We start from the raw sequence: 72089 nt of genomic DNA on the forward strand, positions 1-72089 counted from the left end.
GCTGTGACAGGGTGGAGGTTAGTGCTGAGGCTGTGAAGGGGTGGAGGTGCTGTGAGGTGCTGAGGCTGGTGAAGGGTGGGTGGAGGTGCTGTGAGGTGCCAGGAGGTGCCGAGCTGTGAAGGGTGGAGGTGCTGTAGCTGTGAAGGGTGGAGGTGCTGAGGCTGTGAAGGGTGGAGGTGCTCTGTGAGGTGCTGGGGCTGTGAAGGTGGAGGTGCTGTGAGGTGCTGGGGCTGGGAAGGGTGCTGTGAGGTGCTGAGGCTATAAAGGTGGAGGTGCTCTGAGGTGCTGTAGCTGTGAAGGGGTGGAGGTGCTGTGAGGTGCTGGGTGCTGTGAAGAGGTGGAGGTGCTGGAGAGGTGCTGGGAGGAGGCTGTAGCTGAATGGTGGAGGTGCTGTGAGGTGCTGGGGCTGGGAAGGAGGGTGGAGGTGCTGTGAGGTGCTGAGGCTATGAAGGGTGGAGGTGCCAGAGGTGCTGGGGCTGTGAAGGGGTGGAGGTGGAGGTGCTGTGCCAGAGGTGCTGGGGCTGTGAAGGGTGGAGGTGGAGGTGCTGGAGGTGCTGAGGCTATGAAGAGGGTGGAGGTGCTGGGGAGGTGCTGGGGCTGTGAAGGGTGGATGTGCTGTGAGGTGCTGAGGCTGTGAAGGCCGTGGGTGGAGGTGCTGAGGGGTTGGAAGGGTGGAGGTGCTGTAAGGTGCTGGGGCTGTGAAGGGTGGAGGTGCTGTGAGGTGCTGGGGCCAGAAGGGGTGGAGGGCTATGAATGGGTGGAGGTGCTGGGGAGGTGCTGGGGCTGTGAAGGGTGGGGTGCTGGGAGTGCTGGGGCTATGAAGGGTGGAGGTGCTTGTGAGGTGCTGACGGGTGGAGGTGCTGTGGGAGGTGCTGGGGCTGTGAAGGGTGGAGGTGCTGTGAGGTGCTGGGGCTGTGAAGGAAGGTGCTGTGAGTGCTGGGGCTGTGAAGGGGTGAGGTGCTGCAAGGGCCGTGAGGTTGTGAAGGTGTGGAGGTGCTGTGAGGTGCTGAGGCTGTAAAGGGTGGAGGTGCTGTGAGATGCTGAGGCTATAAAGGGTGGAGGTGCTGTGGGAGTGCTGGGGAGGCTATGAAGGGTGGAGAGGTGCTGGGGCTGTGAAGGTGGAGGTGCTGTGGAGGTGCTGGGGCTGTGGAAGGTGGAGGTGCTGGTGAGGTGCTGAGGCTATGAAGGGTGGGAGGTGGTGTGAGGTGCTGAGGCTGTGAAGGTGGAGGTGCTGTGAGATGCTGAGGCTGTGAAGGTGCTGGGGTGGAGGCAAGTGTAAAGGAAGGAAGCTGTGAGGTGTGAGGTGCGCTGGCTGTAGGACCGAAAAGTGGTGATAAGATGTGAGGCGGAGATAAAAATATCTTAATCAACGCATCATGGAGGAGCGTTGAATGTTTTACGGCAAAGTTGGTAAGGCCACGCCCACCACTGCCTCTTGACGCCCTCCTTCAACACCTTCCAAGTTCTCACTCAACTGGTGAAGTAGGAGGGGAGATGGGGAGGGGGGATGGGGAGGGTAGAAGAATTGATTGCAGGAGTAGGACGAATAATTAAAAGAATTATGCAAGATCTTTTGTGAGACGTGTTTCCATTTCTTTCTCTTGTCTTGTATGTGTGTGTGTGTGTGTGTGTGTGTGTGTGTGTGTGTGTGTGTGTGTGTGTGTGTGTGTGTGTGTAATAATAATAATAATAATAATAATAATAATAATAATAATAATAATAATAATAATAACAATAATAATAAACGGTTTATTAATAGAGTTGCAGTCGGTGGCTGAAAATATACAAACTTACATGTGACTTAGACATAATGATATGCGTTCAATACATTTACAGGGCTGTACAATACATAAATCAGGAGTTGTTTATTATTTTAACAATAGATGGGATGGTGCTATTCTTATATCTATCAGTGCAGGCTCTGATGGGCTGAATTTTGTTGTAGTGGCGGACTGCGCGAGGTGGGCGGGGGACTGCCGGTGGCAGGAGGTGGCCATGACGAGGATAGTGCAGTAGTCCACTGCCAAACCTTGCTAGTGCTTGGTGGTGGAGGTCCCTGAGGGATGGCATTTCCAGAGTAGAGAGAGCGTTGTTGTAGCCATAGTAGTCTGCGCCGAGCATGATTCTGCAGGCTCTTTTAATAATAATAATGATGATAATAATAATAATAATAATAATAATAATAATAATAATAATTAACGGTTTATTGAAAAAGTTCTGAAAAAGTTCTGCAGCCCGAAGGCTGAAAATACTGTATACGTTGGCCATAAATGACTTATTACATACATTGACATTGGTGGTTTAACAAAAGCCTTCATTAGAGAAAGGTTAAGGAACATACAGTGAACATACAGATTAATGTTCACAGTGGAGGTCACGTAGATCATGTGAGCTGAGGTGTTGAACAGCAGACACGTAGTGTAGTAACTCCCTCACAGATGGTGTTATGAGGGGCTTGACGTGGTGTAGTAATTCCCTCACAGATGGTGTTATGAGACTGTACCTTCTCTAGCTGACGTTGTTGGGTAGAGTTGAGAGAAGACGACCAGGCTGGTGACGCATGCGTTAGTTTGGGGAGAATAAAGGCGTTGTAGATAGTCCTCAGCTCTGGCATGGATGCCCCAAGTGACCTGAGTCGTCGTAGCATGTATAGTCGGTACGAGGCTGCCTTGATTGTGTTGTATACATGAGCCTTCCAGTCCATTTTGTGGTCTATGGTAACACCCAGGAGTTTGGCGGACTGCACTAACTGGAGAGGATGGGCACCCACTGTGACTGCTGGAGCTTGCACTGGAGTGGTGGCGGTATTGATGTGCATGACTACGGTTATGGTGTGGTTGACGGTGACCTTGTTCTCAGTAGTCCATGCCTGTAGCCTGTTGAGGGTGCCTTGTAGCAATGAGTGTGTGTGTGTGTGTGTGTGTGTGTGTGTGTGTGTGTGTGTGTGTGTGTGTGTGTGTGTGTGTGTGTGTGTGTGTGCGTCCACGCGGTTCTGTAGGTCAAATACACTTGACCTTTCTTTCCCCTGTCACTTAAATTCTGTACACAATTATCGTCACTTAAAACTTCTCAACACTTTTAATATGTAACCAACGTATATAAATCAGCTGTGAGTGGGCAACTAACTTTACAATTGGGAGAGTGATTATCGGTCGAGTGTAGTGCCGGCCATACTACCTTGGTGTACTGGTCATCAGACTTAAGGAACTCTCTTTCACTTTTCATCCCTCAACCATTTCCTGGAGGAAGCTTCAACTGTATCAAGGCATCTGTAAGCTTTACATGGCACGCCTCTGTTCTATACTACTGTTAACTTCTCGAGGACGATGGTGGGCCTGCACCCAGGCAGTAGTACAGCACAGTAGTCACATTCTACGTTGTCCTTGAAGTATCTATACCTTCAAGAGTGAGTAGTCATATACAACCTACAAGATTGTACATTATTTAAAGACACCTTCTAAAGGCGGGTGTTCCCCTTAAGTTACTATTTCGAGTAATTCCTCCTCGAGCAACAGTAGTCATACCCCGAATGCTCCTTGAGTTCCCCCTCCAAGACACTAGCACTCACTCAAACACAGTAGAAGCCACAAGCTTCTACGCTTTCAAAGACACGTCTTAGCATGCAGTAACACCTCAAACACTCCTTGAGCAGCATCTCCACGAGGCTAGCGCGCCCTCGAGCGGCAGTAGTCCTAGCTAGTGTGGTCCTTGAGTTTCACCTCAAGTGACACTCGGGAGGTCCCCCTTAAAACATATAGTGGTGGGTGGGGAATTTGGGTGTACCGTGAGAAACGCGGGAGATGTAAGAACCTGTAAGCTGATTATATGCCGCAGATGGTGGTGTGGGGTAGAGGACCTAGGTAGGGCAGGTTGCTGGGGCTACCCGGACAACCCACGATGGCGCAGATAATAAATGGGACACACACACACACACACACACACACATATGACGTAGTAGAAAAAGACATGAAAGACACAAGGAAATGATACAACATTGACTGTGACTACCATTGTGAGGAAGATTTGTAGGCAAGGGAAGCAAGGGAGAAAATATGCGATTGAGAGCAACGAGACAAGAGACGATATTAGAGAGAAGGCCAAGTAAAACACAGTGGGGAGAAAGAAGGCCAGATAGAAACACAGCGCTGAGAGAGATCACAACTTTAAGGAGCAAAAGGCCTCTTCAAACTTTAATTTCCAGCCAGTCCATATGGCAGTTTTACCGGAAGTGTTCTTGAAGCGGGAGAGAGCGGGCTGAGGCGACGGTGCATAGTAATTATTATCAATGTTCACCTGACACCTGCCTGCCCCCCCCCCTCTCTCTCTCTCTCTCTCTCCAATGAGTTATTCTCCTCAATACGCTGACACTGCACTCAAGGGATTAAGTCGTCCATCTCGAGGGGTTAAAGACCTCAGGTGGTGAAGCACAGTAATACATCATAACAAAGTAAAGATGAGAAAGTGTTGAACATTACCTGTGCCTTAAACCAGCAACACCCCTCACACACGGCATCACATTATTATCCATCAAGTCAAAGAATGTTGGACTAAACAAAAGTCAACCATAAGTCAAGGTTTTATAAGAGCGAAGGAAAGACGACAGGCAGACAGGCATGATATATCCATTTCACAATTAGTAATTAGTAATATCAACACAAAAACCAGATTCTGACGAACCATCCTGAAAGAAAAAAGTGCTATAAGCCTCAACATATGGAATATATATTTATTATCTACGCGTGTGTTGTGTACGAAGAAATAATTATAATCTATATGTTTACATTTCCTTGTCCATAAATAAAAAATGGATGCGTGAATTGGAGAGTATTGGACAGTTTAGTCTGGGCTAAACCGGAAATTACATTATGTGTTTGATTAATGTGTTTGATAAAAGATAGAAATATAAAATAAAACTGGCAATTGGGCAAGGGAAGGATTATAAACAAATAAACTCAACGAAAAAATAAATAAATAGCCAACAAAATTGAGACACAGACAGATATTAAAGTAAATTAATGACACATAAAAATGGAAGGTATAAATTAAAAAAAAATATCAGGTAAATACTCTAATGTAATATAAAAACACAACAGTCATCGATCATACATATTATTTACTTGTTCTCCACCAGCTAACAGGCCATTTAAGAGGAGGAGGGGAGGGTAGAGAGGAGGGGAGGGTAGTGACCAGAGAGAGGAGGAGTTAGATGTCCCTGGCAGCGTGGAGGAGACCAGCAGGAGGTAGTATAGGTCCCTGGCAGCGTGGAGGAGACCAGCAGGAGGTAGTATAGGTCCCTGGCAGCGTGGAGGAGACCAGCAGGAGGTAGTATAGGTCCCTGGCAGCGTGGAGGAGACCAGTAGGAGGTAGTATAGGTCCCTGGCAGCTTGGAGGAGACCAGCAGGAGGTAGTATAGGTCCATGGCAGCGTGGAGGAGACCAGCAGGAGGTAGTATAAGTCCCTTGCAGCGTGGAGGAGACCAGCAGGAGGTAGTATAGGTCCCTGACAGTGTGGAGGAGACCAGCAGGAGGCAGGGGAGGTCTCCGGGGCCTCTGCATCATTACCTCCAGCTTATGGTACCGACTTACCGCTCGCTCCAGCCTAAGTTAACAACCAATTTATCTTTACACCCTTCTTGTGGGGGCTGAGGTAAGGTCCCAGCCGGGGTATTACTGAATTCTCCCCTTGTTAGTCACCCCTCTCCTTCCCTCCCCTTCCCTCCCCACCTCGCTGCTGACCTGCCCTTTAACCTTGTTGACCCGCCCTCTGACCCTACTGACCCCACCCTCTGATTCTACTGATCTGTTCTGGATGCTGACTTGCCCTCTGACTCAACCGACACATCGCCTGGGCTCTGGCTCCTACTGACCCAGTTGTGTGTACTGAGTCTGCAGATATGCTGTAGACGAGTCCAACATTACGGGCAAGAATTATGCAACTGGGGCCGTATGAACCACACCTGGACCGAGACCGACTCACACCTTGTTGACATTGTATCAGCTGATCATTGTTTACAACTGGTCACGTGGTATTAACTCACACCTTGTTGACATTGTACCTGCTGATCTTCTGAACTACTTTAGATGTATTGAGCTCACTTTACTTCACATGTTTTGGTTTAGTAAAAGACAGTGAAGCAGTGATCGAGTAGACATGAGACAACAAATTATTTATGAGGGAGAAGGATGCAATGTAGACAGGTGATGATAGAAGATTACCGAGAAGAAGAATTAGTTGCAATTTAAGTGTTTATAGAATATACACAAGAAGATGAAAACAAACAAAAAACAAGCAAAACTAGGACTTTGAGCCTCGAAAATGAAGCACTGTGTTAGAGTGAGTTGATGTTTTAAGTAAATAACACTTTAACGAACCAACTACACTTGCGTAACAAAACGTACTGTTATTCCCAAACGTGACGGTATAACAGGACACCCAATTTACTGTTATTCAAGTGGTGGCCGAAATAACATAACACATCCTGTTATTTTACTCCAGGACAACTTAAAAAAAAAACACTCATGGTCTGGAAGAACAGAACACAGAAATACACAAAGCAGCATCCTGGTCTACCACTCTCCCCCTACCCCCTCCACCCCTACCCCCTCCCCCACCCCCTACCCCCTCCCCCATTTCTCTCACTCGGCGATCGCATATACTCAGTCCGGGAATCAATGCCAGGATTTTTTTTTTGAATCTGTACCTGTGTGTAGCTGTCCGCACCGCTGCCCCCTCACGCTTCTCTCACCTGTTGGCCTTACCTGACTAGCTGTAGGTGGGGGGTGTGGTCAGTACATAGTTGGGGTGTGGTCAGTACATAGTGGAGGTGTGGTCAGTATATGGAGGGGGTGTGGTCAGTATATAGTGGGGGTGTGGTCAGTATATGGGGCTGTGGTCAGTATATAATGGGGCTGTGGTCAGTATATAGTTGGGGTGTGGTCAGTATCTAGTTGGGATGTGGTCAGTATATACAGTAGTTGGGATGTGGTCACGGTGTGGTGGTGCAGGTGTGGTCAGCACACTGGGGCGTGGTCAGTACTCTGGTGGTGGTGCTCTGGTGGTGGGGCGTGGTCAGTACTCTGGTGGTGGGGGTGGTCAGTATACTGGTGGTGGGGCGTGGTCAGTACTCTGGTGGTGGGGCGTGGTCAGTACTCTGGTGATGGGGGCTTGGTCAGTACTCTGGTGTTGGGGCGTGGTCAGTACTCTGGTGGTGGGGCGTGGCCAGCACACTGGTGGTGGGGGGCGTGGTCAGCATACTGGTGGTGGGGGCGTGGTCAGCACTGGTGGTAGGGCGTGGCCAGCACACTGGTGATGGGGACGTGGTCAGTATCTGGTGGTGGCGTGGTCATTATACTGGTGGTGGGGGCGTGGTCAGTATACTGGTGGTGGGGGCGTGGGGTGGCACTGGTGGTGGGCGGTGGTGGTGGGGCGTGGTCAATACACTGGTGGTGGGGCGTGGTGTGGTGGGGGCGTGGTCAGTGGTGGTGGTGGTGGTACTGGTGGTGGGGCGGTCAGCACTGGTGGTGTGGTGGTGGGGGCGTGGTCAGTACTGGTGGTGGGGGCGTGGTCAGTGGTGGTACATAGTCAGTACACTGGTGATGGGGACGTGGTCAGTATACGTGTTGGTGGTGGGGCGTGGTCGGTATACTGGTGGTGGGGGCGTGGTCAGCACTGGTGGTGGCGTGGTCAGTACTCTGGTGATGGTAGCGTGGTCAGTACTCTGGTGATGGGGTCGTGGTCAGCACTCTGTTGGTAGGGGCGTGGTCAGTACATAAGTTGGGGTATGGCTGGGGAATGGTCGTGTTTGGGGGTGGTGGTGGAGGTGTTAGGCTGTCGGGGTGAATGGAGTGCTGTTAGCGTGGAAACAACGAAGCTGTTTGTAAGCAGCTTACCTGGGAAGCCTTGGCACGTGTGTCGGGGTAGTGTGGTGGAGATGGGGCAGTGTGTGTAGTGGAGGTCGGGCAGTGTGTGGTGGAGCGGGGCAATATCTAAATGTAGTAGAGGTAACTGGATAACATGTAGAGGTAACGGAGTAACATGTACAGTAGAAGTAACGGGGGCAAGACGTATACTATAGAAGGCCGAGCTGTCGTAAAAAAAAAAAGTGGGAGGGGGGTAAAAACTAAGTTACCGACACAAACAGTGGGTGAGGCGAGGAAGGCGAGGGTAAAGCAGGTGAGGTTCCGGTCTCGGGTGACCACGGATGAGATGTATGAACAGCTAATCACGGTGTGTCAGTTGTTAGTGCCGTCCAGCCGCGTTCCAGGATGGCCCTCACCCAGCTCCCTGTGGCATCATTAAGGAATAATCACCTCCTTCAGTAGCATCATTAAAAATAATGACGTAGTCCCTTTGAGCGGTCCCCGGATTTGAGAAATAAGGAAGCAATTGATTGCTATTATTCTTGAATGGAACAGGAAGCCGCCTAACCCTCTTCCTGTGTGTGTTAACATATCTGGGGTTTTGTTTAAGATGGCCCGAGCCTTTGTGTGTGTGTGTGTGTGTGTGTGTGTGTGTGTGTGTGTGTGTGTGTGTGTGTGTGTGTGTGTGTGATTAACTGATTGGGAATGAGAAAAAGAAAGCAAGAGAAAAATTAATGATTCCTATTAACAATATTTCGGACCTTGCCCGGAGGTGTCCACAATGACACAGGCATCTAACTCATCAGTGATGAGTCAATCCCTCACGTACCTCCATTTAGGTGATGAGTCATTACCTAAATGGAGGTACGTGAGGGAATGTCTTCCAATAGCAATATAATACAAAGTTGACAAACAGAGCAATATAATTGCTGTGATGCTGGTCCCTTGAGCTCCTCCACCGTAGTGAATACATCTTGTTGTCTCTCTTGAAAAATAACATGATTGATATTACCTGGAGGGGTTGAGATGGTCGGGTACTGTTGGTTTTCGGAAGGTTTGATTATCAACGGTTGTCTTTAGGCAACAGTTAACAGGTGTGGATTGGTAGTTAGTGTTTGTCCATAGACCATACTCAATATCTGGACTAAAGTACTTGTTAGCGTTGTACATTTTGTAGTCTGGGTGTACACTACAGCCTTTACGTAGTCGTGGCTAAGAACCCCAAAAGTTGTCCCGAGAGATAAACAGTTTTCCCCCCGAATGTGTTGATTAATGCCATGACTTGTCCACCATAAATAATAATGGCGAGAAAGAGAGGAAAAAAGATGACAACAAAAGGTTTTTCCACTAACATACCTGAAGAAGGGAGGTGAAGGCAGAAGCAGGTCCAGGAATAAGGAGCACCACTGAGCAAATCCTAAATGGGCGCAAATAATCATTGCTTACGAATAATGGACGTCTTCCTCAACAGCACCTGGCTAAGCCACTGAGGGAACGCAAGGTCGGGAATCCCACTTCCTGCTGCTGGGGATTTGAGACGCAGGGAGTGAGGCTCGGAAGTCCTGGCGCCGGGGGGAAGAACAGAATGCAGGAAGGTGACAATCATGTTGATGCTGACGAGGACGAGGCTTCATCGTCGCCATTACTGTGATTACCGCCACACACAAAAATGGCCACGGGATTATGTATTTTGGTAGAGACTTGTCACTGCCAGACACCGTGGGCATACTGCAGGGGCGATGGTAGAAGGGCAGATGTGAGGGAAAAAGGGCAGGGGTGATGGTAGTGGGACAGGGATGATAGTGGTAGGGCAGGGGTGATGGTAGTGGGACAGGGATGATAGTGGTAGGGCAGGGGTGATGGTAGTGGGACAGGGATGATAGTGGTAGGGCAGGGGTGATGGTAGTGGGACAGGGATGATAGTGGTAGGGCAGGGGTGATGGTGGTGGGGCCTGGGTGATGGTGGAAGGGTAGGAGTAATGGTGGATGGGTAGTGGTGATGGTGGAAGGACAGGGGTGTTGAGGGTAGTGCCGGGGTGATGGTGGTAGGACCGGGGTGATGGTGGAAGGGCAGGGGGGATGGTGGTGGGGCAGGTGTGATGGTGGTGGGGCAGGGGTGATGGTGGTAGGACCGGGATGATGGTAGGGGGTGAATGGTGGATGGGCAGGGTGATGGTGGGGCCTGGGTGATGGTGGAAGGGTAGGAGTAATGGTGGATGGGTAGTGGATGGTGGAGGACAGGGTGTTGAGGGTAGTGCCGGGTGATGGTGGTAGGACCGGGGTGATGGTGGAAGGGCAGGGGGATGGTGGTGCAGGTGGTGGGATGATGGTAGTGGAGCAGGGGTGATGGTGGGGCAGGGTGGGGCAGGGGTGATGGTGTGATGGTGGGGGGTGATGGTGGTGGCTGGTGGGGCGGGGTGATGGTGGTGGGCCGGGGTGATGGTGGGGGGGCAGGGTGATGGTGGTGGGGCAGGGGTGATGGTGGTAGGGGTAGGGGGTGATGGTGGTAAGGCAGAGGATGGTGGTATGGTGGTGGGGCTGGGTGATGGTGGTGGGGGCTGGGGTGATGGTGGGGGTGGTGATGGTAGGGACGAAGTGGTAGGGCAGGGGTGATGGTGAAGGGCGGGTGATGGTAGGGCGGGGTGATGGTGTGTGGGGGGTGATGGTGATGGTGTAGGCCTAGGGGGAAGGGCAGGGGTGTTGGGGGTAGTGCCGGGGTGATGGTGGTCGGGGTGATGGTAGGGTGATGGTGGTGGGGCAGGGGGGTGGAAGGGCGGGGTGATGGTGGGATGGGGGCAGGGGTGATGGTGGTGGGGCTGGGGTGATGGTGGCATGATGGTGGCCGGGGTGATGGTGGCTGGGGTAGGTGGGCTGGGGCAGTGATGGTGGTGGGGCAGGGGTGATGGTGGTTATGATGGTGGTGGGTGATGGTGGTGGGGCAGGGGTGATGGTGGTGGTGGGTAGTGGATGGTGGTGGGCAGGTGATGGTGGGGGCAGGGGGATGGTGGTGGGGCAGGGGCAGGGGTGATGGTGGTGGTGGTGGGCATGGGTGATGGTGGTAGGTGGGGGTGATGGGTAAGGTGTGGTGGTATGGTGCCGGGATGATGGTGGTGATGGTGGTGGGGTGATGGTGGTGGTGATGGGGTGTGGTGGTAGGGCAGGGGTGGTGGTGGGGCAGGGGTGATGGTGGTAGGGCCGGGTGATGGTGGTAAGGCAGGGGTGATGGTGGTAGGCGGTGATGTGATGGTGGTGGGCAGGGGTGATGGTGGGGCAGGGGTGATGGTGGTGGGGCAGGGGTGTGGTAGGGCCGGGGTGATGGTGGTGGGTGATGGTGGTAAGGCAGGGGTGAGGGCAGGGGTGATGGTGGTAAGGCAGGGGTGATGGTGGTGGGGCAGGGGTGATGGTGGTAGGGCCGGGGTGATAGTGGTACGGCAGGGGTGATTGTGGTGGGACAGGGGTGATGGTGATAGGGCAGGGGTGATGGTGGTGGGGCCTGGGTGATGGTGGTAGGGGCAGGTGGTGGTGGTAGGGCAGGGTGGGGGTGGTAGAATACAGATGACGGAGGCACTAACCATAAAACACCCCACTGCAGTGTTGGTATGGTCGTAAAATGGTTGGGTCCGCTACATTACGTCACTGATTTTAACGGGGAAGGTAGTTAGGTAGTGGCCAGTGGGGGAATATATCACAGTACTCTTCAGCGCCGTCACTGCAATTAACTAACATACTATTTTCAATGCAAATTTACCCAACTTGAATATATGGTTGTTTTCGTTGTTGGCTGAGAATTATCTTTCTTCGACTGATACTCCAAAGAAATGTTAGACTCTCTATCCTGAGTAATCTCACTAATAGCTTAGAGAATTTTCACCCCCAAAGAAAAATATAAGCCAGCGGATTCTCTCCTCTCCCAGAGATTGGTGCAATCAATCGTGATTTAGCGACAAAATCCGAGGAGATAATTAATTTCGGAGCGTGGAGGGGAAACATGGTGTCTTCGGTGATCATCTGGAGAAGAGATTATGTGTACCTATTTACTGTACTGGTGATCCGTATGTGTGTGTGTCCAGCGTGTGTGGCACCACCTGTCTGACACACCACCGTCCACCTTGAAGGATGTGTGGCACCACCTGTCTGACACACCACCGTCCACCGTGAAGGATGTGTGGCACCACCTGTCTGACACATCACCGTCCACCATGAGGGATGTGGGACATGTGATCGTAACATCCCCAACCAATCATGTCTGAGGGTTGGCAACCATGACCCACCACAAACGTCTTTTTGGGGGGGCTTTTCTTCACAAATCCTCTCAGGTTTTACATCTCATTCATCCACCCGTCTCTGTCCTCCCCTGAACTTCCCATCTTTAATCATAGAGAATCAGTCAAGATGAATTGTAGACATTTATCTTTACTCTAATATCTACTGAGTAATGAACAACTTTATAATATTTCTCTGGTTTAAATGTATATACAAGTGAACTTTTTTTTACTGGATTATAGACATCAACCTGTGTAATATTCCTCTGGATACTAGATATTGCTTAAGAATACGTTGAATAAAATTTGAGATCATACACATAAACTTTTTTGCTGCCTAACACGAGTATGTCATAAAACTGTGGCAAGAATAAGAGTATCAGTATGAGTCTCAGTGAAGCTCCGTGCCAGACGATGCTTCATAAACCCAAAGTCTCATTCCCAAGATCACCCCACTTTCGATCAGAACCGGAGAAGTAATGCTCAAAGTTTGCCTCGCATCATCTTTCACATCTGACTTACGTGACCTCTCCGGGTAAATGTTATATGAAGGAGCAACTTGTTCCTTCTTCCTAGGTTTTGGGTCGCTCGTTTCACTCTGAAGAGGATTGGGGCTTATTACTTATATATGTCTCTCTCTATTTCAGTTTATCTCTATATCTCTGCTCTCTCTCTCTCTTTCTCTTTCTGTTCTTCTCTCTCTCTCTCTCTCTCTCTCTCTCTCTCTCTCTCTCTCTCTCTCTCTCTCTTTCTGTATCTCTTCTCTCTCTCTTTCTGTATCTCTTCTCTTTCTCTTACTGTATATAGTCTCTCTGTATGTCTTCTCTCTCTTTCTGTATCTTTCTCTCGGTATCTCTTTCTTTTTGCATTTCTCTCTCTCTCACACACACAAACACACACGCACTCACCGCTCACTCTTGGTCTCCCCGACAGACAACCACGTCAGCGGTGGTCTTCACCTCCAGCGAGAAACACATCCTGGCGGCGGCGGCCATCGTGTGCGGGGTGATGGCAGCTCTCCTCGTAGCCGCCACCGTCCTCTTCTTCCTCCGCCGCCACGCCAAGGCCAAAGCCAAGCTCCTGGGACTCAGCACTCACGACACCGAAGCCTCCAAGGATTACCAGGTAAGACCCTTACCTTAAAGAAACCTCCAAGGATTACCAGGTAAGACCTTCACCTTAAAGAAGCCTCCAAGGATTACCAGGGAACCCCCTCACCTTGAAGAGGCCTCCAAAGATTACAAGGTAAGGAAGGCCCTCGCCTTAAAGGAAGCCTCCATAACTTAATAGGTATGGTTCTCACCTTACGAGGCTTCCGCGCGAACCGCCAGCTCAGTAAACACAGGTAAGCCTGGCTAATGGTTGAGTGGCGTGTTAGACCTTAGGTACAGTACGTCTTAAGAGTAGAAACTTTCCTGGCCTGAGCGTTACAGATGTAGTGTACCTCCACAGTGACAAGGAAAATGGGCTCTGATCATAATAGGCGCCAGATTTACTTAACCCAACCATTAGGATTAAGACCCTTACGACTTGGGCTCTTGAGATTAAGACTATAGGATTTTGACTCATTTGATCAATTACATACCCCCACTCTCTACCATTATTCGTACGATATTGGGATTTTTTTTGTTTACTAGCTCACAGTAGGGAGAGAGAGAGAGAGAGAGAGAGAGAGAGAGAGAGAGAGAGAGAGAGAGAGAGAGAGAGAGACTTTTATTACATCTGTATAGTGAATAAAATACGGGAAGATAATTAAGATGCAAACTCCAGTTAGTATCAATAACATCATTATCAGTACAAAAAAACAAAACACTGCTCCATAATAACTGTGTATTTTTAAGTCATGTTTAACACACACACACACACACACACACACACACACACACACCACTAAGACGTATTTATTATCACTTTACGTACACTGAGTCTGACCAACACTCTAAGTCGCCGATGATAAATCCAGACTTCCGAGACTTTATCACATCATTATTCTTACGAGTAATTAACAGCCAAGCCATCATTACGTGTGAGGGAGGGAGAGATGAATCAGTCAGTAGCCACACATTAATTACCAAGAATCCAATTTCGTCTTTGGACAACAGCCTAATTGTATGATAATAGTTTGAGAACTCGGAAGACGGGCGGCGTGATTGGTCTCCTAGTTTGTGGCGCAGGTCCGTAGGCTGATGGTGGGTAGTGGTGATGGTGGTGGTTGTGGTAGTTGTAGGGGGTGGTGGTGTTTGTGGAGGTGGTAGTAGTGGTGTTGGGGGTAGTGGAAGTGGCTATGGAAGTGATGGAGGTACTGAGAGAGAGACAGAGAGGCGCCGGGAAGCAGAGACCAAGCACACAGGGGCCGCCAGCATTGCTTGCTTTGATGACAGAGTGAGCCATGTATCCCCGCCAATTATTCGATAAGCCAAAGGCAAGACAGGCGCTCGTCAATCCCACACCCGACCAATTATCACTCCTGGTCGACGCATACATACATACATACATACGTACATACATGCATATACATACACAGATACATCACTGAAACATGCATAAACATACGTTGGACTGACCGCCATACAACACATACAAACACTGAAACATACACACACATACAGTACTAAGGCTCGTCCAGGTATATACTGTATATTCATCGCGTTACGCTGGTACATATACTAGCAGACAAGTAAATATAACTTTATTATGTCTCAGTCAAACCCATAGGTACGTTGTCTCCATGTGAAGTTCAGTACGATATATATAGGTAACCGCGACGCTAATAATTTGTCTAATTGTATTTTCATTTTATTTATATATATTTTTTTTTTGTTAGTATTTATTTTTTTTTTATTATCCTCGGTATTACGATTATTATTATTTTTGTTGTTGTTGTTGCTGCTGTTGTTGTTATAATTATCATCATTATTATTATTGTTGTTATCATAATTATACAGTTAAGTTACTGTTATCATTAAAGTTATTATGATTTCAATTGTTATCAGTTATAGCTATAATTAATATGATCTATTTTATTTATTTTTTATTTTTTTACAAACAAAAGTCACAGACACGGCGCTAAAGAACCGACATTGGTGAAACTTGGATGGTGAATTATTATCCCAGTGAGAGAGTTCAGGCCACAATGGTGGGGCTAATGGCGTCAGAAGTGCTCTGAGACTCTAGGTAATAATGAGATATGTTCTGTCGTCACCCAGGTGAGGGGTAAAAATATCTGGTGAACCCCAATAGACAAACATACAGACCCGCGTTGTCCAGATCATCACCATCATCATCATCACCATCATCATCATCTCCGGAATACGCACACTATAATTATGGTCACATCCTTTCTCTGACCATTTCCAATCCGCCCGTGATCTCGCCGAACGCTGCTCACCTGGGGCGGGCGGCGGACCTCAGTGATTTATACAGTATAATATAATATAATATAATATAATATAATATAATATAATATAATATAATATATATAATATATATATATATATATATATATATATATATATATATATATATATATATATATATATATATATATATATATATATATATATATATATATATATATATATATATATATATATATATATATATATATATATATAAAACCATCCCGCCTCACACTTGTGCCACCAATCAACAGGTAGCTAAAAAAAAAGCTCGCTGGGAACCTTTGCCCTGTTTTACCCTCTCGGCACAAGAGCCCTAATTATAATTAAGAGAAGTGGATGTAAATCAGATTTCCAGGTAAGTAATGCAGGTGGTGGATTAATTAGGCTTTATCGTAGTGTTGGGTGGGTGTGCAAGGGGGGGGGTCATTGATTAACCTGTGATCTGCTGCGTGACACCTGTGGCCCACGAGCCTCCCCTCCCCTCCCCCCGCGCCGTTACCTCTTCTGGTTTTACCTTGGTGCTCCCTGTCTGTCTGTCTTGTCTCAGCTTCACTTCACTCCGCCCTGACACTCTCTCTCTCTCTCTCTCTCTCTCTCTCTCTCTCTCTCTGTAACATCTTTATTGCCTGCCTTTTCAAATTTGTATTGCATTAATATATATTTTCTTGCCTTTATTTACTGTTTTGCGTCTGTCTGCCGTGTATCGGCGGTGACTGTGTGTGTGTCTGCTGCGTGTAGATAAGGCTGCGTTTGTCTGCTTTGTGTAAATGATGACTGTGTCTGTGTGCAGTATGTAAACAGTGGCTGCGTCTGTAAGCTGTGTTCACCAGACTATCAACAAACAACTCTGAATCTCGTCACTCGCTCCCTCCCACCTTCCTTCTCTCCCTCCCACCTTCCTTCTCTCCCTCCTTACCCTCCAATTTTTAAATACCCTCAATTTTTTCTAATCAACTTAACCCTATTTTCTAGTGCCCCCTCCCTTCCTCTCTCTCTTTTTCCATCTATCCATCCATCTTCTCTTGTTTCCCAGCTGATGTTTGCTTTGTCTTTTATCAATGTTCCTCCCCTTTTCTCTCCTCTTTTTTTTCTTCATTCTCATTGTCTTCCTTATCTTTTTTGTCCTTTCCGTCTCGTCTTCCCTTTTGTCATTTTCCTTCTCCACCCACTTCAGTTCCAGTTATTTTCTTTTCGCTTTGTCAACAACTTCTTCTTCTTTTTCTTCTTCCTCCTCCTCTTCTCCTTCCTCTTCTCCTTCACAAACCCGTGTTCAGTTGTCGGTCTCCAGGTCTCTTCTCTGTAAAGCAACAAGATAAACATTATGATTTTTTTTGCTCATTGCTCACCTCTTCAACAACCTCACTCGCCAACAACACCCCTCCTCTGGCTGTGACCTCGCCAACAACACCCTCCCTGGCTGTGACCTCGCCAACAACACCCTCCCTGGGCTGTGACCTCGCCAACAACCTCTAGACTCGCCAACACCCTCCCTGGCTGTGACCTCGCCAACAACACCCCTTCCCTGGCTGTGACCTCGCCAACAACACCCTCCCTGGCTGTGACCCCAACAACACCTTCCCCCTAACAACACCTCCCTGGCTGTGACCTCGCCAACAACACCTCCTGGCTGTGACCTCGCCAACAACACCACTCCCTGGTTGTGACCTCGCCAACAACACCCCTCCCTGGCTGTGACCTCGCCAACAACACCCCTCCCTGGCTGTGACCTCGCCAACAACACCCCTCCCTGGCTGTGACCTCGCCAACAACACCACTCCCTGGCTGTGACCTCGCCAACAACACCCTCCCTGGCTGTGACCTCGCCAACAACACCTCCTGGCTGGCCAACAACACTTCTCCCTGGCTGTGACCTCGCCAACAACACCACTCCCTGGCTGTGACCTCGCCAACAACACCACTCCCTGGTTGTGACCTCGCCAACAACACCACTCCCTGGTTGTGACCTCGCCAACAACACCCCTCCCTGGTTGTGACCTCACCAACACACTGTCTTCAGTGCTTCAGTTCACAGGATCATCACACATGGTTCACTTGGTCCCAGTTTATACAACAGGTAACTTACATTTAAGAGAAAAGAAAGAAAACATCAAGGTGTTAATGTGTTGTTATGACCCACTGTCTCTCACTCTCCCCTGCCCTCACACCCGCCCTCTCTTTTTCCTTGTCACTATTTTATTCCCTTCTTTCTTCTCTCTTAAGTCTGCTTTGCTATTCCCTCGGCACTTCACCTTTTCCTCCATTGCGTTTTCTCTACTTGGTGCTATGGTGGTGACTATGTGTAGCAGAGGCTTCCTTTACCGGGTGGCTTCATTCAAGATGTTTCCTTCACTAGGGTTCTTCCTTCACCAGGGGCTTCCTTCACTAGGGTTCTTCCTTCACCAGGGGCTTCCTTCACTAGGGTTCTTCCTTCACCAGGGGCTTCCTTCACTAGGGTTCTTCCTTCACCAGGGGCTTCCTTCACCAGGGGCTTCCTTCATGAGGGAGTGATAACCGTGGTAACATTCTGATATGTTCTTATTACCACCATGCTATGTGTACTATTCCAGATGATACTAAATGTTACATAATGCTTACTTGAGATAAATGCACAGTATATATCAGGTGCCTACAAGAGAGCTCAGGCTCTCAACTGGCTCAGCCATGTTAATATTATGATTTTTATCGACTCTGTATCAGTGTTCTTATGGCTAAATAAACTGTTTCAATATCAGTATATTTCGCCAAGGGCTTCCTCACCCGCATATTAACTTCTTTTCTTCACTGTGGGTTTCTTTCACGATGGGTTCTTTTCACCGTGGGTTTCTTTCACGATGGGTTCTCTTCACCAGGATGCTTCTTTCAGTCTGTTATACCAAGTCCTTCCCAGAGCACATGAATCCACCAACACATCTCCCCACACTTCCCTGTTTTTAACAGATGGGAGGTCGTCGCGACTCTCCCCACCCTCACCCTCACACTCCCACCAACTACAGACCTACCCACACCCCCCCACACCCATCCACCCCACCTCACGACATGAAAACAATAATACGGACTCAGCCGCTCTCGAAGAAGGAGCAAAATTCAACGTAAAACGAACTTCTGTTGATGACAAAAATGTGGAACAATTTGCTCCGTCTCTTCCCGGGAAACACGAGTCGTCTCCAGTGCCGCTGGAGAAGGGAGAAAACGCGGAGAAAGAACCCGGCGAAAAGAAGGCTCAAGGCATTTGGAAAATTTTTTACTCGAGGTCGGTCTTGATGCTTATCGATACCCGGGAAGCGACGGCCCCGAAATTCATTACGACAGCGCAAGTCATTTGTCAAAGGAATCGGACCCGGGTTTCATTTACCGTCGTAAAGATCCTTCTGCCCAGTTTAATCACGACACTGCCACTTTTACACTGTCGGGAGGGAAGGGGAGAGAAAAGAGGAGGTGTGAGGGAGGAAAGGTGGGGTGAGAAAGAATGATGTGGATGTAGGAGAGAGGGACGTGGAGGGCTGGAGAGGGATGAGTAAGTAAGTAGTAAGGCTGGAGGAGAGGGATATAAGGGGATGGAATTAGGAGAAAGAGAGGGGGGCGGTAAAGAGGGAAGGGTGTGGAAGTTGGGGACGAGAGAGAGGATGAAGAAATAAGGAGACGATAGGGAGGAAAGACAAGAGATATGGAGTTTGTAGGGAAGTGTGTGTGAGACCAGGGAGTGTGTGGGAGACCAGGGGGTGTGTGGGAGACCATGGGGGGTGGGAGACCAGGGGTGTGGGAGACCAGGGGTGTGGGAGACCAGGGGTGGGAGACCCAGTGTGGGAGACCAGGGGTGTGGGAGACCAGGAGGTGGGAGACCAGGGGGTGTGGGAGACCAGGGGTGTGGGAGCTAAAAGGCACAATAGTGAGTAGTAGTTGGTGAGATCAAGAAGAGAGAGAGAGGAGGTAGGGGGAAGGGAGGGAGAGATGGAGGTAAGAGCGGAGGAGGTAGGGATGGAGGTAAGAGCGGAGGGAGGGATGGAGGTAAGAGGGAGGGGACTTACAATATGGAGGGGAGAAAGGAGCACGCCTGGGGGATGGGGACCAACTGCACTCATCTACTGGGGGGTACCACCTACTGGGATCTTTGATCTCCTGTACTCAATACCCATCTCCTGTACTACCCTCCTGTACCACCATCTGCATCACTGTCATCATCCCTGTACCACCACCCACTGTACCACCATCGACTGTACCACCACCACCATCCTGTACTGCACATCCCCACCACCACCACTGTACTACCACTCCTGTACACCACCTGCACTACCACCACACCCACTGCACCATCACCCCTGCACCACCATCTCTGTACCATCTCCTGTACCACCATCTCCTGTACCACCATCCCCACCACCCACCATCTCCAGCACTGCACTCACCATCCTGCACCATCAACTGTACCACCATCCCTGTACCACCATCTCCCCTGCACTGCACCACCCAACACCCACTGCACCACCACCATCTACTGTACCACTCCTGTACTCACCTGCACCAATCCACTGTACCACCATCCTGTCCCCTGTACTCACCATCTCCTGTACCACCCACTGTACTGCCACATCCCTGTACCACCATCCCCTGCACCACCATCCTGTACCACCATCTCCTGTACCACCACCCACTCATCTTACCCATACCACACTGTACTACCACCACACTGTACTGCACCACCATCTCCTGCACCACCATCCTCCTGTCCACTCACCACCCACTGTACCACCACCTGTACCACCATCCACTGTACTCCACCACCCACTGCACCACCATCTCCGTACCACCACCCCACTGTACTGCCATCCACTGTACCACCACCTGTGTACTATCATCTCCTGTACTACCATCTCCTGTACTACCATCTCCTGTACTACCACCTACTGTACTATCATCTCCTGTACTACCATCTCCTGTACTACCACCTACTGTACTACCATCTCCTGTACTACCATCTCCTGTACTACCACCTACTGTACTACCATCTCCTGTACTATCATCTCCTGTACTACCACCTACTGTACTATCATCTCCTGTACTACCACCTACTGTACTACAACACACACGGTATACTCGTAATATAATATCAGTACATGTACTGTATCCACTGAATACTGCCCACTATAATAGTTATTAATGTAGTTGTAATCGCTCATAGGAGCGAGTTTGGTTTGTGGAGGACAATAAGACCCTTGTCGTTGACGCGATGAGTATAATTCGGTCAAAACCTGTTGAATGCAATTCACATATAACAACTGCTGGTACATCAGGACACAGTTTGAACAATACGATCAATATACAGTACATAATTACACTTATTAAAGTTATCTAGAGTTCTCAGAGGATTCAACAGTTCACAATCACACTCACGTTTTCGGGTCAAGGGTTAGACCAACGAGAACAAATATAATGTCCTGCGGGAAACTGTTGTGGGCGAGAATCCAGATGTTGCCTTTACAGTAGACGGCGATAGACTGTCCCTCAGGCAGTCACACAGCTGCTACCAGCTCCATCTCGCTTATTAAGCTATTCTGAGTTGTAATCAGTTTCTTCACTTAACATGTGGCCGGCACGCACAATTTGTGCGTGGCGATAACAGAAGTAATGAAGCAAAAGTTGCAGTAATGGTTTAGTTCTCTTACCATCACCATTACAGCCCACGCTTTGATGACAAAGAGTGTGTGTGTGTGTGTGTGTGTGTGTGTGTGTGTGTGTGTGTGTGTGTGTGTGTGTGTGTGTGTGTGCGCGCGTGTGCGTGTGTGCTTGTGCCTGCTCGTGTCCGTATCCCACTCCTGCCTCCATTTTCATGCAACATCACAGAGATTGATGTAAATCTAACAGTACAGTACTTAATTATTTCAGCGTAGAAGCTCTGTACGGTAGTGTTATGCATACTGTCTTGGCTACCTGGTCTAGGAATACCATAATGTCTTCTGAGTTGAGGTTCGGTTCAGTCTCCTCTTTTCGATATCTCTCTCAGGGAATATGTCCGCTGGTGTTGGTGTTTACGTTGCTACATGATCACCGTCTCCCGAGTCTTCATGTCGCCTCTGCTACAGGAGGACTCTGGGGTGAGGATGCATTTCCCATGAGCTGGAGCATTTGGAGACTATAGTGGTACTTCCTGCCTCTCTTGTCTACCTTGGTTTAGTATACGGAGTTGTTCAGGCCCGACTTAAGTTATTAATGGAGTTTGATCCTGAAATCCCAATTTATAAGAAAGTTCGGGGTCAAGCAACTCGGTATCCCTCTCCCCTTCCTTCCCTCCCTCTGTGGGTCGGAAGGGAGAGTGATATGATGATATGATCCTTGTGGCGTCATATTGTAACCAACGTAAAACAAGGGTGAGTTAGGACTGGTAATGGTCGGCAGTAGGAACTCTCAGCCTTCTCGCTGTTCCGGTACATCCGTGACTGGTGTTTGTTTGTTTCTTTGATTTTATTGTTCTTTTCTCGAGAGGGGGATCCTGTATAAAGGTGGAGGATAGTCTCAACTTCGAGATCATTCGACTTTCCCCTAGACTTGCTGGCTATACAGAATTGTTCGATTCTGTCTGTTATGAAACGTGGTTTTAGGACGAAATCCTCATTTTGGGGTCAACTTTAGAAGAGCCATAATAGTCACTGATATATTCACCTAAATGGATTCATGATTTTATTTCTATTAAAAAGTTTTCACATGTGTTAAGTCTAATTTTTTATTTATATTTTTATCACATCTGCCATATGAGAAACACTTGTCGAGTGTTTAATTCCCTAACTATGTGAGGGGTAAAGGCCGTGGACTTCCACAAGTACACTCATGAAACATTTGTGCTTTGATTCATCGCTGGATTTCTGACATTCTTTTAATTTTCGGTTAACTTCACTACTGTGGTCAGCTTTGATCACCCACCACTTGATGCGGCCCCGGGAGGCTCTCTGACACACCCGCTACATATTATTATATTGTAGTCCGAGTATAGAACTGTCTCCCCTTAGACATATTATGTTACTTCCATGATCTAACACCCTCACCATCACCCTCACCATCACCCTCACCATCACCCTCACCATCACCCTCACCATTACCATCACTCACTAATACACTCCCCATCACACTAATACCTTCACCATCACTCATTGATACACTCTGCACCATCCTCACCATCACACTCCTCATTAAAAGATACTTTTCTACCCGTCTAACACCTTCTATCATCCCCTGCACACCAGTGCCTCAGATGGTGCCACTGCTAACACCTGCTGTATTTTCGTCCCGTAAAAAATAATAATAATAAAGCTGTTCCATATTTAACGTTGAAACTTACATATCATCAAGGTGTGTGTGTGTGTGTGTGTGTGTGTGTGTGTGTGTGTGTGTGTGAGATAGTTACTTATTACGGATGAGTCACCATTATATTATAATTTCTTCCATCTATGTTCATATTCGTGTCTGTACAACTGTAATCACCTCATCCTTCACACATACATACATGCAAGTAAATCACTGTAGGTGCGCGTGATCCAGGTATATGCTGATAACCACAAGGAAATTCATTAATTCACATCTTCAGGGGTGAGTACAGACTCACTCCTGAAGATGTGAATTACACGAAAGCGCTTGGGAACTTCGTGTTTTCTTTTTCCTTGTGGTTATCAGCACATACATACATACATACATACTTACATACATACATACATACATACATACATACATACATACATACATACATACATACTTACATACATATATACATACATACATACATACATACATACATACATACATACATACATACACCCAGGCAGCAGACATAGAGAGCAGGTAACTCGACTACTGTAAGCATGGTGTTAAATTTCCCTGTGTGAATTAAATGTGTTTACGGGAAAGGGCGTAAAATCCTCAGGAGTCGGCTAGGATGACACGGGGTCAGTCTGTCGGGGAGGGGGGAGGGGGTGGACTCATCACCTCACCCACCCCTCTCACCACACTCACCTGCCCCTCTCATCACACTAACCTACACTCCCTTCATCACCTAACCCCCCCCAACCCACAGTCATCCGTTTTATCCTCTATTTTTTCATCTCTTCTACGTAATAATTTTCCCTGAAGTCATTAGTCTGAGGTCCAACACACACACACACACACTTGGTTCACCTGGCTTGGGTTTAGGTACTGAATAATTCATCTCTAAATCAGTGATAATGGAGTTCGCCGAGGTGGAGACGAGGTAGGAACTATTTCAGCTTATATTGAAGAAGCAAATACAAATAAATAATAAACAAAATAAGAAAACGTGTGTGTGTGTGTGTGTGTGTGTGTGTGTGTGTGTGTCCAGTTAAACTGAAATTCTTTACGCTGATAGATCTTCACTTGTTTATGAATCGTCCACTGTATAGGATATTTCAGGAGTATTTATTATACACGGTAATTCAACAACGTAGTTTATTCCACACAGTGTAAAGCTGTTACAGTACATACTGCACTGTCAACAATCTACAATAGTTATTTACAGGATTTACAACGATGGTAATACGGTTGATTTTTTATTTATTTTATCCGAGAACCCTAAATAATTCCCATTCATGAAAATAAATAGAAAATATCTTGTCATCGACTGGTTCAAAACGTGCACACTGATAGACCTTGACCTGTAAGTGTTTCCTCGACTCCACATATTTTTTTGGGGAGAGATTTTGGAAAAATCTGAAAAAAATGGCAAAATTTATTTGAGAGTAAAAAGGGTCCAAAACATGAAAAGTTAATCACTGCGCAAATTGGCAAAACTTTTACATTTAATAAATTTTAAATTTGTCTGCAATTAAGACTCTTGTAACAAATGGCAAAGGCCGCATGTTACTATAAAAGTTACTTAGAGAATGAGGAAATAGTTTAAGAATTAAATCATATATGTAAACATAATTGACAGAATTTAAAGCTTTCAAGTTTTTGCTAATTTTTACAAGTTTTCCGATGATGAAACTATATTTTGGATGATTAGTCTTATGGAAGAGGTCAGCCAAAGGTGAGTCATGTATGAAAAACATAAAATTTGAATTTTCAGTTCTCACTGGATGTTATAATGATGGTGTTTGTCACTCGCCACTACGTCTCTTGTACGTAAGTCTCACACAGTATATGGTTCAGTTGTGTGGTCAGGTCAACAGGTTGTATCCTTGCTCTTCATCCATGGTATCCAGAATTTAAAAAAATATTTACCCCATCCAGTCAAGTTTCCTTTCATAAATGTGTCTTGTTTTATAAATAATTAGTTAATAAGCCTACACACATGACTTAATGTCACATTTCTCGGCAGAAACAAACCGCTGCCAATGTAACTTTCTCTTTTCCGACGGTCAGGGATATTGTTTACATATACTTCCTCAAGCACTTGGATGTTTTCCCCATAAACATTACCTCTTACATCCTCCAACACCGTGCGACACAAAGGGCCTACACGTAACCACGCCCGCCACCCCCATCGACCTCTTGCATGTCATCACCAGTGTTGTCCCTCCGCCTCTCCCCTCATGGTCCGTAGCCAAGTGGATCTCGCTCTCCCTCTCCTCCTTGTTCCCCGGGTGTTCACCTCACAGCTTCCCTTATTATTCTCTCAGGTTGAACACGAAGAATGTGTCCCAACCATCACCACCGGTCCCTCATCAGCCACTCATCAACGTACGGTACGTTAGCAGTTTCCCGCATGATCTCATTTCTGACAACACCCTGCCATCTTATTCTCAGTGTTCTCCTGAGTGCTTCGTTTTCCAGTGTTCGAAACCATCTGGATATAGTTTCATCTTCGTGCCATGATTCTCTTCTATAAACCAGAACAGACCTTCACCATTGACGTGTTAAGGTTCATTCTGGTTTGGATTGCCAACCTATACTGTATGTGATTTCCAAACCTTAGCAACAAACGCATATACGCAACACACGAAAGATATATTCTCACAAATGTAATGAAACTTAGAGATATTTCTCCAGGTTTGTTGATGTTTTCTTGCTCATGAACATTTGCCCACTCAATGGATATGTTCCCGGAGATATTTCCTAATCATAGCGGCTTTCTCGCACCCAGTGAATATTTCCCCCGCACTCATACATTTTTTCCCGGGATTCTTCAGTATTCTTTTTCCACGCTCATGAATAATTTCCCCCACAGTCAAGAAAGTTTTCCCTCGGCTAATTCCATATTCAGAGACATTTACGCCTTCACTGATGTTTTTCCCACACAAATATTTTCCTAATTCATTGATATATTCACACGCTTCAGGCATTTTCCCGCGCTTTTGAATATTTTCCCATGCAACAACTTTCGTATTCAGATAATCTTCCCACACATATATCTTCCTCCTCAAATATTTGTCCAACGCTTGTGAACAATCTACCACACTTATAAAGACTGCCCCACGCTTGTGAACAATCTACCACACTTATAAAGACTGTTTACCCCACGCTTGTGAACAATCTACCACACTTATAAAGACTGTTTACCCCACGCTTGTGAACAATCTACCACACTTATAAAGACTGTTTGCCCCACGCTTGTGAACAATCTACCACACTTATAAAGACTGTTTGCCCCACGCTTGTGAACAGTCTACCACACTTATAAAGACTGTTTACCCCACGCTTGTGAACAATCTACCACACTTATATAAACTGTTTGCCCCACGCTTGTGAACAATCTACCACACTTATAAAGACTGTTTGCCCCAAGCTTGTGAATGAACTTCGCACTCTCACGCCAAGGTATTTCCCCTCCTCCAGGAACTATGTCGCGGGATAATGGCAGGGAAGGCAGGAGAAGGAGGTAAGAGCGAGCCCCCGTCCACCCAGGCCCCGAGCCAGAGGATGCCCAGCCTATCCAGGGATCTTGACAACGGCAATAACTCCCCGTCCTCCAGGTCATCTACTAGTTCATGGTCAGTGTCTCTCTCTCTCTCTCTCTCTCTCTCTCTCTCTCTCTCTCTCTCTCTCTCTTTTCGGTCCTTATTCTCGTGTCTGTCCATGTTCTCTCACCTTTTTCGTCTCTCCTTTCTCTTCTTTGTCTCTCTGTGATCTGTCTTCAGTGTGAGTTTACTTCATGTATTTACGTCTATGTCTTCAGTATAATTCAGTTCCCTAGTGTATTACCTATCATGTCAGTATATTTTAATTAGTCTATAATTTAACTCTCTTTTTTTCTAAGACGATGGTTTAAACTATCCTTCTTAAAGAGTTAAACCGTCGACTTCAAAGGGTTAAACCCGTCCTTGGTGAGTTAAAACGTCGACATCAACTGGTAAAAACGTTGACTCTAGTGTGTTAAACTGTCGTCTTCCTAGGGTTAAATTGTCAGCCTCAAAGGATATATCTGTCAGTCTTAAAAGGGTTAAACTATCTAACTGAAGTTTATTACATGAAGTCTTTAAAAAAATGCTAAGTCAGTATTAGGTAACAACAGTCCAGGGTGCGTCTCTCAATACAATTTTGCGGGAACCGGTTTGCTCAAAGTTTGTTTTTCCAAAATATACAACAGCTTTCTTACACACAAGGCCGACTTGTCTTAGTACGCCCTCGCTGTGTTGCACCGTCCATCTCAGAAAACAGACAAACTTTCCGAAAATCGTTTTGCTGGATTAAGTTAGGTCAGACTGGTTTAATTAGATCTGGTTATGTTAAATTTGGTATGGTGGGTTAGGTTAAGTTTGCTTTGATTTTTGTTCTAATGGGTTATGCTAGGTCAAATTTGGATAAGTTTGGCCCAGTCGGTTATTTCAGGTTAAACACTAGGTTAAGTTAGGCCTGGTGGGTTGAAGTCGGTTGTCATAAATGGTTACCGTGTTTCGTACTCGGGCAGCTCACACTCGGCTGCTTGGCACTACTGATCTGAGAGCCGCACCAGGACCGGTAACCTTAAAACTAACCCTGTTTGTATTGGTCTGCCCATTGTGTAGTGTTATATTCGTGAAGGCTGTGTGTATAGGTCTGCTCCTTGCATAATACCCTACCATCTACTGAAACAGGTGAGGAGCTTGGGTAGATACCATTAATGTGTGTGTGTGTGTAAACTTGCCCCCTCAAGCACAGGTTTACCCTCACAAGTCCCACATTCGTTACAAGTCGTCACATAAAGTGGATAAAAAAAGAAACATTCTGGACGGAAGAGACATCATCTCGTGAAAAATCTAAACGAGAACACAACAGTCCCGCTGGTGAAAAACTCTCCTTTAACGGTGAGGCCGGGCGACACCTTCCGCTTTAACTACCTACCACCGCCGCCACCGCCGACCAACAGCTGAGCACCGACGCAAGGTGTAAACTACGTCATCGCGCGATAACTAATGAATGTTTACGCCGTTCTAAGCATTGATAGGTGTAAGGGAGATGGTCACGTTCACATCAGCGATGCGAAAAACGCCTTTCATTTCTCTTAAGTTCAGAAGTACACCCGTTTGATTTGGTCCATATTTATACAAAACACAACAAACTATCATAATATTTATCAGTTGCATATTGATTTTATATCGGTCTGAAGTATCACTGAATGGCGACGAAACGGAAGATGCAGTCTTTATTATACAAGACGCTCACACTGGCATGTTTATTTCAGTTGTAGCTCTACCGGTTATTATTAGTTTACCAGCTAGCTGTGTGTGTGTGTTAGGAAGGCAACAAGTCTCACCCATCACCAAAAATTGCTTTCATAATTTTAGGCATGGATAAGTATCCCGGTTACAGCGACGGTAATGACAACACCAGTCCCAAGTATCTACTTTTGGTGAAGTTTTTCTCCTAACTGGTAAGGTGGAGCAGTATAACTTACCCCACAACACGAGGATGGCGGACAAAACGGCGTCGAGATTAAATTTAATAAACTGTAACTAAGTGAACTTTTATCCCCATTTAGAAGAACAAATACTTATAAACCCTTGAGAATACCGGCTTGTCAGTTCCACTCATCACTAACTATTACCTCAACCAGAGCCCGGGATTTTTAAGATCATTATACCCGAATTTTTGTTGTAAGTGAATATGTAAAAACACATCTAACTGGTTGACAAAATGACCATTCAAAATAACATCAAAATTACATTGATTTTACGTCATTAGACACATGCTGTAGGTTCACTTAACACCAGTTAGAAGTGAATAATTTAAGTGTATTAAGAGTGTAAATCTAGACCTAGAATTATGACATCTAGCGTCACAACCAAAAGCAAACGACGGCATTAATCATATCTGTCAGAGTAAGCGTTCATAAGTGAGTCGAGTTATGCTTTATGCAGTAACTGGCACAAACATCCTTGTCACCCTGACGTCTCCCGCTCACCCATGGCTCACTGTAGGCTAATGTTATCAAATTATTCAGAGTCAAATATCAATGCCTGGAGATTTTATTCAATTACTGATAAGTTACAGTTTATTCCAAGCAGTTTGTGAACAATTAGATTCCTCAGTGTGTGTGTGTGTGTGTGTGTGTCAACAGGTGATTGTTGGATGTTTCCCTGGCGCCACATGTAATTAACGACACACACACACACACACACACACACACACACACACACACACACACACACACTATGAGCTATACACTATACACACATCTCAGTCATCTGGTTACAAATTTAATTACCGGCGTTATGTTAGGGTTCTCTTCTGCACCCGGAAAAAAAAATGTGCCAACACTACCCCGCCATCATAGTTACGTCAATGATGTAAATATATGACTTGTTGGCAACTGTGGCAACTTATCTGCAGGTCCCACATCACTGTAGTTCCTCATCACCGCAACTAATATCGACCATTACTTAACCCCGTTTGTCTTATTCGTTAGAACAATCCCCACAGGACTTTAATTAATATTTCATCTCCGTCTGGGTTTTGTATAATAAATATATGTTGCAAGATGATATGTAGGACAAGTTGTAATTAACAGACGTGCGAGAGTGATTCGTACGCGCTGACGGATGAGAGGGGGGAGGGGGGGGCAGTGAGGCATGGCAGAGGGGCGGGAGGAGCTCAGTCCATGATACTGTTGGTGGTGTTGGTCGTCGCTACGCTCTTACTCTTGTCATTTTTTAACTGTTAATTGATATCATCTCATTGGAAAACTAAAATTCGGTTTCGCAGTGTCTTAAAAGAGAGCGTTGTTTCTGATCTTGTCGTTCGAAACCTGTATCGAGCTTACAAGTGTCTCAAAGGAGATTTCAGCAATACTCTATTCTGTCTGTTAAGGATACATCTTACGCGCGGTTTCAAAGTGTCGACTGATAACTGAAACAAGATCCGGGAACTGAGAGTGATTCTTCAAAGCGCTACTTAACAGATCTGGACCCGAGTTCCTTGCTCTATCGACATCAATATGGATTCATTCTACCAGGGTGTGGAACAAAACCCTATATACAAGTTAATACCAACACTCCATTAAGAGAATGACTACTCTCTCATGGACTTTTTTCTCTCCAGTTTTATTTAAGAAACAAATCTGTGTTACTCGATTAAGATCTAATATGAGTAAGTGAGTTGTATATATTACTGCCATAAGACCGTCTAAGACAACACTGCTGCTAAGTCAAGTCCAGATACCATCCTCACAGTCCCCGGTAGAGGTACAGATGAAGGTAATAAAAATTCACCCTTTGGTAGTTTCCACATTGTCGTAGTATGATAAAGCCTTATTGCCTGAACCTATAGGAGAAATGTACTGGTGACGCCTTAACCTGTGATAGAAGTGTACCAAAAAGAGCAGCTTAGTAGTATTGTATAACACTAATACATAATATATGCAGTAAATGTATGCGGGTACTGAGGCAGGGAGCGGCTTTCAACATTGACAGTATCTTGGTCTTGTGACGTGAGGTACTTACCCCCCTCCCACACCAGTGTTTTGTCTCACTACTGACTGGGGTATAGTAAGGTGAGGTACTTAGCCCCCTCATCAGCTTTTTGTCTCACTTAAAATTCTGACAAACAAGAGAGAGTGAGTCACGGAACACCATTCTGTTACGATTATATTTTTCCTTTGAAGTTTCTCATTTGTTTTTCATTGCTTTTCAATCATATTGTTTTAGTTGTCATTTTATTGTAATATATTTTTATTCGTTTAATTTATTTTTATTTGTAGTATATACGAGTATATTGTTAATTTTAAACTTAATGAATTATATAATATGCTTTTCGTTTTGATTATAATATGGTATAGTGTTTCCCTTTATTTTCCTTAATTATTTAATTTAACTGAAAGGACAAGACGTGGACTAGGAGGAACTCGCAGAACAACCGAACTAAATACGATTCTACAACCTTACGTCTTGCACAGTACTGGTTGCCGCGGGAAAGAAAATGGTACATAGGAAGCAAGATAATGTTTAGATAAAATGGAATACACGCGAGGACGAACAGACTACCATGTTCCCTAATATCCGGCTGATAATCATGGGATAAGGCGTAGGTTCACTTAAATGCGGATACTGCTAGCCCTAGATCACATTATCCGCTCGATGATGTGCGGATAAGGCGGGGGGGGGGTAAGGATGGGGGTGGGGTGGGGGGTTGGGAGTTAATGTGAGTATTCTAGTTCAGTATTTTTTTTGCTGAGGAGGTGAGGGGGGAGAGGAACACTATAATGAAAATTATTTATTTTTCTGTTTATGTTCAAACATAAATCCTCATTGCCCGGCGGCCATGATAAACACAATTAACCTAACGGTAGGGCGTACACAAATAAATTGCTGGCACAAACGGCCTCACTAACTAGTTTGTCGACGAGATACAACTTTCCACAAAACAACGACGAGATGAATTTAATTCATATAAAACTGGGTAAGTGGATAAGATTATTAAATGATTAAAACAAAAAATATGTGAGATATCTCTCTCCCTCTCTCTCTAACATCCTTCAGCACTTCGTTTCTCTTTATTTCTCCTGTTGTCTCACTTTGTTTTACACACACACACACACACATACTGTATATATATATATATATATATATATATATATATATATATATATATATATATATATATATATATATATATATATATATATATATATATATATATATAATATACTATAGTGCGCGTGATCTATATATATGCTGATAACTACATCGAAACATGGTTTAAACTCGTTCGTGTATTTCACATCTTCAGGGGTGAGTACGGTGTACTTGCCGCTGAAATTAATGAAAATACAAGTCACTGAACTTCATTTGTTTCCTAGTTATCTTATATATATATATATATATATATATATATATATATATATATATATATATATATATATATACTCTTTTTTTATATCTGCATTAAGTTTCTCTATCTTTCCATCCTGGATGCAACTCTGTCACTAACGCGAAAAAAAATAACACGCACGCCACAGGATATGGCCGCCACCTGCTGCTAATTAATATTACAACCTGTATATCCACTGATACCTACCTGGGCTCAGATTCTCACGTCCTTCTTATTTTCCCCATAATATGGCTATATATGAGGTTTATTGGAGCTCTGGTACAGAGACGGATTATTAAAGCTGCTTTCGTTAATTTTTTTCATGAACTAGAAATATGTGAAAAGTACTTGCCTGGCTCACTAAAGGGGACAGTTCAGGGCTCAGAGTTAGCACGGTCTTGTTTTCGGATCTGATGTGTGTAAGACGTGTCCAGTGTGTTGTGGATTCCAAAATCCATGACAAGGCATTTCTGAACCGCTGAACTCCCCGATTCTTAAATAACACTCAACTCGCACCGAGATACCGTAACTGGATGCGTGCTCCGGTATAATGTATGGGAGAAAATAGTTCATGTGTATTATTGTAGACTTGATACTGTGTGTTGGCAGGTCCTGTAGGGTGTTCTTTGTTTCAGGAGCGAGGAACCCGTAGCGTCTAACATGGACATCTCTACTGGACACATGGTACTGGTGAGTAAATCATATCTGCTTGTTTATTTCATCCCCAGAGACCTTAACCACCTTTTCACCTTTACCAACAAGACCTGTGTTTACCAGTGAATCATGATTATTATGTCCTATTTTACTTGTGAATCACTATCATTAATTAACTTATTATCTTCGACCACTCCTTTCATCTGAGGACCATCGTCAGTTTCTACTTGTGGATTAATTATTACGTTTACCTGTTCTTGCGCACCTGTAGTTCATGAATATGTTTTCGTCTGTACATGATCTTTGGCCACTGTCTTCCTGTGCCTTTTTTTTATCCCTCTATAACAGTCTACATTATCTTCTCCTTTGATTCCTCCTTGGGGTGGAGTCTAAATCACAGCTCGATCTCTGTCTGCTCCACGCTCCACCACCATCTGGGTCACCCCTGTAACTGTTACCCAACCTCCGCCTTCGTTGTCTGCTCTGGAATGTATCGGACGTTTGAGCCACGGACGTTTGGTTTGCGCCAGGGTGGTTAGGACCTGATCTAACCACCTATCTTGAGAGGTTGGTCGTAACATCTCCAGACAGCAAGAGCTTACCTCCGGCTTAACCCACTGACACTTAGACAGACGAGACCCTCACACACAACATCGCCTAAAACCTTCGCGTATACTATAGCATTTATTCGCGCCCTAATGAAGTTCTCGACGAACCTCAACATCAGACTCTTCATCCATACCTAAACACCGAAACGTTGCCTCCCCGTTATTCTACATGATAGCTGCATAAATCCAAGAAACATTATCAGATATATATTAATCTGGTAACATTGCCCCCCCCCCCCCAAACCATGAAGCGCTGGGGCTATCTATATAATCGCCGGCTCCCTCGTGGAATTTTTTAAAACAAGCGTCATTAGGCAAAACGGATGAACCAGTTAAATGGATTATCAATAATTAAGCTTGTGTAATGTTATTGCTTTAAATAACAGAGGCGTAAGTGAGATCAACAAGGGATCGTGACTCACTCGCAAACACCTGTTGGCCTCTATGTACACACCTGTAATAAAAGGTACCTATACATACCTAAAATAAGAGGAATGAGGGAAAAATATAACAATATTAATCATAAAAACAGCACTAATAATAATAACTATAATAATAAAACTCAATTAAGAATGATATCAAATAATAATAATAATAATAATAATAATAATAATAATAATAATAATAATAATAATAATAATAGTAATATTTATAATAATAATAAAGATCATTATAGGATACGATGATGATGATGATGATGATGATGATGATGATGATGATGATGATGATGATGATGATGATAGTCGTAAAAAGAACGAGTAAAAATAAAAGGACGAAGATCAGTTTAATAATGAAAGGATTGATGGTTATAATATCATAGTACAATAAGTAACTCTCAGCTGGGACGTCCTTGTCAGTAGTATAGGTAGAGGTCTTCAGAACACACGTCACTCTTTCTCATGTGGGGTAACGTGAAGCTGTAGGTGTACTAGTACAGTATACGCTGACAGTACACACCTCCCCCTGCGTATGTGAAGAAGTAATAATAATAATACTAATAACAATAATAATAATAATAATATCAATAATAATAATAATAATAATAATACTATCATCATCAATACTAATACCAATAATAATAATAACACCAGTATACGCCTCTACTTCCTCCTTATGAAAATATGCTTATATAATTATGTCTATTATGACTACAAGACAGTATATAGGTTGAAGTAGAACATTATGTCTACCAAGAATAATAGTAGACAGCGGGAGGGAGCTATAGCCCTATAGACTCCAATATCTACCAAGAGTAATAATTAATAAGATAACTGAGGGAATAGTCTTTACCTCAGCCCGTCATCATCTCTAGCAGACGTACACCTACCACCTTCACCCTCCGCTTCATTAACAGGTAGAAAACTCTCTCTTTCAGGCAACTTCTTTCATCCGACCTCTATTTTTCCTACATCATTTTACGGTTAATTTGCGCTCTTGAAAAAAGAATCGTCTCCCCTTTCAACTGAGTTCATATATTTTAAAATGAGCGTGAGAAACCTTTTGATGATAAAATCAAGTATCACCTGGGAGTAGGCAACACTAATTAAGGAACGTCACCTTGTTAAAACTTAGCCAGGTGTGTGTAGTTGGCTGGAATGAAGATAAACAAGACATCTTCTCTCTCTCTCTCTTATATTCATATTGTTACCCAATGATTTCGGCGATTCCTCCTCTTCCTCCTCCTTCTCTTACTCTCCCAGTCTTCCTCCTCCTCCTCTCACACTTCCATTCCTCTCTTTCCACCATCCTTCTCTCACTACCACATATACCTTCCTTCACTACCATACCTCCTCTTTCCCCCTCACTACACCCCCACCCCACCCACCTCCTCCTCCTCCACACACACACGGTCACATCCCTCCTCCCTCACCCAGCCAAATATACCGCCTTCACCTCCGACGGTATCATCCTCCAACAGTCGTACATGGAGGACCACCTCAAGAACAAGGACCGCCTCGAACAGGAGTGGATCGCTCTGTGTGCCTATGAAGCCGAACCTTGCGCCACCACCCTCGCCCTCAAGGTACGTTCATCATCCTGAGCACGCCAGGGAGGGGAGGGAGAGAGAACGTTAGGGAGTCAGGGAGGGGAGGGAGAGAGAACGTTAGGGAGTCAGGGAGGGGAGGGGGGGTAGAACGTTAGGGAGTCAGGAGATGGAGCAAGAGAAAGGTTTGGGAGCCAGGGGAGGAGGGAGAGTGAACGTTAAGGAGTCAGGAAGATGGAGGAAGAAAACGCAGAGGCGTAAGGGAGGAGAGTGAGGGAGAATGTTAGGAGTTAGGAGAGATGGACGGGGAGAAAATGGTAGGGAGGTGGTCTCGGAGGGGAAGGAGAGAACACGGTAGGGATGCCGGGGAGAGATAGAACGGTAGGGAGTCGGGGAGGAGGAGAGAACGGTAGGGGAGTCGGGAGGAGGGAGGGAGATAGAACGGTAGGGGAGTCGGGAGGGGAGGGAGAGAACGGTAGGGGAGGGGAGGGGAGGGGAGATAGACGGTAGGGGAGTCGAGGAGGGAGGGATAAAACGGTGGGGAGTCGGGGAGGAGGGGAAGATAGAACGGTAGGGAGTCGGGGGAGGAGGGAGATAAAACGCAGGGAGTCAGAGGAGGGGAGGGGAGATAAAATGTAGGGGAGTCGAGAGGGGAGGGATAGAACGTAGGAGCCGGGTGAGGAGAAAACGGTAGGGAGTCGGGGGAGGGAGGGAGATAAAACGGTAGGGAAAGTCGAGGAGGGGAGGGAGATAGAACGGTAGGGAGTCGGGGAGGGGAGGGAGATAGAACGGTAGGGAGTCGAGGAGGGGAGGGAACGTTAGGGAGGTGGTCAGGGAAGGAGAGACTTACATTGACAGGTGTATTCAGGTACATTAGTAGAGAGACAGGTGTATTCAGGTACATTAGTAGAGAGACAGGTGTATTCAGGTACATTAGTAGAGTAACAGGTGTATTCAGGTACATTAGTAGAGAAACAGGTGTATTCAGGTACATTAGTAGAGAAACAGGTGTATTCAGGTACATTAGTAGAGTAACAGGTGTATTCAGGTACATTAGTAGAGAAACAGGTGTATTCAGGTACATTAGTAGAGTAACAGGTGTATTCAGGTACATTAGTAGAGAAACAGGTGTATTCAGGTACATTAGTAGAGAAACAGGTGTATTCAGGTATATTAGTAGAGAAACAGGTGTATTCAGGTACATTAGTAGAGTAACAGGTGTATTCAGGTACATTAGTAGAGAAACAGGTGTATTCAGGTACATTAGTAGAGAAACAGGTGTATTCAGGTACATTAGTAGAGTAACAGGTGTATTCAGGTATATTAGTAGAGAAACAGGTGTATTCAGGTATATTAATAAAGAAACAGGTGTAATCACGTACAATAGTTCTTTAACCTAAGTAACCACAACATATGTACATTAAACCCAATAGTTCTTTCCCCAGAATAACTAAAACAAGGAGTCACTTTTGCCTGTTCTTCAGTTTAGACGTAAGTAAATACCTGTTCACTGTGCATTGTTCTCTGCTCACAGCCGGAGAACAACCAGAAGAACAGGTATCCCGACGCCGTGCCCTACGATCACAATAGGGTAGTCCTCAACGCCCACGCCAACCTCAACGGCTCTGACTACATCAACGCCTCCTCCATCGTGAGTAGCATGCTCCCTTCCCACCAATAATCTCTCACGTCAGTAATCTCCTTCCCATTAGTTATCTCTCACACCAGTAATCCCCTTCCCATTATTTATCTCTCACACCAGGAATCCCCTTCCCATTATTTATCTCTCACACCAGGAATCCCCTTCCCATTAGTTATCTCTCACACCAGTAATCCCCTTCCCATTAGTTATTTCTCACACCAGGAATTCTCTTCCCTCGTGTTAACTGCCACACCAGTAATCCCCTTCCCTTGTGTTATCTCTTCTTCCTTATTAATACCCCGCTTGAGTAATGTTATCTTAGTATCTACTTTTGGTCTTCGTATTTTTCTATCACATAAAGTGATGCAGCGCCTGAGAAGATTCACTAGTTCCTTCCTGGGGGGACACCCAGTCCACCTAACTTTACAGTTGCTGGAGTACAGTGCCGGTCACGCTGCCTCTTTGTGTATTCAAGGCTTAATATCTGTGTTTTGGCCATTTAACAATATATATATATATATATATATATATATATATATATATATATATATATATATATATATATATATATATATATATATATATATATATATATATATATATATATATATATACATACAGTATATATATAATTTTTTTTTTTTATTAGTGGTCAGTATTAGACGACTTGATGGGGTTATGTTTTCTGTCCATCCATCGATCCAGGTAGTAGGCAGCTACCATACAGGGAGGTACAGTACTACCGCCTGGGAAGATATTGGAAGCATAATGTGTTGTCTAATGGTAGACCCTGCTTCCATATGGCATCACAAAAGTTGTGACCAAGTCCCAGTTTGCTGATCTAACTTTCTGCCTCATTTAAACACAATTGCAGTGTCTCAGTTGTTTCTCTTACTTTGACAACACAACGTACAGACTGTATATTGTTTCTCACTGTTGATTTTTATTTTTTCATTTTTATATATCTTTATGGTTCTTTTTTATTATTATTATTACAGTGTTGCTATTGTAATTATTAACATGCATGAAGGTAGACCACATTTATGGTTTTGCCATTAGCAGCAAGTATGTACAGATTTTTGCCAGTTCCCACTCTGGAGCATCCAACATAGAACTGGCCATGAGAGAAGCAAGGAAACACCAGGTTTAGGCCAACCATCTTTAGGGACTGTCCCTGGCTTTTGTAGATGGTCATGGCAAAGTTCACTTTAACCGGGAACTGAAGTCGCTTGAACTCAAATGGCAGGTCAGTGGTGATGAGAGGTATCCTTGGTATAAAAACGTCCTCTCCTTTAGCTTTTCCTGTCAGTATTGTAGCTTCCAGTACATGTGGCATCATGTTCTTCACCACCAGTCTTGTGCCATTGCAGAGGATTTGGTGGTTTAAGATTTCTTGAGAGCATTATAGGAGTTCCAATCTTGAGAGTGAGGTGGTGAGGAGGCATTCCAGCGGGCTCCAAAGAATTAAGGAATTCTGCTGGGTACTGGACTGCTTGGTCCTGGTCGATTACTGTATCAACTGATTTGAATGAGGTCTCACTGCCTGGAAGCTGTCTGAGTAGAGTCATGTTGATTTCAGCCACTGTTTCATTCTTTGGTGCCAGAATTGCGCGTTCACGCAGCCACTTTTGATCCTTGTAGTGGTAGATAATGTTTGGGTAGACCATGTTAGTGAGCTCAGTTGAGGACTTTACAGCATTTCCACATCCTTGAGGAATGAATATTTGTCCTTCTGAATCAACAGGGAAAGTTCCATTCCCATTCTGTAGTAGAAGGTTTGCAAACCGTCCAGCATCCTGTTCTCCTTGTAGATGTACTCTCATGTTTATGGATAGGGTGAGTGTCTGAACACTTCTCCAAAGGTGTGATGCCTTGAGGCATTCATCCCAGACTATGAGGCTGCATTTTTCTAAGAGTTTTGCCTTTGCCGATCCTTTTTTGATGTTGCACACTGGATTCTCATTGTGAGCGAGGTTGAGAGGCGACCTGGGGTCCAATGGTGTTGTAGTGAACGTGTAGTATGAGTGTTGTAGTGACCTTGTAGTACTGCTGTTGTAATGAACGTGTAGTACGGGTGTTGTAGTGAACGTGTAGTCGTATATATAAGGATAAAATTACCTATAATACGTGGGATGTGATACGACTTTTCAACCTTTGTGTGGTTTAACGGGTCGGGTCGGGTTGGGTGTGTCGGATCGGGATGGTTGGAGTTTTTTTTAGATCCCCACATGACACTTGCTATCCATGCCAAGTTTGGTCCGGGCGGCTCATTCGCTAGGCCATGGTAGGACGCCACCCTCCGGGAGGCTCCACATTGTCTCACTGTTCAGTCCCCAAAACTTCTTCCATCAATAGTTCATTAACGGTGCATGTAAGTTCCACAGCAACGGTACAGCAAAGTATATTTTTTTAGCATTAAACTGTTATTATTTTATTGTCTAATCATCACTACATATAACACCACCCATCATCACTACATATAACATCATCCATCATCACTACATATAAGACCATTCATCATTACTACATATAACACCATCCATCATCACTACATATAACAACATCCATCATCACTACATATAACACCATTCATCATTACTACATATAACATCATCCATCATCACTACATATAACATCATCCATCTTCACTACATATAACACCATCCATCATCACTACATATAACACCATCCATCATCACTACATATAACACCACCCATAATCACTACATATAACACCATCCATCATCACTACATATAACACCACCCATCATCACTACATATAACACCATCCATCATCACTACATATAACACCACCCATCATCACTACATATAACACCATCCATCATCACTACATATAACACCATCTATCATCACTACATATAGCACCACCATCACTACCACCACTACTACCACCATCAGCACTACCACCACTACTACCACCATCATCATTACCACCACCATCATTACCACTATTATCAACCAGTCTCTACCACCACCACTATCACCACAAACATGCCGCTATCACCATCACCACCAGTACCACAGTCACTACCACCGTCACCACCACCACTACATATAACACCATCCATCATCACTACATATAACACCATCCATCATCACTGCATATAACACCATCCATCATCACTACATATAACACCATCCATCATCACTACATATAACACCATCCATCATCACTACATATAACACCACCCAACATCACTACATATAACACCCATCATCACTACATATAACACCATCCATCATCACTACATATAACACCACCCATCATCACTACGCCTCTTACCATCATCATCACTACGCTGTACCACCCATCATCACTACATATAACACCATCCATCATCACTACATATAACACCATCCATCATCTTTCCTTATAACACCACCATCATCACTACATATAACACCACCATCATCACTACATATAACACCACCCATCATCACTACATATAACACCATCCATCATCTACATATAAACACCATATCATCTTCCACATATAACACCATCCATCATCACTACATATATACCGCCCATCATCACTACATATAACACCATCCATCATCACTACATATAACACCACCCATCATCACTACATATAACACCACCCATCATCACTACATATAACACCATCCATCATCACTACATATAACACCATCCATCATCATCACTACAGATCGGTAAAGTAGTTTCCGAGATTCTCCCGCTAACATATATATATACTTTTAAAATGGTTTTTATGATTATGCTTAATCTGTTATCTTTACCCGACACATAGACGGACCATGATCCTCGGAACCCGGCGTACATCGCGACTCAAGGTCCCCTGGAGAGCACAGCGGCGGACTTCTGGCAGTTGGTGTGGGAACAAGGCAGTGTGGTTATCGTCATGCTCACAAGACTCACGGAGAACGGCCACGCCTTCTGCCACCGATACTGGCCTGAGGAGGGCAGCGACCTCTACCACATCTACGAGGTCAGAGACGAGAATGTTAAGCCACTTGTAGGGTCCCAAGCCTATTTGACCCTCCGACCTCTACCGCAATCATTGTGTCAGATACGCTAATATGTTTATCTCTAGTATGGCAACTAGCTTTAGGATCAGACCTAGAGATGCTTGGCCTCAGTTTATGGGGACCTTACGAGGAGAGGTCATACACTCGACCACCTGGAGGCATCTTTACCACCCCTCTGTTTTAATCTGTAAAGTTAGGCCGACCGGTGTTTGATCTCTTCTTGGGGTCTTAAATACAGTTTCATGTGCCAAGTTCTTGAACTGAAGTTTCAGTGTGAAGGTTCTAAATTTAAGATTCTTAATATATAGATAATTTGGGAAGGATTTCTCTTAGTTTGGGTTTTAATAATTTGATGAGGTCCAGTTCTACCAGCTTGGAAGGACCCTCTACATCCTGTGTTCCTGGTCGAAATCCTAGATTTTAAAATAATCTAATCAGTTCAGTCTCACACGCCGGGCTGACGGTTTGACGTCTAAAAAGAATCCTCTTTTTTTCTTTTTCTTTTTTAGTTCTTAGGTTTTAGGGTAAAGGCCGTTTCACACCGGATGAGATGCTAGCTACACTGCGGATGGAAATTACGTGTGGCTTTGAATTGCTTCTGTTGTTTCTCAACGAGGCTGTTCAAACTGAATGCGATGATACATATCCGACGTCTGTGTACCATCCCAGAGTGCCTTCTCCGGGGACTTTTTCTCGGTGTGGCTTCGTCGCGCACTAGAGCATTTTGGCAGTCTGGGACTGAATGTTGAGAAAGACGGCAGCTAGCGCCCTGCTTCAAGGTCATTCCCAACCATATCATTTATTTTTCTTCGTCAGCTGAAAGCTCCTGCACAAGATGATGGTATTCGTCAAAGTTTGGCCTTATCAACATTGGTTTCATGTACTTACTTCGTTTTTCTTTTCTACGACATTCCTAGAGTCAGCAGTAAAATTTCCTCCTCCTCGTAAACCCACTGTGCACTGCCCTCCATCTTGACTGATGCAACAATACTGAGAGTGTCTCTCCAAATACATGGCGTGCATATTATCCTGTGTAAACACTCACATAGTAAGCATCGGGACTGAAGTTCCGCAGCGTAGCTAGCGTGGCATCCGGTGTTAGACTGCCTTAAGACGTACGTGTGTTTGACGTGTTCTACTAGAAGGACCTCATCCAGTATTAAGGTTTTCTAGTTGGTGGGTTTTAGAGATTATTTTTCGCTGTCACGTGTTTTAAAGATTTTACTTGTTTTGGCTTCCCTCCTCATGGAACTCATAATTTTTGTATTCAAAGTTTAGAATACTTTAATTTAAGGAGATGACATTGAAACCCTTCGGTTCTGCGGGAACTATTATATAATCTAGTAACGCTCACCTCTCCTCCCCGTACAGGTTCATCTGGTGTCTGAACACATCTGGTGTGACGACTACCTGGTGAGGTCTTTCTACCTAAAGAACGTGCGCACGGGGGAGACCCGCACAGTCACCCAGTTCCACTTCCTCTCTTGGCCAGACTCCGGCACCCCAGCCTCCACCAAGGCCCTCCTCGAGTTTAGAAGGTCAGTAGTGGTTCACTTACTTAACCTGACTCACACGTTGACTCATGGGGGCATTTATTCACAGACTCATTTTCCCATTCCAGCGGAGACCCACACATGTGGGATTTGGTTTACTTTCTGGCAGAACCCCACTTACGGATAGGTTCTGTGTTTCAAAAGGAGGCTCAAAAGAGGTCGTTATCACTGTAGTGGGGAAGACCCTTCTTAATAGAGAGACTTCTGGGAGAAGAGTGTGTATATATATATATATATATATATATATATATATATATATATATATATATATATATATATATATATATATATATATATATATATATATATATACAGTATATAAAAGAATAAAGTTGTATACAAAAGCCAGTCTGGATGAAGGCTTGTGACACCCTCACCATCACAAGATGTAGGGAAGACATGGTAGTGTAGCGGAGGTGTCACAAGACTTAGGGAGAAGATGGCAAATGATGAAAAACACTACAGGTATATGGTTATATACAAGAAACCAGTCGACAGCCACACGAGGCCATCACCAGTGAGGGACTCTCCACCAGTGAGGGATTCCTCACCTCAACGAGACCACCGCTGTCCGCTCATCATTTTTGTGATTTTTGCAATTATGTGCTGTAAGGAATTGCATAGTCACAAAAGTGATGGTCGTGCGCGGGCCAGACAGGCTGCTGCTGCGACGGTCTTAAGGTAAACGATGTTTTCCTACAACCGTAACCACTTACCTCCTGCAGTAACTCCCCTGCTGCCAAGACTCGAAAAGTTCGGTATCAAAGAAAGTCACTAAATAGATTTATTTCTCACGGTGGTGAAGAATCGTCTTAACTATAGTGATATTACATTACCTTTTTAATAAACTCCGGATATGTTCATCACTTACAGTACTTAAATTAGATTCAAAAGAGATAACATTCAGAAACATTTAACATTCATTATAATTCTCACAGACAAGTAAGGAATATCAAAGTCTCGCCTGTCCCATCCCTGGGTGACTACCAGTAATACAGTCATTGCTGGCAGTGATGTGCTAATGTGTAAGCATGAAGCTTCATCATTTAACACTAGTACAGTACAATGATCCCATCATAAAGTACATCATTGGTTGTCATCCAGTAATATGATAGTGGGTGGCGGGGTACCTCTGGCTTATCTACGAGGATGAAGACCAGCATCGTTAATATGGGAGTATATAGATTCTCTCTCTCTCCCCTCCGACTGTAACAGATACATTCACATTAGTCAAAATTATGCCCACAAAGCTTGATGCAGCAAAATGTATAATCTGGTTCAGCAGTTTCTCTATGACAGGAATTGGTGTTGTTTATATTAATATGGTTAGATCGCCGCCTTTACTTGTCTGCTTCTTATCTGATAATAGCTACCCCACGTACTGCAACTGTCGAAACGAAAGTGGTGTAATGTTAGTTGAAACTTACAATTATTAAATAGTCAATACCGGTTAATTACACAGTAAAGGTATGAGATAAACTGAATTTCTTAAGTCTAAAACCAACCCCACCTTTATTAGTTTGCTGCGCTATTACAACAATGTTGGAACCGTAAACCATATGTATTTTATCAGTGTCCATAACGTACCAGCTTATTTCACTCCCATTTTATAAGATTATATGAACCCCAATACCTATATTCAACTTGCACCAGTTTGCTACACAATCGTGGTATAATAATAGTTAAGAGGTAAAAATGAAGGTACATTGCAATACAGTTTGGCAGCCATGACGGACAACTTCATTAAGTTGTCGGTAATGAGGTAATTTGGGTTTGCAGGTTGATTCACTATCCTGTCATTATGGTTGTTGTTCCAATGGGTGAAACATACTTTCTATATCTAGGTATTTGTCTCCGTATCCTTCTTCGTTTCACTCAAACCATTTATCTCCATGTCTAATATACAGCATATTTATCTTGGTAAATTACACCCTGTCACTGTACTTGTTTCTCCCTATTTATGTACCTACCTACCTCCTCCTCCTCCCTCCCTCCCTCCCTCCTCCTACCTACCTACCTACCTACCTACCTACCTACCTACCTCCCTACCTACCTACCTACCTACCTGCCTACCTCCCTCCCAACCTACCTACCTACTATTTTTCTTTATGTTAATAAACCTCTGATTTTCTTTCTTTCCCTACTGCTAAATTATCTTTGATGTTTATAAAAAAAATCCAATCCAGTATGTCTAACAATACTCTTCATATACTTTATTGACATCTAACCTTACACCACAACATATGTTCTTCAGTAACATGACTAAACACAAGAAAGACAATGAACAGTAACTTTCATCTGATTATTTTTCAGGAAAGTCAACAAGTCATATCGAGGTCGTTCCTGCCCCATCATCGTTCACTGCAGGTAAGTTTTTCTCTCCCTTGTACAGTATATCACAAAGAGTAAGTCAAATGATATAAACATGTATATCACACACTTTATTTCTTGTGAAACACACACATACACACACACCTATCTATCATACACACCCAGGTGATACAGATAAAATTAATTATCTTTAACATGAACATAACCCCCCACACATTTATCCAGCAATGCTTGGCAGCCTATCTATGGGGCGCGTGTGGCTGCAACATAGTGCCAAGCGACATGTGTCAGATGACTCACACATCATCTAATATACTATAGGACTAGGCGTGTGTCTGTCTGTCTGTCTGTTCTGGGCAGCCGAAACGGCACAATCGTTTTTCATCAAACTTTGTGGAAAAATCGCAAACAATTCGTAGAGTAGAACAGACCTGGTTCCATGTCGATGGTTTCTTTAGGAAGGCATTAATTAACCATTTTATTTACGATGGAAAACGATGCAAGTATACGGACTTGGCGCACCCTCATTCGCTGTACGCTAGCCAAGCACTTTCACTGGGCACGAAGGTGCCCGCGATCACTTGTGTACAACTATAGTATATAATCCAGTTGACTCATGCTGAAGGAGAGACTTGTTTGTGTCACGATATGGGTTGGGAAGTTGATTAACAATAAAAATACTTCACAGAGAAATTTGTGACGTCTTAAAAGTTAATTGACAATGCCTAATTATCCTTTAGCTACCTTCAGTATTGCTTTCAAGTGTTCACAACTTACCCAGCGAGGGAGTAATTCAAAACACTATGGACCTGTCTTTTACCTGCATGAAGCCGCCGCCAAGAAGGAATTTCAGAATCTTTTAACTACTGTACTTGCTGTTTGTCACCTGTTCAAAACCATGAAAGTTGTTTTGTTATTTTCAAACATGATTTACACCAGTGTTAAAGGTATAATAAACACCTTATATAGTTTGTTACCTAGACGAAGCCACCTGTAAGAGCAAACTTGACAACCCCTATAAACGTCAGTCTCTTGTCACCCGCATGAAGACCAAAGGTTGATAAAATGATATTCTCAAGCAAGCTTCCCACCTGCGAGAAGATACCACAAACACATAGTCCTTGTCACCTGTACAAGGCTAAGATGGTTGTCATGGTGTTGGGGGGAGGATGAGGATCACACACTTGTTGATCTTTTGCCGGGCGCTGGTTAGCTTATTCTCCTCCCCGTATTGTTGTCAACACACTGCTTGGAGCTCTTCCCTTCCTTAGGAGAGACTTAATTCGCACTTTTACGAGTCTTCATTTTTTTTAAATAATAAGCTTGTAATTACCCCACTAATATTTTTCCCGACCTCTCTGTTCAAGTGAAAACAAAGGATATTAATTTTGTTGACTTAGTGAAGCGCCGTGTTAGTGTTATTGGTTATTATTACGACGCGTAACGAGCAAGGCTTCTTTCTCTCAGTAATCCGCTGCCTCTGTTTCGGCCCACTAATTATTACCTTAAAGAAGATTTTGTATCGGTGTTTAATGGCGCTGATAACACTAACTTTATCCCTGACAAAAAAGGAAAGGTGATCCCTCGCCTTATTGTGTTCTTTGTGCTATTGTCAGCACAAAGTTTCAGGATATGAACTCCACACCTTTGTCTTGTCCGGTGTTATGTCTGGCATTTTCTATTAGTTGATAATATTCACAGTATTCTCACCTCAAAAATCCTTATTTGTTTACCTGTTTGGTGTGAAATTTGTATCGCAATATCACAATAATGTTATTTTCAGCTCTCGAAAACAGTGTTTGTGTGGATTCTTATCCGTGTACAATATTATAGCGGATGTTCACTTCAGTGGCTTTCAAAAGAACCACTTATTCATCACCACTAAACAAGGGGGGGGGAGGAATATTCGTTATATGCCATCACCCTCCAGACAACACTACCTGGTTTGGAAAATTGCCCCGCCACTCCCCTACACCCCTCTACTCACCACCCCCTACACCCCCAGTAATCCCCCTTCACCCCAGCCATCTTCTTACCCCAAAGCCATCCCCTACCCCCCCCCAAAGCCATCATCCTACCCCAAAGCCATCCTCCTACCCCCCAGCCATCCTCCTACCCCCAAGCCATCCTCTTACCCCCACCCCAAAGCCATACCCCAAAGCCATCCTCCTACCCCCAAACCTCCCAGCCAAATCCTCCTACCCCCAAAGCCATCCTCCCTACCCCAAAGCCATAGCCCCCAAAGCCATCCTCTTACCCCCCCCCCATCAGCCATCCGCCATTCCCCAAAAACACATCGTCATCCTCCTACCCCCAGCCATCCTCTTACCCCCAAAGCCATCCTCTTACCCCCAGCCATCCTCTTACCCCCAAAGCCATCCTCCCACCCCCCAGCCATCCTTTTTACCCCCAAAGCCATCCTCCTACCCCCCAAAGCCATCCTCTTACCCCCAAAGCCATCCTCTTACCCCCAGCCATCCTCTTACCCCCCAAAGCCATCCTCCTACCCCAGCCATCCTTACCCCCAAAGCCATCCTCCTACCCCAAAGCCATCCTCTTACCCCCAGCCATCCTCTTACCCCCAGCCATCCTCTTACCCCCAAAGCCATCCTCCTACCCCCAAAGCCATCCTCTTACCCCCAAAGCCATCCTCTTACCCCCAAAGCCATCCTCCTCCACCTCAACCATGCCCTTACACCCCCACCACTCCTCCCCTAATTAATGTGACATGAAGCCGGCGATAATAGAGAAGGCCATAATTAGCGATGAGAGCAAGGAGACTGTGGAGATGAATAGTGATGCTTTATAATCTTCACACACGGGTTCCATGCCCTTGGCGACGCTTTCTCTCGTTACCATGACAACCCGACAAAACACACACACACACACACTTTCATGTTTACGTTTCCCAAAACCCGACTCCCACAACACACCTCACTTATGTAAACAGGCTGAAAGAAATAATTCTAGGCAATCTTCCGGGAGCCTCGGTACCTTCACCATAAAGAATTGTTTTTAATACAGTCATAGGTTATCATTTCACTTGGCCACACTGCTATACTCCAGACCCGCCTTGTGACTAAGAAAGCACCAGGGGCGAAGTGAGGGTGTGGTCACATGGTACACTTTGTAATGGAAGGTGTGGCCATCCAGCTTATAGTACAGAGGAAAGGTGGCCACCCAGTTTATAGTATACGGGTAGTGTGGCCACCCAGCTTATAGAATAGGAGTAGTGTGTCCACCCAGCTTATAGTATGGGGGAAGTGTCGCTACCATATCCACCAACACCACCATCATAATCATATTCACCAACACCGCAACCGTATCCACCACCATCACGACCATACCCATCAAAACCACACCCACCACCATACCCACCAACACCACCATACCCACCAACACAACACCCACCACCACCATCCCAGACATTCCGTTGCTAAGGGTATGATTGCTATAGTGATCCCATCCATGTTTGTGATGCTGTCTCGTTGCCATGGTGATCAAGAGAAAATGGTGGCATCAACAGCTAGAGGGTAAATCCTTGGAGCCGTCGTCTTTAGTCCATTTTGTCTTACAGCCTCATATTTCCTGCTTACAACTCAAGACAAAAAACAGTTCCGGCTCGGAGTTAAAAATTGCTGTATGAATTATTCCCGCAGGTGTAGTTAGCAAGATGAAGGCGTAGGTATGGCAACTGTGTGTGTGAGTGTATTGCGTGGGGCACACATGTGTGTTTAAGGTCAGTACACTCTGCCTAGTTACCCTTCGACCGCGGCTTTCCACCCCAGAATTCAGTTGCACAAACAAGTCTCAGAGAATCTTAAAAACATCACATCCATGAGATGAAACAATTTAATGTATTTCTGAGAAGCGTATAGACAAATTCCAGATGACATTCTTGCATTCAAGTAAAAATAAGTGATAACCATGACACGCCATTGAGCTACAACCTTGTAGGAGGAGGAATCATCTTTCATCTTTTCATTTTGTTGTTTTTTTATAATCACAGATAGAGGACATTGTTCAAAGAACTATTGGGTGTAAGGTGAAGATGAGAAAAGTGCCAGGTAAAGTGTTCATACATCAATAGCAGCAGTGGATCAATTGTGACGCGTGCAGGGAAACACCCAAGACTAGTGGAAAGGTGATGGTGTTGTGTGTGTTCACGGCTCTATACCATAGCCATCACCACTACCCCAAGGCTAGTGGAAAGGTGATGGTGTTGTGTGTGTCCCAGGGCTGGTGACGATGATGGTGTTGTGTACCAACTTTACACATTGTCTTTGGGAGGTACTACCGCTTAGGAAGTTATTGGAAGCATAATGTGTTGTCCAATGGTGGACCCTGCTGCCATATGGCATCACAAAAATTGTGACCAAGTCCAAGGTTGCTGATCTGACTTTCTGCCTCATTTACACACAATTGCAGGGTCTCAATTGTTTCTCTTACTTTGACAACACAACATACATATAGCGTTTCTCACTCTTGATATTTTTATATTTGTTTTTGTATTTATTCATGGCTCTTTATTATTACAGGGGGTATTATTATTATTTTTATTATTATTATTATTATTATTATTATTATTATTATTATTATTATTATTATTATTATTATTATATTTTATTATAATTGTTATTTATTTAATATATTGATATTAATTTTATTATTATTATTATTATTATTATTATTACCATTATCATCATCATAATTATTATTATTATTATTTTATTATATTATATTTTCGCCCCAGGCCTTGATCTGGGTCATTAAAAATTACCTGTGCCCGGGTGGGCTAATGCCCTTAAAAAATATATATATATTCGTGTCCCACATTACATTTACCATTGTATTACCAGTGTCATATCCCCCTATGTCCCATGCTACAAATCCCCTTCGACACTATAATATGTTCTACACCACCATTAACATTTCCATTCGCTTACAGTGATGGGATCGGGCGCACGGGGACCTACTGCCTCATCGATATGGTGTTGAACCGTATGGCAAAGGGTGCCAAGGAGATCGACATCGCCGCCACGCTGGAACACATCCGTGACCAGCGGCCCCACATGGTCAAGAGTAAGGCGCAGTTCGAATTTGTGTTGATGGCCGTGGCGGAGGAGGTGCACGCCATACTCAAGGCCCTCCCACAGTAGTAGCCAGCCTCCTGACGACGACCCGGCGAGAATTCAGGCCTGCAGGAGGGACGCACGGACACCAAATGTTGTGTTTCCGTGAGCGTCCCGACCATACTCCTCCTTCACACACCGCTTGGTTCGTCCCTCCCTGAGCGACGCTCGACCTGGGGGTGGCGGCCGGCGGGCGTTGTACCTCTGCTAGCGTCGCCAAGGTCACAACTCGGCGGCGACATGTATCTCGTTGTCGCTTTACTTTTCAACCCCTTTCGTACAGGACACTAAATTATCCACAAAGCTTGGTTCTTAGGACTATGGATGGCTTACATTGGACGTAAATATACTACAGGTGTCAGAGGATAATAATATATGATATATATTTTCTTTCATTGTTTCCAAATAAAAGTATATAGGGATATATATATATAATTAAATTGTGTATAAGTGGTAATAATAACACTGTAACGTTGTGTATCAAGCAGACGTCCACCAAGTCACACTCAGTTACACAAACTTTATAAAACATAGCAAATGGGGGTGCACTTTGTCTAAAAATGGCGTCTTGTACAGAATTAATAAATATCAGTCCGAAGAAACACAACTTCCTTACCAGGAAGATATAATATGTATGCAGACATAAATGAAAAAGTTTTTGTAACTGAGTAAAGTAAATGTATTCCAAACCTCTACTGTCCGCTTTATTTTCTCTACAAAAGTTGTCCCCAAAAGTAATAAAAACTCGAAAATATAAAAGAACCACAAAAAAAATAAAATTCAGTCACTTCATTGGCTACGTGATGTCCAGTCCCCGAGCCTCTTGGATGGATTTGCCCTCCTCCTCCTCCAATCAGGAGCCTTCTTGGACCCAGCCTCCCAAGAAGGCTTCTATCAGCCAATCAAGTTCCTCGGCCATATGACTCTCGTAGCCAATGAGCGTAAATGTTGCTTCCTGTGTCTCTAACGGTAGATCAAATGGATAGTCTAGTACGTAGGTTTAAGGTACATTTATTCAGAAAGATCAGATGCCCATCGGAAGCTGTGGAACTGGGAATTCTTTCATCTTCATGGGCTAAAATATCCACACAAAATTCTACCACCTGAGGAGATAGTGGGAGCAGAGTGCAAAACTAACAAATATATATACATATATATATATATATATATATATATATATATATATATATATATATATATATATATATATATATATATATATATATATATATATATATATATATATATATATATATATATATATATATATTCTCCGTTCTATCGTCTGCAAATCTCGGGAGAAAAAACAAATGAATTCTCCAAATATTTTACACAAATAAGACGTGTGAGAGACGTAAGTAGGGATATCATCGACAAGTGTTGTGTAGTTCAGTGCGTCATTGTTATATCTTGGTACCCGTATCAGTTTTTGGGTTCATTACTATTTAATATCCTTATGTCATATTATTATACAGATGATTATTTTGTATACAGTACTCTTAAATAGATAATTAATATTTAGGTTAAAAATCAGGTACACTACTATAACTAAATGTATTATGTTATTATCACTTATTCTACGGAGTCTTGTGATTATTATTATGATTTTGAGTATTATTGTTATCAGAATCATTAATGTTTCTTTGGGTATTTGTTTATCAATAAGGCCCTGATATGATTTGCGATCGGTATATCTCCTTGTCATCTTAAGTAAGGCGGTGTTACGCTCTCGTCCGACGCCAATAAAGTGATTTGGTGGAGTCCTCTCCTCATTATCCCTTATTTAAACTCACACCAAATTTATTTCTTGACTGATAACAAAAGTTCCTGATTGAGAATGAAATGTTGTGATTTTCCTAAAGGTGATGAAGTCTCTCATTTTCTCTAACTTATCTTGACTGATACTCAAGAGTATATGTCATATTCCCACTAAATTCCTCATAATCTGGAGGACATTCCCAATAATGTGACCTTGGCATCACATTTTTGTTCCAAGATGGCACCAGAGATTATCTGAGAGAGACCTTCTTGGACCAGAAAACCCATGATGCCACCTTTGGAAATAATCTGGAGTCGAATTGTAGCTAATTATGTAACTGCATGTCAAAGACATAATTTAGTCCGAAAATTTTGATGTATCCACATTCGGATTCTCCTCCTCCTACGGCGCCGAACCCACAATAGAGCATATATAGTTCAGCGAGTGTCCATACAGCTCGAAATCATGCTGGGTACTGACAATTTAGTGACAAACCGGACTCGTTTTGATTCTTTCGGTGTGAACGGGAATGAGTCAATTTGACTCTAGTCAAATGAGTAATGAATCGACTCGACTCGGCTCATTTGGTATAAATGCAACCTTATTGTATCAATAGAAGCTGATCCAGAGATTGATGTTGACAAGCTTCTGAGGCAAGAACTGTGCAGTTTATCTCCATCCGGCACCGGCTACAAATAGATAGAAACTTGAGAGCAGCAAACAAAGCTCAACTACTGTCGGGTTTTCACGCTATCCCAGGTTGTGACACCACATGTCAGTTTTCTAGCATGTAAACTATATGATACAGGAGAGAGACAGTCAATTTACACTCTAATTTGCACCCAATTCCGAAAGGGCAAGTGCAGGCTAAAAAATCTGCCACTAACCCATGATGCCCGATTTGTGCGCATCCGCCGAGCACACGACCAAGCATTAGTGTAGAAGAACTCTTTGGCGTCAAATCCGGAGCTTTTTAATCCAACATGTGGTTAGTACCATTATCAAGACAAGCTACTGCCTCTACTGACGACTGAAGAAAGCCTTTCTATTGAGTATGTGGAGATGCCAACTTCTGGATGTACACCATCTGGACATGAGTACAGAACAGGACAATATTCTTACAACAGGATCTGACTAATTTGTACAAAAGCTTACAAATATCATGAATGTGCCCAAACTCGAACAACAATGATTATGATAGTGACTTGCTTGATTAGAATATTAAGTTAAGTACGGTTGTTTTACAATGTTGCACTAGACTCGGTTGTGTACATTGTGTTTGTAATAGTCCTTTGCATAAGGTCAACAAGAAAAACACGTATACCGGTAAGTATGTATGTATACATACAGTATATGTCTATGTATAAAATATGCTACCGTGTGAGCTAGGATCAGGAACACCACATTGGTCTTGGGATATTAAAAGCTTACAAATACTCTGGATCGAAATATGGCTATTAAGGGGTACCCTTATAATAATTTTTTTAAAAAGCACTTAAAATCTGTTCCAAGGGTCGCACCTATGTTCTTTTCTGAACCAGGAAGGATGTCACATTAATACTACATATGTGGCCAACTTGTAACAAAAATGATACCCTCCACTATTTCTACACCCATTTTCCAGATTGGCCTCCGGACAATCACCAGCCATACAGAAGCTAACCAGCCAAAACACAGACAAACTTAACCCATTAGAATTACGCAGAGACCCATAATATAGGACTGTATCAACTGGAGAACAGAAGAGGACAATTAGTCAGAGTAGTAGAAGACGGAGAAGTCTAAGTAATGTACTCTACAGTACAAGTACACACAGTACTTGTTCATATTCTCAGTTTACACGCACAGTATACCATGTGAATCTTTAATCTCCACATACAATACACTCATAGTGCTTCATATTTGTTTTTTTTTTATCAAACTCTTAAGTGGGGCAAATTTTATATCCCTCCCCTACAGGAATTGCCTAGCTTATACTACAGGTAGTCAAGGGGCGACTTAATTGAAATTTATAAACAAGTCAGAGGGCATTACTCAGTCGAGGGTTCATACCTGGAGCTGGGGGACGTGCCCCACTAGCGGGTGGTCACAGCTTATGGTTGAAGAAGCCACAAGTTCGGAAAATTGTCAAGGCAACTTTTTCTGAGTTTGTAAACTCTTGGCACACTCTGCCAGAGAGTGTGACAGCACCGAGAGTGAGCTCCTTCAAGACCAGACTTGACCAAAACTGGCGCAGGTGCAGATACAATCTGGAGCCAGTTTTTGCCCAGTACTTGCCAATGACGACATGCAGCCTGTCTGGCATTGAGGATCTGTTTGGTGGGGTTCTTGGCCAGCCAGATATTTGCCTCAGCCCAGCCAGCCATTCACCTCAGCCAGCTAGCCATTCACCTAAGCCAGCCAGCCGTTCACTTCAGCTAGTCAGCCGTAAACCTCAAGCCAGCCTCAGAGAGCCAAACAAACTAAAATAAATAACAAACCCTTCCCCGCATCCACACACTCTCCCTCCCATCCACCCACCCTTCCTCCCACCCACCCCTCCTCCCCTCCACACACCCTACCTCCCATCCACACACCCTACCTCCAACCACACACCCTTCCTCCCATCCACATACCCTATCTCCAATCCACACACCTTTCCTCCCATCTACACACACTAGAAAGAAAAATAAATTAATATTTGATGATTTTGATATTCTTCATGAGCAAAGAGCGAGTCATCAGTCGAACATTAACTCACGTCTCACGGCCTAAAACTCCAAATAATAATAATAATAATTATAATAAGAAGAAGAAGAAGAAGAATATTTATGATAATAATAATAGTAATAATAATAAAAATAGTAATGGAAGTATTACGCTTATGCTAACCGTGGAAGCCAACTGCTTGTTTGGTTGTGGACTAGTTTAGTGACGTAAGAGTGGATCGCTGACAAGGCTTCGAAACTCATGACTATCTTTCGTTAATAATTATCAGTTTTATTTTAGCTAATGGTGGATAGAAGTGATTTAAGAAAATTAATGAGATTATAGATGACGGACCAATCGTGTATGGTGTTCTTTCCGCCGTCCAGTCGATTATTTTCATATGAATCAGTAAAGCGAATCAATGAATTAAGGAATCGAAGCACCTCGGGTTCGCCACTCGCTAGTGATCATTAGAGGCACGGCAGTGGTGGCCGCAACGTGTGTGTGTGGTCATACAGTATTTGATCGCTATTTCCATGTTCTACGTTTGCTGTTTGTGGATTACCTCGTGTTTGTGGCGTCGTGAGGACTTCCAGGACTCTACGTTGTGGTTATTAGCAGTTGAGTGAAGGTAAGGTGATAAACAAGTTGCAGTGCCGGATTTAGACCTGTGGAGGCCCATGGGCAGCCTCTTTGTGGAGGCCCCCCTCATTATAACTACCCAAAAGGGTGGGGTGGCGAGTGAAGCGAGCCTAAACATCTGGGAGTTCCGGGGGGGGGGGGCTGTAAGCCTCCCGGGAAAATTTTTAAATTTGAACACTTCTTTGAAGAATTTTGAAGCCATATGCAGTTATATTGAGGAAATTAGAACAATGAGAAATTTTTAATTAACTGTATATTTATTGATAGTGTACAAATTCCCAACACACACACACACACACACACACACAAGTGAGACATGACTGGAGTCATTCATGTGGTTTCAAGTCGACCAGCCCTGATATAGCTACTACCGCACATGTCGAAAATTTTCAAGAGACTTCACAGAAAAGAATATATTATTAGTTATTACAGAGAGATGATTCTTTGCATTATTAATCAGATAAACCTCTACTCAAATAATGGTTCTGTCCAAGAATGCATGTATACGCTTCTTCAAGTCCAAGGTCAGATAGATTCAGAATAAGTATTAACTCAACTATAAATAAAATTGAAGTTTTGCATCCAATAGTAAAACAAATAAACAATTTAATGAATTTGATGAAATTATAACAAAAGTATGAACATGTTGGAAAAAACAAGAATTTTAATAAAAATAACTGCCATCGACCATGGATAACGTATATATTGAACACAAACATTGATCAATTGCAAAATAGAAAATAACATTACCTTTATTTACAGACTAGGCACTTTACGAAGTCTGTTTTTAATAAACTTCATTTTACTGAAAGAACGTTCTCCAGAACAATTTGTGACCATGAGCACCAAGTACATCCGTAGCATTATTTCAACATTTGGAAATGTATCTACAGCTTTCTTGTCTATCAACAGCTTGTAAAGGTAATGTGCCCTCCCTTTCTCATCATCTTCGTCTTCAAGAAATTGAGTGAAGAATGCTGTAAACTGCACAAGTTCAACTCCAAGTGTTTGATCCAAATCATTTTTGTACTCGGCAACCAATTTTGCTGCAGCTGCTTCAATTTCGTCACAATTCATTGACTCCAGTTTAGACAAGAACCCGAAAAGTGAACAGGTTTCCTCATAGGCCTTTAACCGTTGATCCAGTGAACTCAGGAACTGATCAATTGCTGGAAGGAAATTCTGAACCCGAAAATTTTCTGACTGTGAGATTGTCTGTGAATAATCCCCAGTTTCTGGCATTTCCCTTCCCTTCTTCTAATAAACATGGAAGCAATCTCTTTTTTCTCGTACAAAACATTCCAAGGACTTCAGCATTGCTACTGCTGTGTTCAAATCGAGTTTAGGATCTTGCATTGCATGGCTTGTTGCATCAACTCTGCGAAGAATGTCATGCCAAAACACAGCATATATAGCAGTCTCTAACTTGCACATCTTATCATGGAGACCATTGTCTTCATAACATGTTTTGCTCGTCTCATTTTCATCTCTAGCTATTTTAGCAAGTGCTTCACGGATTGGGAGATAACCTTGGACAACTGCTTTCACTGCAACTGCTCGACAGGACCATCTTGTTGTGGAAATCCTCTTTGGCACAGATACCGGGCCAGACGCTACAGTTTTCAATAAATCACTAAGAATTGCATAACGATGTGTAGAAGCTGTGAAGAACACATAAATTGCCTCAAGAAAAAAAAATGAGATAGCTTCTTGACAACATTCAGCTGCAGCTTTTCCAACCAAGTTTAATGAATGACCAGCACAGGGTATCCAAATTGCATGATGATTTTCAGCTACAACTTTGGCTTGAAGACCATTGTACCTCCCACTCATAGATGTTGCATTATCATAAGATTACCCACGACAATTTTGAATGTTAGTGTCATTGTCTGCAAGAAACTTCATCAAACCTTCAAACATTTCTTGAGCCTTGTGTCCTTGATTTGGCAAGAATTTCACAAGTCTCTCAACAGGTGTGTCATGCTCCATGTATCTGATTATCAGAGTTAGTTCATCAATATGGCCTTCATCAGGGGTGGAATCTAGAGAAATTGAGTAATATTTTGAGAGCTTTATACGTGAGATAATTTCGTTCAGTACTTCATTGCCCATTAGTCTGACAATTTCTTCACAGATGGTTGAAGACAAATAGTTTGTATGACCAGTGCCACGATTAGCATTATTCTGGATGTGTTGCCTGAGGAAATCATCATACTCGGCCAAAAGCTCTAGTAATCCCAAGTAATTTCCATTATGAGGAGATCCAATTATTTCATCATCTCCACGTAGAGCTAGCCCTCTTTCACATATAAATTTAAGCACGCTGATCAATCGCCTTAGACGACTACACCAATACTCCTCAATTTGACCCACATGCGTAGTTAGTTTAGAATCTATACGTCCAACTCCCTTTGAACGACTTGCTGCTGACATAACTGCATGAATGTGGTCCTTTGAAAGCTCATGGACAACAAGCCTATTAGCATGCTTCCAGTCGCAGAACCCATCAGATGTGAATTGAGATCTTGAAACACCCATTAGCTTGCAAAAGAAGCAGTAGACCCGCCCATTTGCGGGGGAGAAACAAAGTCACGAACGCTTTACAACTTCCCCATTTCGATTCCTTCGCTCAAACATGGCTGGTGTGCACTTGCGAGTGACATTGTTTGCATCTTTTTGCACTGCTGATTTTGCATCCAAAAATTTAGCATCACTGTGGTGGAGACTCTCAGAACCGTTCGCAGCCCAATAATCAATAAATTGTTTTGTCAAATGTTCTGACCATAAGCTAATGTCAATGTCATAATTTTGTGTAGTTGCCATTTGCAGTTCAGGAGGCACATGCTTTGATTCAATTTCAATCTCCTCAGCAGTCTGGTCATTTCCCCCTGTAGATAGGCTAGAGCTGCCATATAAAAAGGAAGCTGATGCATCACATGCAGGTACTTGTTCTGGTTGCTTTGAAGATGAGCTTGCAGAAGCACTGATTAGATGTACATACATACATAAAATGCTAGTGACAGGGGGAAGAAGGTTCAGGGGAAGGATAAAGGGAGGATTGAAGTGAATTTTAGAAGGAGAGAATAGGTGCAGTGGCTAAACACCGCTTGCGTGAGGGAGTTTAAGTTGGAGGCAGCAGCAACTCGCCTGGACGTGGCGAGGAGGCGGCAGGACAGTCAGGCTAGCGTCAGGTCAAGCGCCAGGTGCGTGTTGGGTTGGGCCATGGTTTCTCAGTACTTGGTCGGCTTGATTGTGTGTGTTGTTTTCTTGTTTGGAGGAAATGTCTTGGTCTTCTGTCTTGGTATTCTCCTCCTCTTGCTCTCTTGAAGTGTCCATTCATTCGTGTTTGGGTCTTGTTCTTCGTCTTCCTCGTGTCTTAGGTCTTCATAGGTGTGGAAGAAGTCGGAGACGGTGAGGTTGACCACGTGGGCTTCAGCTCCGCGGGCCTCGTGGTGTTGTTGATTCCTTGTGGAGTGTCTTTTCTTGAGTTTTCTTTCCTTGGGTTTTCTTTCCTTGATTTTTCTTTTCTTCTGGTTTTTTCTTGTCTTGGGAGCGTACAGTAAGGAGGGCCTCTTTGTAGCTCAGTTTCTTGTCGAGTCGAGCCTTGGCTATCCTGCATTCCTCCTTCCATTTGGGGCAGGTCCGATCGGTGGAGGAATGTGGGCCGCCACAGACAGCGCATTTTTTTACTGTGTTGGGGCAGACAGTGTAGCGGTGTCCGGGGCTGCCGCACAGGGAGCAGGTATCCTCCTGCGCCTCACACTTGTTGACAGTGTGCCCGTAGTGCTGGCATTTGTAACGGCGTTTCGGTCTGCAGTAGGGCTTGACTGGCACAGTTACCCACGCTAGTTGAGCCTCCTTGAGTAAGGTTGCATGGTGTCCGATGAGGGCAGTGGTGTCGGACAGCTTCTTGACAACTTGTAGGCAATCATCTTTATTGGAATGCCGTTGATGTCTGGGATCTCCGCGAGCTGTGCGGGCATACCCTTCTCGGCGAAGGTGATCTTGATGTCACCATGGAGCTTCAGTCGGTCCACCTAGGTGACCCCCATGATCCCATGAGTTTCAAAAAACTTCTTGAGAACTAGGAGGTTTAATTTCTTGGGGCAGGTCGGCGTATCCGGACGTATCCGCGCCACGTTGTCAAACTCGTAACCGTTCATGGTGAGAGAAGGTTAGAGAGTCCTAACTCGATTAGATGTTCTGAAGCTGATGGACGGGTGAAGAATTCAGTCAGTCGACGTGTTTTTGTAAATTCTTTAGCGTCTCTCTCAGCACGTTCTTTAGATGTCTTTCTCGTTGCAGCACCACTTTCGAAACGTCGTATACCATTGTGTCTGTCCATTCCACTCATTTCTGCAACAATAATTTTCTGTCAACAAAGACGGACACCTAATTTTTCGTTATAATTAAAAACGTAAGACAAATTGGACCTCTGACTTCTCCCAGTCCCACCCCTAAAGCTCACCGTCGGTTCGCCTCCTTTTCATCATTGACTGTACTGTATATACTGATCGTGGAACTGACAGAAACCATCATTGACATAGTTAATGTACTCAAAATACATAAAAGTAACTCAACTTATTTGCAGCCAATCGACCTGTAGTATCTTAAAGCACAATTATATATGTGAACGTATATTCTAAGAGCACACCCACCCACACTCAAGCACAAGCATCAATCGACTCTCTCTCACTTGCACTCTCACTGTACATTTGCAAGACATGTTCTAGGAAATGACAACTGACAAGATCATTCATCACTGAGCGGCAACGACTTCACTCAACAAGCACACATGACAATTCTCTCTCTCATTTTATATCTGCAAGACATGTTTATGTCTTCTCATGGGAAGTTCACTAATCATGGGCGACGCAGGTCTCCTCTTTAATCGACAGACACATGACAACCGATATGCAGATACTACACAACCCAACCCCCTCCGACCGACTGTCAACAAACACAGCGCCCTGATGGCATTTGTAATGGATGATAATAAAAAAAATATTTTATTTGTTTTTTAATCTCAATTTCGTTATTCCATGTACAGGTAGTTCATTTTTAATCAATATATGTTTGTGGAATTCTAAACATATTATTAGCAACACAAACAATAGCATTCATTAAAAATATACGGTTCATAGGAAAACCAGGCATTCATGAATTTCAAGCAGTAGCTAGCTTCTTGCTGAACATAGTTTTACGTGATGGAATAGATAAACATGAATTTTAAAAAATGAAAATAAAGATAATCCAAATGAATGAACAAATAAATAAAATATTGTAATATGTGGAGGCCCCCAGATTGTGGAGGCCCCTGGGTAGCTGCCCACTTTGCCCACTCCTGAATCCGGCCCTGACAAGTTGTGTTGTTGTACTGTGGGGTCCAGGGAGGAGGAGGCGGTAGTGTAGCTCTCCGCCGTGTGTACAGGAGTTGTGGATGCCGTGGCTCGGACAGAAAATACTGCTTTTAAGATGGCTATTAACCTAAGCTAGTATGTGGATAGACAGATAATACTGCTATTAAGATGGCTATTAACCAAAGTTAGCTTGTGGATAGACATAATACTGCTTTTAAGATGGCTATTAACCTTAGCTAATATGTGGATATATGAATAAAATCCTAAAATTAGTATCGGTACATTGTTGTTGCAGTGCGGGGTACTTATCCACCTGTACTGGGACCTTGATTTTGTATGAATTTATTGAGTAAAAATCATACATACATACATACATACATACATACATGAGGGTTATCGGCCTGGTTATGTCATGTTAAACACCTTGTTCAGTTGAAGTTTTTGTTAGGGTAAGAGTGGCAGGTATCGTCACCGGAGCCCATATGCTGCTATTGCTGAAGTAAATTATGTAATGGGATCACTAACCAACATTTCCAATATACTTATTTGCCCTTGATAGTGTAAATACCTAGCGCGTCACTTGGATCAATTCAATTCAATTCAATTTCTATTGTTTATTCCTTGATAGAGGAAGCGGGATCCTAGTGCTGTCACTAGGTACCCCTGTACAATAACACCAGAAGCATCTAGCAAGTGTCACAGGTATATACAGTATAAATATTATAAAGGGGCTTACTAAAGCCTAAGGAAGGAAGGAAGGAAGGATATTCCTTTAACACATAATCAATGTAATTTACATAATATCTGGCCAGTATGGGGAGGATCATCGTGTCTCCGTCAGGGGGTCGTGGAGTGGTGGTCCAGCAGGCGTCACGGAAGCGTTGTGTGTGGGGACATCTTAGGAGGTAGTGGATAAGGGTGCGGCTGTCGGGTCTTCTGCATAATGCATAAGAGCGTTGCTCAGGGGATGCGGGGATACCAATCTCCCAAGCAAAGTCATACCAATTGATGATACGGGCAGCAATCACGTCCCTTTTCCGCGACCCTTTCCCATAGACATACGACAGGTCAGGAAGTTTACGGAGGACATCGTACCAGGTGGGCGGGGAGTCCACCGAGGGCAATCACTTCAGGTTGAAAATCCAGCCAGGGAGAAGGAGACGAACCAACAGCAGGGGTTCACTTGGATCTTGGGTTGTATATCGTAACGTGCGTATTTCTCTCCCACAAGTCCAGGGTTCGAATCGCCTCTGGTTTAAATGTATGTCTGACGTAGCACGATTCCGGTTTTCGCCTGCACCAACATTGGATAAACTAACCACTCAGATGGCTTGTGTCCCGATATCAGGTGTTCTTAAATATGGTAAAAAAAAATACTCAGCCTTTGGATACGCCCCTAGTAACTACGCCACTAGCAACCACGCCACTCGCAACTACGCGTGTATTATCATTTTATATTTAGCCTTTCATCCAGAGGTTTGCCACTGAGGGAATTAGTATGACTGAACATTCATAAATAGTAAATGAGGAACTCTGAGGTAGTTTATTATTGCACGGGGACGAAGCCATAATGTGGAGTGAAATGAAACCTAACCTCACCCCTGTAACTCAAACCAAGTGTGTGTGTAGTGATGATGAATTGTCTTATAATAACTGGGGATCATTCAGCAGCATCAATCATCATCATCATTATTCATCATCACCATTATCATCATTCATTATTTATCATCATTCATCATCATCGTCGTCATCACATATACGCCATCATTATCGTCACCATTCATCATCATCCTCATCATCATCATCATCATTATCATTATCATCATCATCATCATCATCATCATCATCATCATCATCATCATCATCTACTATCATCACACACACCAATTAAGTGTTATTACTAAGGTTCGCAACCGACGCTTTATATCATGTGCTTTAACACCACAAGAGCGTATGTTCGTACTGGAGATGGTTCAGTGTGTGGTGGAGGTGTGGATGAACTTTAGACCAGGGACAGCCAGACGTGGAAGGAGGGAGCCAGCCAGTAGTGAGACGATCGAGGCGATTAGTGGATGTGTGACGGAAGTTAACGTTTACAAAAAGCTCCTAAATTAATACATCCAGTTGTCAAGAATTATAAAATACAGACGCCATCATGTGTGTGTTGGTGTTGAAAAATATAAGGTATGTCGCTGTGTATATTTCCCTTACAACTTATTTCTCTCTCCAATCTACGTCAATTCGATAGCCCATTAATTGTATAGAAATGTTGATGACTGGGACTGAATTATACTGAATGATCTTGACAGCTTCACTGGGGTAGAAATCCATTTCAACGTGATTTGGTTGTAGGATTTTAAGGTGAGATACCAGAACAAGGCGACCACCCACGCTGATTAACCCGACCTTCTCCCCTTGACCATTATCCGGTTTAGCATTCATATGGACTCCTTTAACACGGCTTTAGAGGATTATGAACATTAGATTAACACCTAATCGTGTCCATGATCAAACCTTATAAGTGGTTGTTCCCAGTCGGCGAAATAGAGATGTCTCAACTGTGTACATTATGCCTTCAGTCTTCATTGGGGTATTCATAAGTGTTCTAAGTGGTCTATGATTGTCGGGAACAAAATGTAAACAGCACTTTTAGGCTAAGACGTATGTAACAATATAAGCAACTAACCACTCAGCGCAGCCAAACTCAGCTCGACATTAGCCACCACGTGAAGATTAGGCACCCAATCAGATTTTACTTGTTATACACAGAAGTGCCACTTTTGGTGGTGGGGAGGGGGGGTGTTAGGGTAGTTAATCTTTAGGTGATATAAGATGAGCTGCTGCCATATCTTCGTGATTTCATAATTTTATCTTGTTTAAACCAAACACGATTTCTATGACCGTTTTAAATCCCAGCGTAAGAGGCGGTGTTACCTTGTTCACCTGACAGTTAAATATTGTAGCCAGGAACAATCAGATCCATCTTGAGTACATCAATTGGTCACTGTGGAGGAATGGTGGTGGTGGGGAAGTGTTTCTAGTGGTGGTAGCGGGGTAGTGTCTGTGGTGGTGGGGAAGTGTTTATAGTGATGGCCTTTTAATATTGTCTAGGAGTGAGGGAAGGACTTGGTATGTTGTGTAAGAGTGAGGGATGGGCTTGGTATGTTGTGTAGGAGTGAGGGATGGACTAGTATGTTGTGTAGGAGTGAGGGATGGCCTTTTAATATTGTGTAGGAGTGAGGGAAGGACTTGGTATGTTGTGTAGGAGTGAGGGAAGAGCGTGGTATGTTGTGTAGGAGTGAGGGATGGACTTGGTATGTTGTGTAAGAGAGAGGGATGGACTTGGTATGTTGTGTAAGAGTGAGGGATGGACTTGGTATGTTGTGTAAGAGTGAGGGATGGACTTGGTATGTTGTGTAGGAGTGAAGGATGGACTTGTTGAACTGTGTAGGAGTGGGGGAAGGACTTGTAGTATTGTGTAGGAGTGACGGAAGGACTTGTAGTATTGTGTAGGAGGGAAGGACTTGTAGTAGTGAGGAAACGACTTGTAGTATTGGTGGGGTGGGGAAGGACTTGCAGTATTGTGTAGGAGTGAGGGAAGGACTCGAAGTTTTGTGTGGAGTGGGAAGAACTTGCAGTTTTGTGTAGGAGTGAGGGATGGACTTGGTATGTTGTGTGCGAGTGAGGGATGGACATTGTATGTTGTGTAGAAGTGAGGGATGGACTTGATATGTTGTGTAGGAGTGAGGGATGGACTTGAAGTTTTGTGTAGGAGTGAGAGAAGGACTTGTAGTTTTGTGTTGGGGGGAGGAAAAGGACTTGTAGTATTGTGTAGGAGTAAGGGAAGGACTTCCAGTGTGTGTAGGAGTGAGGAAGGACTTGTAGTATTGTGTAGGAGTGAGGGAAAGACTTGCAGTGTGGTGTAGGAGTAAGGGAAGGACTTGTAATAATGATGTGGGAGTGAGGGAAGGACTTAGAGTATTGTATAGGGTAAGGAAGGACTTGTAGTATTTATAGGAGTGAGGAAGGACTTGTAGTGTTGTGTAGAGCGTGAGGGATGGACAGTGTATTTTGTGTAGAGAGAAGTGGGACTTGTAGTGTGTGTACAGTGAAGGAAGGACTAGTAGTATTGTGTAGGGGTGAGGAAGGACTTGTAGTATTGTGTAGGGTAGGGAAGGACTTGTAGTGTTGTGTAGGAGTGAGGGGAAGGACTTGTAGTATTGCGTAGGAGTGGGGAAGGACTTGTAGTATTGTGTAGGAGTGAGGAAGGACTTGTAGTATGTGTAGGGAGTGAGGAAGGACTGGTATTGCGTAAGGTGAGGAAAGACTTGTAGTATTGTGTAGGAGTGAGGAAAGGACTTGTAGTGTGTGTAGGAGTTGAGGAAGGACTTGTAGTATTGTGTAGGGGAGTGAGGAAGGACTTGTAGTATTGCGTAGGAGTGAGGGATGGACTTGGTATGTTGTGTGGGGATTAGTGGAAGGACTGCAGTGTTGTGTAGGAGTGGGGAAGGACTGTAGTGATGTGGGGAGTGAGGGAAGGACTTGTAGTGTGTGTGGGAGTGGGGATGGATTTGGTATGTTGTGTGGGGAGTGATGGAAGGACTTGTAGTGTATTGTGTAGGGTGAGGGAAGGACTTGTAGTATTGTGTAGGGTTGGGGAAGGACTTGAGTATTGATGGGAGTGAGGAAGGACTTGGTATGTGTGTGGGAGTGATGGAAGGACTTGCAGTGTGTGTAGGAGTGAGGGGAAGGACTTGTAGTGTTGTGTGGAGTGAGGGGGAAGGACTTGTAGTGTTGTGTAGGGTGGGGGAAGGACTTGTAGTGTGTAGGAGTGAGGGAAGGACTTGTAGTATTGTGTAGGGGTGATGGAAGGACTTGCAGTATTGTAGGAGTGATGGGACTTGTAGTATTGTGTGGAGTGAGGGAAGGACTTGTGGTATGTGTGGGGTGGGGGAAGGACTTGTAGTGTGCGTAGGGTGAGGGAAGGACTTGGTATGTTGATGGGAGTGATGGAAGGACTTGTAGTATTGTGGGAGTGAGGAAAGGACTTGTAGTGCGTAGGGGTGGGGGAAGGACTTGTAGTGTGCGTGGGAGTGAGGGATGGACTTGGTATGTTGTGTGGGGTGATGGGGAAGGACTTGCAGTGTGTAGGGAGTGGGGAAGGACTTGTAGTGTGTGTGGAGTGAGGATGGACTTGGTATGTTGTGTGAGATTGGGATGAACTTGTAGTATTGTGTAGGAGTGAGGGTGGACTTGGTATGTTGTGTGGGAGTGATGGGAAGGACTTGCAGTATTGTGTAGGAGTGAGGGATGGACTTGGAGGGTTGTGTAGCAGTAAGGAAGGACTTTAGTATTGTGTAGGAGTGAGGGAAGGACTGCAGGGTTGTGTAGACGAGGAAGGACTTGTAGTATTGTGTAGGAGGAGGGAAGGACTTGCAGGGTTGTGTAGCAGTAAGGGAAGGACTCTAGTATTGTAGAGTGAGGGAAGGACTTGCAGTGTTGTGTAGACGAGTGAAGGACTCTAGGCTGTAGGGAGTGAGGGAAGGACTTTTAACGCCATTTAACGTTAGTTTAACGCCATTTAACGTTAGTTTAACTCCATTTAACGTTAGTTTAACTCCATTTAACGTTAGTTTAACTCCATTTAACGTTAGTTTAACGCCATTTAACGTTAGTTTAACGCTATTTAACGTTAGTTTAACGTCATTTAACGTTAGTTTAACGCCATTTACCGTTGTTTAACGCCATTTAACGTTAGTTTAACGTTATTTAACCTTAATTAAACGCCATTTAACGTTGGGTTTAACGCCATTTAACATTAGTTTAACGCCATTTAACGTTAGTTTAACGCCATTTAACATTAGTTTAACGTCATTTAACCTGACATCCAGGGTTGAGTAGGAGTGAGGGAAAAGATTTTCACTTGTGTAGGAGTGAGGGAAGGACTTACCCTGTTGAGTAGGAGTGAGGGAAGGACTTGCAGGTTTTGTAGGAGTGAGGGAAGGACTGCAGGGTTGTGTAGGAGTGAGGAAGGACTTGCATTGTTGTGTAGGAGTGAGGGAAGGACTTGGAATGTTGTGTGAGGAGTGAGGAAGGACTTGCACTGTTGTGTAGGGAGTGAGGGAAGGACTTGTGGTTGTGTAAGATGAGGGAAGGACTTGCAGGGTTGTGTAGGAGTGAGGGAAGGACTTGGTATTGTTGTAGGGAGAGGGAAGGACTTGCACTGTTGTGTAGGAGGAGGGAAGGACTTCAGGGCTGAGTAGGGAGTGAGGAAGGACGCAATGTTGTGTAGAGTGAGGGAAGGACTTAACTGTTGTGTAGAGTGAGGGAAGGACTGCAGGGTGGGGAGTGAGGGAAGGACTTGCAGGGTTTGTAGGAGTGAGGGAAGGACTTGCAAGTTGTGTGTAGGAGTGAGGGAAGGACTTGGCCTGTTGTGTAGGGAGTGAGGGAAGGACTTGCACTGTTGTGTAGGGAGTGAAAGAAGGACTTGCAGGGTTGGTTAGAGTTAAGGAAGGACATCCAGGGTTGTGTAGGAGTGAGGAAGGACTTGCAGGGTTGTAAGAGTGAGGGGGACTGCATTGTTGTGTAGGAGGAGGGAAGGACTTGCCTTGTTGTGTAGGGAGTGAGGGAAGGACTTGCAGGGTTGAGAGAGGGGACTTGCAATGTTGTGTAGGAGTGAGGAAGGACTTGCATGGTTGTGTAGGAGTGAGGGAAGGACTTGCCCTGTTGTGTAGGGAGTGAGGGAAGGACTTGCACTGTTGTGTAGGAGTGAAAGAAGGACTTGCAGGGTTGGTTAGGAGTTAAGGAAGGACATCCAGGGTTGTGTAGGAGGAGGGAAGGACTTGCAGGGTTGTGTGGGGAGTGAGGAAGGATTTGCAGGGTTGTAGAGTGAAGGAAGGACTTGGTGTGTGGTGTAGGAGGAGAGACGGACTTGTAGTGTTGTGTATCAGTGAGGGAAGGACTGTAGTGTTGTGTAGGACTGAGGGAAGGACTTGCAGTTTTGTGTTGGGGTGTGGAAAGGACTTGTAATATTGTGTAGGAGTGAGGGAGACTTAACCTGTTGTGTAGGAGTGAGGGAAGGACTTAACCTGTTGTGTAGGGAGTGAGGGAAGGACTTGGTGGTTGTGTAGGAGGAGGGAAGGACTTGCAGGGTTGAGTAGGGAGTGAGGAAGGACTTGCAATGTTGTGTAGGAGTGAGGGAAGGACTTAACCTGTTGTGTAGGAGAGTGAGGGAAGGACTTGCAGGGTTGTGTTAGGAGTGAGGGAAGGACTTGCAGGGTTGTGTAGGATGAAGGAAGGACTTGCAGGTTGTGGGGAGTGAGGGAAGGATTTGCAGGGGTTGTGTAGAGTGATGGAAGGACTTTAGTGTGGTGTAGGAGTGAGAGACGACCTTGTAGTGTTGTGTATCAGTGAGGAAGGACTTGTAGTTTTGTGGTGACTGAGGAAGGACTTGTAGTTTTGTGTTGGGGTGTGGAAAGACTTGTAATATTGTGTATGAGTGAGGGAAGGATTTGTAGTATTGTAGAGGAGTGAGGGAAGGACTTGCAGTATTGTGTAGAGTGGGAGGGGGACTTGTAGTATTGTGTAGGAGAGGGAAGGACTTGCAGTGTGGTGTAGGAGTAAGGGAAGGACTTGTAGTATTGTGTAGGAGTAGGAAGGACTTGTAGTATTGTAGGAGTGAGGGAAGGACTTGTAGTATTGTGTAGGAGTGAGGGAAGGACTTGTAGTATTGTGTAGGAGTGAGGGAAGGACTTGTAGTGTTGTGTAGGAGTGAGGGAAGGACTTAGTAGGTTCTAGGAGTGAGGGAAGGACTTGCACTGTTGTGTAGGAGTGAAAGAAGGACTTGCAGGTTGTTAGAGTTAAGGAAGGACATCCAGGGTTGTGTAGGAGTGAGGGAAGGACTTCAGGTTGTGTGTGGGAGGAGGAAAGGATTTGCAGGGTTGTGTAGGAGTGATGGAAGGACTTTAGTGGTGTAGGAGTGAGAAACGGACTTATAGTGTTGTGTATCAGTGAGGGAAGGACTTGTAGTTTGTGTAGGACTGAGGGAAGGACTTGTAGTTTTGTGTTGGGGTGGAAAGGACTTGTAATATTGTGTATGAGTGAGGAAGGATTTGTAGTATTGTAGAGGAGTGAGGAAGGACTTGCAGTATTGTGTAGGAGTGAGAAGGGACTTAGAATTTTGTGTAGGGAGGAGGGAAGGACTTGTAGTATTGTGTAGAGTGAGGGAAGGACTTGCAGGTGGTGTAGGGAGTGAGGGAAGGACTTGTAGTATTGTAGAGTGAGGGAAGGACTTGGCAGGGTTGTGTAGGAGTGAAGGAAGGACTTGCAGGGTTGTGTAGGAGTGAGGGAAGGACTGTGTTTGTAGGAGTGAGGAAGGACGCAGGGTTGTGTAGGAGTGAGGGAAGGACTTGCAGGGTTGTGTAGGAGTAGGAAGGACATCCAGGTTGAGTAGGGAGGAGGGAAGGACTTGCAGGTTGTGTAGGGACTGAGGGAAGGACTTGCCCTGTTGTGTAGGAGTGAGGGAAGGACTTGTAATGTTGTGTAGGAATGAGGGAAGGACTGCCCTGTTGTTCTAGGAGTGAAAGAAGGACTTGCAGGGTTGTTAGAGTAAGGAAGGACATCCAGGGTTGAGTAGGGAGTGAGGAAGGATCAGGGTTGTAGGACTGAGGGAAGGACTTCCCTGTTGTGTAGGAGTGAGGAAGGACTTGCAGGGTTGGTTAGAGTTAGGAAGGACATCCAGGGTTGATTAGGAGTGAGGGAAGGACTTGGTAGGTTGTGTGTAGGAGTGAGGGAAGGACTTGGTAGGTTGTGTAGGAGTTAGGAAGGACATCCAGGGTTGAGAGGGGAGTAGGGCTGGACTCAGGGTTGTGTAGGAGTGAAGGAAGGACTTGCAGGGTTGGTAGGAGTGAGGGAAGGACTTGCAGGGTTTTCAGGGAGTGAGGAAGGACTTGCAGGGTTGTGTAGGAGTGAGGGAAGGACTTGCAGGGTTGTGTAGGAGTGAGGGAAGGACTGTAATGTTGTGTAGGAGTGAGGAAGGACTGGTTTTGTTGTGTAGGGAGGAGGGAAGGACTTGGTAGGGTTGAGGAGGAGGGAAGGACTGCAGGGTTGTGTAGAGGAGGAAGGACTTGCAGGGTTGTGTAGGACTGAGGGAAGGACTTGCATGTTGTGTAGGAGTGAAGGAAGGACTTGCAGGGTTGTGTAAGAGTGAGGGAAGGACTGGGAATGTTGTTAGGAGTGAGGGAAGGACTTGCAGGGTTGAGTAGGAGTGAGGGAAGAACTTAAATGTTGTGTAGGAGGAGGGAAGGACTTGGAATGTTGTGTAGAGTGAGGGAAGGACTTGCAGGGTTGTGTAGGAGTGAGGGAAGGACTCAGGTTGTGTAGGAGTGAGGGAAGGACTTGTTTGTTGTGTAGGGAGTGAGGGAAGGACTTGCAGGGTTGAGTAGGAGGAGGGAAGGACTTGCAGGTTGTGTAGGAGTGAGGGAAGGACTTGCAGGGTTGTGTAGGGGTGAGGGAAGGACTTGCAGGGTTGAGAGAGGGAGGGAAGGACTGGCAATGTTGTGTAGGGAGTGAGGGAAGGACTTGGTGTGTTGTGTGAGGAGTGAGGGAAGGACTTGGTAATGTTGTGTAGGAGGAGGGGGACCTGGTTTGTGTAGGAGTGAGGGAAGGACTTGCAGGGTTGTGAGGAGTGAGGGAAGAACTTGCAACGTTGTAGAGTGAGGAAGGACTTGCAATGTTGTGTAGGAGTGAGGGAAGGACTTGCAGGGTGTGGTGGAGGAGGGAGGACTTGCAATGTTGTGTAGAGTGAGGGAAGGACTCATGTTGTGTAGGGGTGGAGGAAGGACTTGCACTGTTGTGTAGGAGTGAAAGAGGCACTTGCAGGGTTGGTTAGGAGTTAAGGAAGGACATCCAGGGTTGAGTAGAGTGAGGGAAGGACTTGCACGGTTGTGTAGGAGTGAGGGAAGGACTTACCCTGTTGTGTAGGGAGTGAGGGAAGGACTTGCAGGGTTGTGTGGAGTGAGAAGGACTTGACTGTTGTGTAGGAAGGAAAGAAGGACTTGGAGGGTTGGTTAGAGTGAAGGAAGGACATCCAGGGTTTGTGAGGAGTGAGGGAAGGACTTGCAGGGTTGTGTGGGAGTGAGGGAAGACTTGCAGGGTTGTGTAGGAGTGATGGAAGGACTTTAGTGGTGTAGAGTGAGAGACGACTTGTAGTGTAGATAAGTGAGGGAAGGACTGTATTTTGTAGACTGAGGGAAGGACTTGCAGTTTTGTGTTGGGGAGGGAAAGGACTGTAATATTGTGTAGGAGTGAGGGAAGGATTTAGTATTGTAGAGGAGGAGGGAAGGACTTGCAGTATTGTGTAGGAGTGAGGGAAGGACTTAGGTATTGTGTAGGAGTGAGGGAAGGACTTGCAGTGGTGTAGGAGTAAGGAAGGACTTGTAGTATTGTGTAGGAGTGAGGAAGGACTTAGGTATTGTAGGGAGTGAGGGAAGGACTTGTAGCATTGTAGGGAGTGAGGGAAGGACTTGTAGTATTGTGTAGGAGTGAGGAAGGACTTGTAAGGTGTAGAGTGAGGGAAGGACTTGTAGGTTGTGTAGGAGTGAGGGAAGGACTTGCCTTGTTGTGTAGGAGTGAGGGAAGGACTTGCACTGTTGTGTAGGAGGAAAGAAGGACTTGCAGGGTTGGTTAGGAGTTAAGGAAGGACATCCAGGGTTGTGTAGGAGTGAGGAAGGACTTGCAGGGTTGTGTGGGAGTGAGGGAAGGACTTGCAGGGTTGTGTAGGAGTGATGGAAGGACTTTAGTGTGGTGTAGGAGGAGAGACGACTTGTAGTGTTGTGTATCAGTGAGGGAAGGACTTGTAGTTTTGTGTAGGACTGAGGGAAGGACTTTGTGTTTTGTGTTGGGGTGCGGAAAGGACTTGTAATATTGTGTATGAGTGAGGAAGGATTTAGTATTGTAGAGGAGGAGGGAAGGACTTGGTATTGTGTAGGAGTGAGGGAAGGACTTGAAGTTTTGTGTAGGAGTGAGGGAAGGACTTGTAGTATTGTGTAGGAGTGAGGGAAGGACTTGCAGTGTTGTGTGTAGGAGTGAGGGAAGGACTTAGCATTGGTAGGAGTGAGGGAAGGACTTGTAGTATTGTGTAGGAGTGAGGGAAGGACTTGTAGTATTGTGTAGAGTGAGGAAGGACTTGTAGTGTTGTGTAGGAGTGAGGGAAGGACTTGTAGTGTTGTAGGGAGGAGGGAAGGACTTGCTCTGGTTGTGTAGGAGTGAGGGAAGGACTTGCAGGGTTGGTTAGGAGTTAAGGATACAGGGTTGTGTAGGAGTGAGGAGCTTGCAGGGTTGTGTAGGAGTGAGGAAGGACTTGCAGGGTTGTGTAGGAGTGAGGAAGGACTGCAGGTGTAGGAGTGAAGAAGGACATATGGGTTGTGTGGAGTGAGGACTTGCAGGGTTGTTAAGGTGAGGAAGGACTTGCAGGGTTGTGTGGAGTGAGAAATTACAGGGTTGTGTAGGAGTGAGGAAGGACTTAGGGATGTATGGAGTGAGGGAAGGACTTGCAGTGTTGTGTAGGAGTGAGGAAGGACTTGGCAGTGTGGTGTATAGTGAGGAAAGGACTTGTGGTGTGGTGTAGGAGTGAGGGAAGGACTTGTAGTGTTGGTAGAAGTGAGGAAGGACTTGTAGTGTTGTGTAGAAGTGAGAGAAGGACTTTCAGTGTTGTGTAGGAGTGAGGGAAGGACTTGTAGTATTGTGTGTAGGGTGAGGGAAGGATTTGCGATGTTGTATGGGAAGGGGAAGGACTTATGGTGTGGTGTGGAGTGGGGAGGACTTGTAGTGTTGTGTAGGAGTGAGGGAAGGACTTGTAGTGTTGTGGATGTGTGAGGAAGGACTTTTAGTGTTGTGTAGGAGTGAGGAAAGACTTGTAGTTGTGTAGGAGTGAGAGGATATGCGGTGTTGTTTAGGGTGAGG

The 72089-nt window shown here is 44.6% G+C and overlaps 2 protein-coding genes across 4 annotated transcripts; one reads left to right on the forward strand and one right to left on the reverse strand.

Annotated features, from left to right (window-relative positions):
- The first annotated feature begins 13014 nt into the window (after nucleotides 1-13014).
- LOC121877395 (receptor-type tyrosine-protein phosphatase N2-like) lies at nucleotides 13015-51439 on the forward strand. 3 transcript variants are annotated; one of them, XM_042383145.1, is made up of 10 exons: nucleotides 13015-13246; nucleotides 25140-25205; nucleotides 26296-26450; nucleotides 32379-32433; nucleotides 34924-35028; nucleotides 36524-36640; nucleotides 40426-40623; nucleotides 42035-42201; nucleotides 44530-44583; nucleotides 49496-51439. In XM_042383145.1, exons 1-10 carry the CDS (start codon nucleotides 13130-13132, stop codon nucleotides 49704-49706), a joined length of 1245 nt encoding a protein of 414 aa, XP_042239079.1. In that variant the 5' UTR covers nucleotides 13015-13129; the 3' UTR covers nucleotides 49707-51439. The 3 variants fall into 3 exon arrangements, with proteins under 3 accessions (XP_042239079.1, XP_042239085.1, XP_042239092.1); XM_042383158.1 differs by lacking the exon at nucleotides 13015-13246 and adding an exon at nucleotides 13312-13326; XM_042383151.1 differs by lacking the exon at nucleotides 25140-25205.
- Nucleotides 51440-56025: 4586 nt separating this feature from the next.
- LOC121876059 (zinc finger MYM-type protein 1-like) lies at nucleotides 56026-57306 on the reverse strand. Its single transcript, XM_042380948.1, has 2 exons — nucleotides 56679-57306; nucleotides 56026-56429 (listed from the first exon to the last, which is right to left on the reverse strand). Exons 1-2 carry the CDS (start codon nucleotides 57304-57306, stop codon nucleotides 56026-56028), a joined length of 1032 nt encoding a protein of 343 aa, XP_042236882.1.
- Nucleotides 57307-72089: the final 14783 nt, after the last annotated feature.

The sequence above is a fragment of the Homarus americanus genome, unplaced genomic scaffold (genome assembly GCF_018991925.1).
Source record: "Homarus americanus isolate GMGI-L3 unplaced genomic scaffold, GMGI_Hamer_2.0 scaffold33468, whole genome shotgun sequence".
NCBI lineage: Eukaryota > Metazoa > Arthropoda > Malacostraca > Decapoda > Nephropidae > Homarus > Homarus americanus.

Bases quoted from the DNA above. Each gene is read 5' to 3' on its own strand.
- LOC121877395 (XM_042383145.1), top strand. From the start codon at position 13,130: ATGGCAGCTCTCCTCGTAGCCGCCACCGTCCTCTTCTTCCTCCGCCGC. The intron at 25,206-26,295 runs GTACGTTAGCAG...CCCCTCCTCCAG, and splicing joins CAGCCACTCATCAACGTACG to GAACTATGTCGCGGGATAAT. The intron at 44,584-49,495 runs GTAAGTTTTTCT...ATTCGCTTACAG, and splicing joins CCCATCATCGTTCACTGCAG to TGATGGGATCGGGCGCACGG.
- LOC121876059 (XM_042380948.1), bottom strand. From the start codon at position 57,306: ATGGGTGTTTCAAGATCTCAATTCACATCTGATGGGTTCTGCGACTGG. The intron at 56,430-56,678 runs GTTTGATGAAGT...TGTTCTTCACAG, and splicing joins GGCTCAAGAAATGTTTGAAG to CTTCTACACATCGTTATGCA.